Here is a 72,089-nt window from a genome sequence, read left to right as displayed (position 1 = left end):
CTGCTGGTGGCCTACGCCAGAGCCACAGCAACGTGGGATCTGAGCTGAGTCTGCAACCTACACCATAGCTCACGGCAATGCCAGATCCTTAACCCACTGAGCGAGGCCAGGGACTGAATCTGCATCTTCATTGATGCCAGTCAGATTCTTTTCTGCTGAGCCATGATGGAAACTTTACTTTAAAGCAGTTAATCAGATACTCAATAATGAGTGGTTTTAACATTTCACAATTAGGTAGTGGTTGAAATATATATAAATACCTTTGACCTTGTACAGATTATAAAATGAGGGCACTGGAGTTCAAAATATTTGTACTTTATCGAACTAGAAAATCACTATGAGCTCTAAGCAGATTCTGGAATTTGATCTGTGTGGGTAGCCTGTATTAATGTATATCTTAACTTGGATCATCAAATTGACTGGATAACTTCTAGGCATCTGCATTGCTTTGATGTCTCTCTGAATAGCTTTCACTTTCTTGGAGGCTAAAATAGTTCTGGGAGGCTGGAAGGAACCATTCTGGGCTGAACCCTCTGCTTCAACAGCTATATCTTCTCTATTAGGTGTTATGGGCAAAGCTCTGGGGTTATTTCTTACCTGAAAAAGTTGTTGGGAAGAAATGGAGAATCAGCTCTTGTCCTTCAGAATAGGGCCCTCCTCACAGGATGCTCACAAGTGGCCAGTACCAAATGCTTCATATTAGTCCTGTTGGATCCTTGAGTGTAAGCCCCGCTGGCCAGCAGAGCCACATGTTCTAGAGGTGGCCCCTGGCAGCAGCCACAAAAACCTGGTCATCAAAGGCTCCTTTCTGGAGATAGAGAGCTGGAGTGAGGCAGCAGGGAAGCAGAAAGATGGTGATGCCAGCCCTTGACCAGGGGATTATTTCAGCAAATAAGCCTCCTTTCACAGGGAGTCTGGAACGTTTCAACTGGGCACCTCTGCACCTGACCTTGGGGTGAGTGAGCCCAAGAGCTTTCAGAGCTGTTTCTCCTTTCATGAGAATCTTGTGGGTCTCATGGACACCAGTGCTCTTGACTTTCAAAGATGTTTTGAAGGCTTGTCTTTCAGGTGCAGGTCTTAAAAGTGCCCAGTGAAAAGTTCAAACCCTTTGCTCTTCAGGCATGAGCTGTGGTTTGGGTTCCCTTGATTCTGAGTCATCTGTTAGGGGTGGGGTTTATGGTGAGATTGTGTCTCAACCACTCCTGCCTGTTTGATTATGGGCTTTTCTTCATTTGGCTGATGTGTAGTAATCACATATCTAGTTTGGGTTATTTTTCAGAAGAAATTAGCTATAGCTAATATAATTACATATAGCAGTAAATTTGATATGTCTGTGGCAGGGAGGTAAGTTCAGGATCTTCCCACATCAATATCTTGAACGGGAACCTCTGTCGTTCTTTAGACGAGGTGAGAAACATGTCCTGAATACTCTGTGGTCTCAGATAACCAATGCAAAGCTGACATTAACACCACCCCCATAGTTCACAAGGATTAATATGCTGCTGAATTATTTAAAAGGATTGACAGTTCTTTATCTTATCCATATGTATTGCTTAGTGATCTAGCAAACTTGGTGCAGTTATGAGGAGAGATTTTAAAGATACGGTTAATCACAATGTCCCTCTTAGTAAAAAATCAGCTCAGGGCTGGATAAAAATGTGTACTCTGTGGGACAAGAATTAGCCTCATGAACATATTTCCACTCCTCTTTTATAATCTCTCAAAGTAATTTTGTTTGAACTGCACCCGCTTCAGGTGTGCTTTGTCAATGGATTAGTTACCAGGGATGGAAAGGTAGGAGTGGAAAAACCTAAGGTGATCAGAAATCCTCAGGATAAGGAGTTCCCCTCATGGAGCAGTGGAAATGAATCTGACTAGGAGCCATGAGGTTGTGGGTTCGATCCCTGGCCTCGCTCAGTGGGCAGTGTGTTAAGGATCTGGCGTTGCTGTGAGTTGTGGTGTAGGTTGCAGAAGTGGCTCGGAGATCTGGTGTTGCTGTGGCGTAGGCCGGCAGCTGTATCTCTGATTAGAACCCTAGCCTGGGAACCTCAAGGTGCCTTAAAAAAAAAAAAAAAATGGAAATCCTCAGGATAATATGAATGAGACTGGATTGGCTGGTAGCTCTGGGTTGAGTTGCAGCTCTGCATATTGTTTTCTCCTCTATAAGGGAAGTCCATGAAACCCAGGGGTGGTGAGATGCAAATTAAACTCTTTGTTCTCAGCCTCTCAGAGGTAACCTGTATAGGCAAAGTCTAGCAGATTTATTATTTCAATATCGAGTCTTAGTGCTACCTTTTGTCATTGCCACGCCCTAGTGTTGATCCTGAAACCTTGGTGGGTAGTAAACCCCTGAAATGGTGGGAGAGAAAATCAACAAGCTTCTCTTCTGGGGTAATTTAGGTTAGACTTTGCCTCTGGGTCATAGGAGGTTAGCTGCGAAGTACTGGTGAGTGGATTTAGTGCTTGGCAAAGGCAAAGGCTTAAGAATCCTGGCTGGGGAGAGGCTGGGAGGCGTCTTCACTGGGTCTGTTGATGGGTCCAGCATTGACTTGCCATTTGCTGTTCTTGAACTGCAAGGCCTCCTGGGGGCATAGCTGGGCTGATGGAGAATACGCTGTAAGCCTATAGAGAGAGGCAAGAGATCTCCCCAGACACGTCCACCCCCAGCTGCCTGCAGTACTGCTGAGTCCTTCTGGAACGACGACGAAGAATAATGTCATTCCAGAAAGAAGAAAGGGCATTGTCAGAAAAACAAACATGAAAGCCTTTCTTTCTGGGGGGAGGAGGAAGGGCCTATAATGGAAAAGTAAGCAGGATTCGGATTACAACGATCCTATTTGTCATACTCAATGAGTGATTTGACCTTTATCCTATGGTGTGATTTAAAAACAGAAGCAACCTGATTAGCTTTGGAGTTCAGAGACAACGGACACCAGCCCTGAGGGCCCTTGCCATTTCTCTGGGGAGGAGGGGGAGGTGGAACTTGGGATAGGAGAGTAGATTTCCCCAAGGCCTGAGGGGTGATGCCATAGACAACAGTGATCCAACAAGGTCCCCACTAAGATCAGGACATTTAAAAATTTTTAAATTATTTTTTGAAATAATTATAGATTTATAAGAAATTGTAAAATAAATGCAAAGATTGTTGTCCTCACTAATAACATCTTACCAACTCTATAGTACAGTTATCGAGTCCAGGAAATGGGCATTGGTGTAATCCACAGAGCTTATTCAGAGATCAACGATTAAGATGCACATTTGTGTGTGTATAACTCCACTGAAATTTTTTTTTTTTTTTGGCTTTTTGCCTTTTCTAGGGCCGCTCCCGTGGCATATGGAGGTTCCCAGGCTAGAGGTCGAATTGGAGCTGTAGCCTCTGGCTTACACCACACCACAGCTCACGGCAATGCCGGATCCTCAACCCACTGAGCAAGGCCAGGGATAGAACCCGCAACCTCATGGTTCCTAGTCAGATTCATTAACCACTGTGCCACAACGGGAACTCCTAACTTTACTCAGTTTTATCACATGTAGATTTGGTTACCATCATCACAGCCAAGATAGAAAACTGCTCTATCACCTCAAAAATTCCTCATGACCCCCACTTTATTGTCATACTCATTGCTACCCTGCCTCTCCATCACTCCTCACACTCTGTTCCTAAACCTTGGAAAACACTAATCTGTATTCCATTTCTGTAATTTTGTCATCTGGAAAATGTTATAGAAACAGAATCATATGGTATGCAGCTTTTTGAAAGTGTTTTTTTTCTCCCCCCCCCCCCCCAGCATAATGCTGTTCGTATTTATCCAACTGCCTTGTGTATCAATAATTAGGGGATTTTAAAAATCCACAAGTATTTCTTCTGTTCCTACATTGTCTGAGTTGGTAACAATTGAACTATTTAAATAGAGGCTGTGTAATATAGGCCACAGAAAGTGAAATGGTGGCTCAGTATTAAAGGAATTTTGTTTTTGATTCTGAAGGATAATTATTACACTTGCCATGTCTGAAGGAATTGAGTGACTTTTTCTGAGCCATAATAGTCATAGATAGAATTTGCATTTTTCTTCCCCCTGTGATTTGTGGTTTTTATCATTCTCTCTCCATTTGCAAACTGGGAGCTGAAGTAACATACCTCTAATTTCTTCTGTGCGGTATTTTGGGAATCATGAAAAATCATAAAAATCAGACAATCTGGCTTTGTGTCCAGGCTCTGTCTTTTTTTTTTTGTCTTTTCTTGTGCCGTTCCAGTGGCATATGGAGGTTCCCAAGTTAGGGGTCTAATCAGAGCTGTAGTCACCGGCCTATGCCAGAGCCATAGCAACGCAGGATCCAAGCCGTGTCTGCGACCCACACCACAGCTCAGGGCGACTCTGGATCCTTAACCCACTGAGCAAGGCCAGGGATCGAACCCGCAACCTCATTGTTCTTAGTTGGATTCATTAACCACTGCACCACAACAGGAACTCCCTGGGCTCTGTCTTATACAAGTCTCAAACTCACTAACTCTCATATTTTTCCCCTGTTATGTGAAGAATTTAAAACTGCCTTCTCTACTCACAGAGTCTTTAGTAGGATTAAATGAGATTACATATTTTAATGCAATATTTATGCTATCAGAGATTATTTGAATGGAAAAGATGGTTTTTAGTATTGATATGTTCTAATGAAGGGATTAAAAATTGCTTTTCTATTCCAAAGCCACAGGTTTAGAAAATGAGAGGAAACTTGGTGCAAGAAAGAGGAATCAGATTCCAGCCATTAAAAGCTATGTCACTTTGAACATTTACCTAACATTTCTTAGACTCAGTTTTATTTTTTATTTTATTTTATTTTATTCCATTTCATTTCATTTTTTTTTTGGTCTCTTTAGGGCCACACCCATGGCATATGGAGGTTCCTAGGCTAAGGGTCCAATCAGATCTGTAGCCGCCAGCCTATACTAGAGCCATAGCAACACGGGATCCCAGCTGCGTCTGAGACCTACACCACAGATCACGGCAATGCCAGATCCTTAACTCACTGTGCAAGGCCAGGGATGGAACCCTCATCCTCATGGATGCTAGTCGGGTTCGTTAACTGCTGAGCCACGATGGGAACTCCTCAGTTTTATTTTTAATTTAAAAATGAATATAGGAATTCCTGTTTGGCTCACTGGGTTAAGGACCTGACGTTGTCTCTGTGAGGATGTGGGTTTGATCCCTGGCCTTGCTCAGTGGGTTAAGGATCCTGAGTTGTTGCAAGTTGCAGTGTAGGTCACAGATGCAGATGCAGGTTCTGGTGTTGTTGTGGCTGTGGTGTAAGTCTCAGCTGCAGCTCCCATTCAGCCCCTAGCCTGGTAACTTCCACATGCCACAGGTGCAGCAGTAAAAAGAAAAAAAATGTATTTAATACCATTTTGAAGTGTTGTTGTAGAGACAGGAGATTGTATAAATAATGTAATGATGTTATAATGTTTTCACCTTAGTTTATAGTAAGTATTTAACAATGGTAATTCTGCCATTTTTTTTTTTTTTTTTTTAACAAGGGCTACTCTATTTATTTATTTATTTATTTTAGTACTTCCTTTTGGAAAATAACTGGTTATTTAACTCTTTCAGGTTCAATATAACAGCTGGGGGTTTTGTGTCTTGCCTTCGTGGTTACTCTTGTCACGTGAAGTGCTGTAGCCCTGTCCTCCAGCCAGAAAGGACCTTGCTCTGAGAAGAGCCCAGGCTTCAGAGCACAGAGATCTGAGAGCGAGTCAGTCCCAGCTCTGTTATTCCTGCCTGGGACAGATCAGATAATCTTCTATCAGTTTCTTTATCTGTAAAATAGGATCTATTAACACCTTGCTTTAAGATTATAAAAAGCACCTAACAAAATGACTGGTGTATAACAGGTACAGAGTAATGACATAAATGCTGAAATCACACCCAGCTTAAAATTTAAGAATATTGGAGTTTCTTTTGTGGCTCAGTGGGTTAAGAGACTGACATAGTGCCCTTGAGGATGTGGGTTTGATCCCTGGCCTTGCTCAGCAGGTTAAGGATCAGGCATTGCCACAAGCTGTGGTATAGATTTCAGATGTGGCTCAATTCAACCCCTGACCCAGGAACTTCCATATGATGCAGGTGCAGCCATAAAAAGAAAAAAATTGTTTTATTTTATTTTATTTTATTATTTTTTTGCTTTTTAGGGCCATACCTGTGGCATATGGCATATGGAGGTTCCCAAGCTAGGGGTCGAATCAGAGCTACAGTTGCTGGCCTACACCACAGCCACAGCAACACCAGTTCTGAGCTGCCTCTGTGACCTACAGCACAGCTCACAGCAATGCCAGACCCTTGATCCACTGAGCGAGACCAGGGATCTAACCAGCAACCTCATGGTTCATATTCGAATTCGTTTCTGCTGAGCCACGATAGGAACTCCAGAAAAAAAATTTAAAGTATCTACTGTTGTAGGGTGGAGTAGGCAGTTATGCCTTCTAACTGAGACTCTTGCTCCTATTTGTTAACTGAAGGGTGGTTGAGATCAGAAATTGAAATTTGGTGGCCCAAGGGCTGATTTTTTCCCAATGGGCTTTTTTTCCCAATGTGCTTTGTTTGATCAACACATATCTGTCTCTTTCTCTTCCCATAATCTATTATTTGTTTTTAGTACTTCAACCTTGACTACCTTTAGGAGATCAAGTATTTTGTTCCACAGTTCATATTAGTCCCTATTGTCTGATCCAGGCTGCTTCACACATTCACTTGACACACCTGGACATGAAAAGCTTTTGGACTTGACACAGCTTATACAGACCACCAGTCCCAAAGTGAGACTTATGGAATGTTAATAGTTAAATTTCATAGCTAAGTACATTTGGGAAATGGCAGCCAAAGAAATTAAACAGATGTCTTTACTATTGAACATCACAAGTACCAGTGAAGAGAGTAGCGTAGAAGTCAGCCTTTCCCAAACATATTTGACAACAGAATTCCTGTCTTAGATTTAGAGCAACTACCAGGATTAGTGAGCAATGCAATAATCTACTTTGGGAAATTCCAGATGGTCTAAGATTGTGCCAAGTGATAACGTCCTCCCAAATGACTGGGTCTAGGGATTTGAAATAAGTATCTGAAATATGTCCAGAAAATACAAAGGAAACACATAAACATGTGGGCATACCATTTAGAAATGATACTGACTAGAACTGTCATCAAAGTCATAGTTTCAAAACTTAACACATTTAGGCAGCATCAGCTGAGAAAAAACATCTGAGTCTTTTAAAGACTACTCTTTCCAACTAATTGATTTAGTTAGACTTTGAGCCCTTGAAGTTTAATATGACATTTCTTGAAATATAGCACATTCTGGGCTAAAAGGAGGCATCAAGAGATTCCATTGTTTTTATGTTTGCCCTTTTGAATATTGCATGGAACCGATTTTTTCCCCCGAATTTATGTATTTAAAGTGCTCCTGGTAATTTGTGTTCCAATTCAATACAATTTTAAGTGCATTAGATGAAGTTAAAGAAAACTCAGGAATTCTGTGGTAAATCAGAGAATCCTTTTATAGTTAGTATATCTTATTTAGGTTTATTTATTAGTTCATTTTTTTGCATTAATTTTTTTTTTCTTTTTTAAGGGCTGCACCTGTGGCACATGGAGGTTCCCAGGCTAGGGGCTGAATCAGAGCTGGAGCTGCTGGCCTACACCACAGCTACAGCAATGCAGGATCTGAGCTGTTTCTGCGATCTTCAAGACAGCTCACAGCAACACTGGATCCTTAACCCACTGAGCAAGGCCAGGGATCAAACCTGCGTCCTCATGAATGCTAGTCAGATTTGTTAACCGCTGAGCCATGACAGGAGCTCCTGCATTTTAATTTTTATGAGTGTATATTTATAATAGATTCATATACTGAAGACTGTTTAACTGGTTTTCCTTCAGATAAAACTCAGTAAATACTGGTTCTGGTGATTCAAATACTCTGGCTGTAAAAACTATTCTCATCTGGTCTGATGAGACTATGCGGCCTTCTGATTGATCACTCATTTCCAGTAAAATGAATTTTTTTTTTTGTCTTTTTGTCATTTCTTGGGCCGCTCTCGCGGCACAGGGGGTTCCCAGGCTAGGGGTCGAATCAGAGCTGTAGCCACAGGCCTAGGCCAGAGCCACAGAAATGTGGGATCCGAGCAGTGTCTGCAGCCTGCGCCACAACTCACAACAACGCTGGATCCTTAACCCACTGAGCAAGGCCAGGGATTGAACCCGCAACCTTATGGTTCCTAGTCGGATTCGTTAACCACTGCACCACGACGGGAACTCCCAGTAAAATGAATTTAATTCCCAAGTCATTCAACATGATTTAGTCCTTTTTTTTTTTTTTTTTTTTTAAAACTGGTTTCTTTAGGTCTTCAGGTATTTCAGTGCCTCAGGGTCATAACTGTGGATATCAAGTATCTTTGTTCAGGAAAGTGTGTGTGAGTCGAAGCCTAGATCTTCCTGGTCATAAGGACACCAGATACCTATATTAGGTTTGTTAGACTAATACTGGCCAGGTGAATTCATTGGATGATACATATTGGCAATTAAGATTGGAGCTTTCATTCTTTAGTCTACTATACTTTGTCTTCATCTTTCTACCTCTTTTTTTCCTTCTTCGTTACTTTTCTTTTTTCCACCTTTCTTTTTTCTTTATTTCTTCATTGTTATCCTTTCTTAAGAGTGTCTATACAAAGAGTTCCAGTATTTCTGAGATATTGCTGTTTTACCCCCAGAGACTAGGGAACATATGGTAGTGCTTATTAAGTAATTAATTTTTTTAATCTTAAGATTCAACAGAGCCCTAGAAGTCATTTGATATAACCTGGCAGTGATCCTAGCAGGCATCTTTCCTACAGGATTGCCAAGAAACTCAAACCTCTGCCTTTATACTTCTGTGGATTATCCTGTAACATTTTTCACCATCTCAAACTTCTGGACTTTGTGATGGTTTTATCCAGAGCCTCAGTGAAACAGACAATGCCTATTTTTCTGATCCTGAAGGCCAAAGCTTTCACAGTAAATTTGGTTAAGGTGGTCAGCAATGGCAAGAACCAGAGACATGGGTCAAAACGATGGTTCTGGAAATTCCTGTTGTGGTACAGCAGAAAAAAATCCCATTAGTATCCATGAAGATGCAGGTTTGATCCCTGGCCTTGCTCAGTGGGTCAGGGATCCAGCGTTGTTGTGAGCTGTGGTGTATGTCACAGATGCAGCTCGGATCCTGCCATTGCTGTGGCTGTGGTGTATGCCGGCAGCTGCCTGGGAACTTCCATATGCTATGGGTGCAGCCATAAAAAGCAAAAAACAAAACAAAACAAACAAAAAAGCTATGGTTCTGAACCATCCTAAGGTCTGGGTTATAGAAACCCCAGAAGTAAATAGTTTCAAGGGACAGAAGTAGAGCTGACAATGGGAAGTGGGTTGAGGATCTGAATCTGGGAAAAAATGGAGTGTAAGGGAAACATAACCAGAACAAGAGGGGTTCCTTGAAGATAGTTTTAAGTACTGTTGAAGTACCTGGAGCTTGTCACCTTTGGCAGTCAGGAGATGTGCATAGCTAAGGTGGGCATAAAGAGCAGCAGTTGAAGTGAATCACTTGTTATTTTTTCTCCCTTGGTTTTCCAGAAAGAGCAGGATGAGTCTATTACTTCTACCACATGGGACAATGGATTTCAGCAATAGATTGTTCTTTGAGACTAGGTCAGCTTTCCACATATTTATATATATTTACTTGCCTGTTAAAATTCCCTTACTAAATCTCACAGACTGGGAATCTGGTAATTTGGTGAATGTGGGAAGGGCGTGAGTCTAGCTCAAGGGTCACAGATCGTGGAGTTAAAATGGACCCAGAGAGAATCTCTAGGAATGAAGTTCAGAGACCAAATGAAACCTCAACCTGAAGGACTTGGTGGAGGCACAAAAATCAGGAAGATGTAGAAGAGGCAAATTTTGAGAAGTGAAATATAGAAGTCAGGGTTGTGGTGGGATATATAGGATAGATTCCAAAGGGAGGAGATAATTCCAAGAATTGTTTAGAGGTCTTGTGGTGGATAAAGAGGAGCAATTAGTGGGCTCACACTACAAGTTCTTTGCATACAACTTTCTCCTAACTCTGTCTACCCCTATGTCCTGCCAAAGGTAAGATTTCACTGGAATTGCCCTGAATACACCTGGTAGAAGACTCTATGGTCTCAGTAGAAAGGAGAAACATGGTTAGTGGATGCCTGAAATCAATCTTCTGGGCTTAAACTTTTATTATTTAATGTCAAAACTTATGAAAAGTTATATTGCTAAGAAACAAAAGCAAAAAAGCTTACTCTTGATGGACATGGGAGTTGGTACCCAATTTAGGTTTAAGAGAGTTTTATTTTATTTCAGTGATAAAATACATACATGACAAGGATTTGAATTAAAAAGTATTGTAGGGGAGTTCCCTTTGTGGCTCAGCAGAAATGAATCTGACTAGTATACGTGAGGATGCAGGTTCCATCCCTGGCCTCGCTCAGTAGGTTAAGGATCCAGCGTTGCTGTGAGCTGTAGGGTGCAGACGTGACTCCCATTCAACCCCTAACCTGGGAATGTCCATATGCCTCCGGTGTGGCCCTAGAAATAAATAAATAAATAAATAAATAAATAAATAAATAAAGACAAGCAAATAAATAAAAAGTATTCTATATTTTGCAAAATCTTGATGTTGACATTATATATGAAAGTTTTGGTTGACTGTGATGGAAAATTTAGATATTTCACTGGTTATTAGTGTAATTTGGCTTGGCAAAAGCAGATCTGAGTGCTTTTCTGAAAAAATGCAGATAGAATCTGATTTATCCTGCTAACCTGGGAAAGAAGTTAGATTATGCCTTCAAGATGCCCCCATGATTTGGAATATCTTGAGCTAAACTTTAATCTTCTGTTCCAAGGTAATGTGCTGTTCCTTCTGGAAATTTGATGTGGAATTGCCATCTACAAAGCGTTCCCTAAAGAGCAATCCTGCCAAAAGAGGACTAAGTTGTTAGGAAAAAAAATGTTGTCTATAAAATGAGAAAACCAGTAAGGTTTTTCAATGGCCTTTAAGAAGATTTTAACATCTCTTGGGGACTGGTTAAGTGCCTGCTTTATGCTCTACACCAGGTCAGGGTCAGCAAATGCTTTCTGTAAAGGACAGACAGCAAATACTTTAGGCTTTGTGGGCCATTTGGTCTAGTTGTAATTATTCCACTCTGTCTCTGTAGCACAAAAGTAGCTGTAGACAATCTGTAAACAAACGAGGGTGTCTGTGTTCAAATAAAACTTTATTTACAAAACAGGCAGCTGGCTGGATTTGGCTGCAGGCTGTAGTTTGTCAAACCCTGTTCTAGGCACTGGGTCCTAGATCAAAACTGGGTACTGGGAAGAGCAAATGTGGTTCTTATGTGTGGGCTTGCATTCTAGCACTGGGGTAGGAGTAGGGGGAAAGCAATAAAGAGAGAAATCAATTGGCAAGAAAAATATGACACTGTGATAAGTGCTCTGCAGAGAACTAAAGTGGGATGCTGTGCTGTGACTGATGACTGCTTAGTGTGACTGGGGTGAGAGACCGCTCTGAGGAAGTGGCACTTGGGTTAGACTAAGTAATACCGATCTAGGGAAGAACATTCTGGGTAAAAGAAGTTAAGATTTAGTAAGTTGGGATGAGTTTGATAATGTTCCGGGAACCCAGTGGGGGAGGAGAGAGGATCATTCTCTATGGAAAAATGCCAAAGAAATATAATACATGCACAATTGCTTTCACTTTTTTTTTTTCTGTAATATGGCAAAATTGGAAATACTTTCAGTACCTTCATGGGAAGGATGCATCTTGCTTATTCAACAACACAGAACTGACACATAGCAGACCATCTGTAAATGTGTTCTAAACAACCTAAATTTTTGGCAAAAGGAAAATGACTCAGTTACAATTGACTCTGGAACAACACAGAGGTTAGGGGTGCCGACCTTTTGCATAGTTGAAAATCTTCAAATAACTTAGAGTTGGCCCCTTCTAGACTGTATCCCTGGTTCTGAGTCTGAGAATTCAACCAACTTCAGATCGTGTAGTACAATAGAATTTACTATTGAATAAATCTGCATATAAGTGTACCCACACAGTTCAAACTGTGAGTAGTGAGTAGTTCAATGGACAGCTACATGTCAATTTGATTAACTTTTCCAAAGGCATTAAAACTATCATATTAGCTTGGAATGTTTTTAACTGCAATACTAGAAACCATGACTAACAATGGCTTCTAGAAACTTGAATTTATTCTTCTCATATCGCAAGAAGTCAGGAGGTGTGCCTGCAGAAGTTGCTACAGGGGCTTAACAGTTTCATGGCTGACACCTCTGAAATTCCTCTTTTTTTAATTTCTTATACTATTCTTTTTTTTTTAAATTGAAGTATAATTAATTTATAGTGTGTTAGATTCAGGCATACAGCACAGTGATTCAGTTACATATATATTTTTTCAGAATTTTTTCCTTATAGGTTATTAGAAACTATTGAGTATAGTTCCCTGTGCTATACAGTAGGTCTTTGCTGAATATCTATTTTATACACAGTAGTGTGTATTTGTTAATCCCAACCTTCTATTTTATCCCTCTCCCACCTCTCTTCCCCTTTTGGTAACCATGAGTTTGTTTTCTATGGCGGTGAGTCTCTTTCTGACAAATGAAAGAGTGTTGTATGTATGTGTTTGTTGTATATTTGATGGTATGTATGTGTGTGTATATATATATATAAAATTTTATTCTGCATATAAGCAATATCATATGATATTTTTCTTTATCTGCATTTTTTAAGTATAGCTGATTTTCAATGTGGTGTAAATTTCATGTATACAGCACAAAGATTATATATATATCTTTATTTCTATGTTATCTATCTATTTATCTATCTAATATATCTTCTTTTTTTTTGGCATTTTGCCTTTTCTTGAGCTGCTCCCGCGGCATATGGAGGTTTCCAGGCTAGGGGTCAAATCAGAGCTGTAGCCACTGGCCTACGCCAGAGCCACGGCAACGCCAGATCTGAGCTGCATCTGCGAGCCACACCACAGCTCACGGCCACGCCGGATCCTTAACTCACTGAGCAAGGCCAGGGATCGAACCCGCAACCTCATGGTTCCTAGTCGGATTCGTTACCCACTGCGCCACGATGGGAACTCCTAATATATCTTCTATCTTCTTTTTCAGATTCCTTTCCTTTCCCTTACAGGTGATTATAAAATATTAAGTATAGTTCCCTGTGCTGTACAGTAGATCCTTTTTGGTTATCTATTTTATGTATAGTATTGTGTATATGTTCACCCAAACTTCCTAATGTATCCCTCCCTCCCCCAACAACGCTGAAATGCTTAGACCTTTCTCTCCCATACATGAATGGCTTCCAAAGCTCTCAGTAGCACATCTGGCGTCAGAGCAGGAAGAAGAGGGGGAAGGGGAGGGCCAGCAGAGCCTGTCACTTTTGTCAAGAAAAAGAACACCTTTCTGGAAGGACCTCGCCGTTCCCCAGTGGGTTTTCCCTTAGGTTTCACTGCCAAAACTTGGTCACAGGAAACTACCCTCTGTTGTAGGGAAGGCTGGGGAAGTAGGGGACACATTTTTTCTGGACTGGTTTAGATAAATCATGATTGATCACTGGGCTGGATACATCAAATAACCCTGAGTTTCTGCTGGTGAAATGAAGGGGAATGGAGATTAGGTAGGCCACTATGAAGATTACTGGTCATTGTAGAAATGCTAATTATAGGGGAAATGAGACTAGCAGAGTGAAGAATTGTATCCACACTGTGATCACCTATATTAATGTAAATTACTGTACATTTGAGCAGTGCTTATAAATGCACATTCCTAATTTAATTCTCATAACAATTTATGAGGAAGATAATATTTTTGTTCCCCTTTTTAAAGTGAACAAAGATTTAAAAAGATTAGATCGTGTGGCAAATGTCACACAGCTAATAAAGTCCCCATCGAAAAATCAAATTAGATTTTCTGACTCTAAATACCAACTTCTTTCTATATTGGATTTGTGTGACTCCTGTTGTAAGCAATGAAAAAGGATATACAAGGAAATATGGATAAATGAAAACAGCTCAAGTTGTCAGGGTTGGGGTATAAATGGAGATGTGTGTGATATTTCTTTCTTTAAAATTTTTTAAAATTAAATTTTAATAATCCTATGACAAACATAAAATTGGGGGTGGGGAATTAATCCTTTATGGGAAAAGAAATAATTTACCCTCTTTCGGCAAATCTATAGTTCTTTACCTTTCTTATATATATATATTTGGCTGCATCTGTGGCATGTCGAAGTTTCCAGGCCCAGAGATCAAACCTGCCACAGCAATAACAATGCTGAATCCTTAACCCTCTGAGCCACCAGGGAATTCTTCTTCCTTGATATTTTAATCTTTGGTCCTTACTTTTTTTTTTTTTTTTCTCTTTTTAGAGCTGCATCTGTGGCATATGGAGTTTCCTAGGCTAGGGGTCAAATCGGAGCTACAACTGCTGGCCTATGTCACAGCCACAGCAATGCCAGATCCAAGCCATGTCTGTGACCCACACCACAGCTCAGGGCAATGCCGGATCCTTAACCCACTGAGCAAGGCCAGGGATCAAACCCATGTCCTCATGGACATTAGTTGGATTCTTTAACCTCTGAGCCATGACGGGAACTCCATCCTTACAGTTTTTTTTTTTTTTTTTTCTTGAGATACAACTGCAGCAAGGATATATATATTAATTTTACAAATTAATGAATTTTTTGATATATATAGATCCATGTAACTACCACCCAGATCAAATCATAGAACATGTCCAGGGTCCCAGAAGCATTGATTCTGCCCCCTTCTGGGTGGTTTCCTTCCACTAAGGCTAACCACTATTCTGACTTCTACCATCAGAGACAAGTTTTTACCTATTTTTTAGTGTCAAATAAACAGAATTATAAAATATGTAATTTTTAGTGTCTGACTTCTAACATTTAACACTTTATCTGTGTGATTCATCTAATGGTAATATATATCAGTAGCTTGTTCTTTTTCATTGCTCTGTAGTATTTCATTGTATGGCCAACAGTTTTACTCATTGTATGGTAGATAGGCATTTGGGTCATTTTCTGTTTTTGGCTATTATGAATAAAACACCTCTTAACAACCTTATACCAGTCTTTGGTGTATTAACACTTATTTCTGCTGAGTGTCTGTCCAGGAGGGGCATTGCAGGATCATACTATGGTCTATGTATGCTTAGCTTTGGTAGATACTACCAAACATTTTTTTTTAAGTTGTCCCAATTTAAATGTCGTCAGTCAGGTAAGCAAACTCCATTGTTCCATGTCCTTGCTGGTATTTTGGCATTGTTGATCTTTTTCTTTACGTTGATTCATTGGGTATGTGCTAATTTGTTTTTGGTTAATAATATTTTTTTTTTTGCTAATTAAGGCGAGTACTTTTTCATGTGTTTATTGGCTATTTTGATATCTGATTTTGTGAAAATCCATTCAAGTCTTTTGTGAATTATTTGTTTTTATTTATTTATTTATTCTTTTTACAGCCACTCCTGCAGCATATGGAAGTTCCTGGGCCAGTGTTCAAATAGGAGCTGCAGTTGGGGCCTACACCACAGCCACAGCAACACCAGATCTGAGCCACATCTGCAACCTACACCACAGCTTGCAACAACACTGGATCCTTCACCCACTGAGGTATTGAACCCATATCCTCGCAGAGATATCCTGTTGTTAACCTGCAGAGCCACAACAGGAACTCCAGTTTTTAAACTTTTTTTATGGCCGCATCTGTGGCATGTGGAAGTTCCTGGGCCAGAGATTGAATCTGATGAATCTGAGCCCAGCTGCAACCTGGGCAACATCAGATCCTTTAACTTAACCTATTGAGCTGGGCCAGGTATCAAATCAATGCCTCAGGAATGACCTGAGCCACTGAGTCACTGCAGTCAGATCCTTTTTTTTTTTTTTTTTTTTTTCCCAGAAGTTCCCAGGCTAGGGGTTGAATTGGAGCTGCACCTGTTGGCCACAGCCAGATCCAAGTCATGTTTGTGACCTACCCCACAGCTCATGGCAACACCAGAACCTTAACCCACTGAGTGAGGCCAGGGATCAAACTCGTGTCCTCATGGATACTAGTCGGGTTTGTTAATGCTAGGCCATGGTCGGAACTCCTTCAGTGAGATTCTTAACCTACTGCACCATGGTGGTAAAACCCTTTCGTGCATTTTAAAATTGAGGATATCTTTTTTTTTTCTTATTGAATTTTCAAGAGTGCTTCATATATTCTGAAAATATATACCTGCGCTATCACTTGATTCTCATTTATACTATGTATATTGCAAATATCACTTGATGATTTTTCATACTATAGTGACTCTTTTTGCAGCCAAGTAAGTCTTCTATATTCAATCTTCTTTGGCTAATACTTGCAAACTTCTGTTACAAATGTGTCACATACCTCTCCATAGTGAAATAGTCCCTTATCTTTTATTGTCAAGTGATGGACCTCACCTTCAAAATTCAGATTAAAAACTTACCTCTTGGGTGTCTTTGTGTATGAGCATCCATAATGTACAGTCACCTTAATACTGATTTTCTTCTTTCTGTAAAGAAGACTGATATGTTGTTTGTATTGGTCCTAAGTTTGTGTGTATATGGGAGTATTAGTGTCTTAGCACATAGTTGACACTTGATAAATGTGAATTCTGAGGTCCAATCTACAAATAGTTATAAATAAATACATATTTTATTATAGTAAAGTAATAATTATAAATTTTAATAAACATAACAAACTCTAAGTATTTATATTTATTTTATTCTTTGAATAATTCAGGAACTGCTTCACTTGACTGTCCTCATTTCTTTTTTATTCTATTCCTATTTGACGTTTCAACCTTCTCAGTCCCTGAGAGTTAAAATGGAAAATTACAACTCAACAGCAAAAAAGCCAACAACCCAATTGAAAAACAGGCAGAAGACCTGAATAGACATTTCTCCAAAGAAGATATACAGATGGCCAACGGGCACGTGAAAAAATGCCCAACATCACTGATTATTAGAGAAATGCAAATCAAAACTACTATGAGGTACCACCTCACACCAGTCAGAATGGCCATCATAAATAAGTCAATAAATAACAAATGCTGGAGAAGGTGTGGAGAAAAGGGTATCCTCCTTCCTTATTGGTAGGAATGTAAATTGGTACAACCACTTTGGAAAACATTATGGAGGTACCTCAGAAAACTAAATATAGAACTAACATATGACCCAGCAATCCCAAGCCTGGGCATGTATCCAGACAAAACTTTCATTGAAAAAGATATGTATCCTCTATGTTCATTGCAGCACTATTCACAACACCCAAGACATGGGAAAAACCTAAATGTCCATTGGCAGATGAATGGATTAAGAAGATGTAGTCCATAAACACAATGGAATACTACTCAGCCATAAAAAGAACAAAATATTGCTATTTGCATCAGCATGGATGAAACTAGAGACTCTGTTTCTAAGTGAAGTAAGTCAGAAAGAGAAAGACAAATCCATATGATATCATTGATATCTAGAATCTAATATATGGCATAAATGAACCTATCTGCAGAAAAAAACAAACTCATAGACATGGAGAACAGACTTGTGGTTGCCAAAGGGAGTGAATGGGATGGACTGGGAATCTTGGGTTAATGGCTGCAAACTATTGCATTTGGAATGGATAAGTAATGAGATCCTGCTCTGTAGGACTGGGAACTCTATCTAGTCACTTGTGATGGAGCACGATGAAGGATAATGTGAGGAAAAGAATATATATATGTATGTATTAGTGGGTCATTTTGCTGTACAGTAGAAAATTGACAGAACACTGTAAACCAACTATAATGGAAAAAATAAAAATGATTTTAAAATAAATAAATAAAATGGGAAATTAAGTTGAGGAATTTAGTAGAAGTCAGTTAATTGTTGAATAGAATGAAATAACCTCCCAAGTGTTTTATTTTTTATTGCTTAATTTTATAAACATTTTACATTTTTTGAAATAAAATTGCGTAGTAATTATATAGTGAGTACATTGCAATCATAACCCAAGTCAAGTATTAAGCCATTTCCAACACTCAAAGGCCCTCTGTGAGGCCCTGCTCCATCAGACTACATTTTCTCCCTTCAGAGTATTTTCTATCATTAATTTTATGGTATTTAATCCCTTGCGTTCCTTTAAAAAAAGTCTTACCATGTATGCAAACATTCCTGAATAATGTAATTTAGTTTTGCATGTTTTTGAACTTTAAATAGTATGACTCCTACTGTAAGAATTATTTTTTCTTGCTTCTTTGGTCCAACATTGTTTGGAAGATAAATTCATGCTGTGTGTCAAATCAGTTTATTTTTATTTTTGCACATATGCTGCTGTGTGATTGGAAGTACATGAATTCATATTATTTATTTATCTGTCCTACTGTTGATACCTTTGGATTATCTTCAGTTCGTGACTATGGCAAAGAGTTCTGTTAGCAACATTCTTAAACAGGGAGCTTGGTGAAATGAACACGGGTAGGCATTTCTAGAGTAAATACCCCAAAATTGTACTACTAGGTCATATGGTCTGTATACCTTTAATGTTCTTAGATAATGACAAACTGATTCTCAAGAACTTGAGGAAGATAGTCATAGTAAACAGCTTTCAATGATTGCTAGTCAAAGCTTGAATTTAAAGCTGGTTCTGAAGGCAGAGTAGAGGAGGCAAAGAAGTTATTTCACCCACCTAGTGATAGCAAATGTGATCTTGGTGGAAGAGTCAAGAAGAAAGCATGATGAAAGAGGTGCAAAGGCTCTGCCATAAGAAAAAACTGGACCTTTTTGGTGGCTGCCTCCACCACTTAACTGCTGTGATGATTTTTCAGCCCCGGTTCAATTATTTCATTATCTGGAAAAATGTATTAACAGAGTCCCATGAGACATAATACAGAATAAACAAAGTATCAAATATAAAGTGCCCAGCACAGTGCTTTGCACAGATAAGTTCTTTTTTTTTTTTTTTTTTTTTCTTTCGTTTTAGGGCCTCATCCGTGGCATATGGAGGTTCCCAGGCTAGGGGTCCAATCGGAGCTGCAGCTGATGGCCTATGTCACAGTGTCAGCAACACCAGATCTGAGCCGTGTCTGCGACCTACACCACAGCTCACAGCAATGTCTGATCCTTAACCCACTAAGCCAGGTCAGGGATGGAACCCAGAACTTCATGGTTCCTAGTCATATTCGTTTCTGCTCTGACACAACAGGAACTCCCACATGATAGGTTCTTCAAAGTTATTTCTCATTTGGTTTAAGAAGGAAAGTATTAACCTATCTTATTGCTCACTCTCTTTTTTGCAAAATATATGGGTGAGACTTTAAGACATGTCTATGTTCAGGGTCATTTTTAACCTGCCTGTGTGGCAGCCATTTCTTCTGAGAAAAGTGATTTATAATTTTGTGGAATTAATGTTGATTTCATAATTCCTGTAGGGTATTTTTCCCTAAGGGAGAAAAGATTAAACACTGCAGAACAAAGCACAGTGTTTGTGTTATACTTTCCATATGAACCAGTAGGTTAGTATGGACCTAATCTGCTTTCACAGCCCAGGAAGTTTCAGTTTCGCCAGAATATTGTGTGTGTGTATGTATGTTTATAACACACTTTTCTGTGTTTATATCTTGGAGAATGTATGCCTGGGAGAAATGACACAAAGAACTAAAGGATAAACATTGCTCATATCTGGCAAGTTTTGGGGAATTTCCTGAAATAGGTAATTTTTGGTTTTGTGAAATTTTATTTGTAAATTAAAATATTCTCCCAAGGCAACAGAAATACAAACAAAAAGAAACCAATGGACCTAATCAAACTCACAAGCTTTAGCACAGCAAAGGAAACCATAGAGACAAACAAACAAACAAACCCAAAAAGACAACCTATGGAACGGGAGAAAATAGTTTCAAATGATGCAACGAACAAGTGTTTAATTTCTAAAGCATACAAACAACTTATACAACTCAACAGCAAAAAACCAACAACCCAATTGAAAAATGGGCAGAAAATCTGGATAGACATTTCTCCAAAGAAGATGGCCAATAGGCACATGAAAAAAATGCTCAACATCACTAGTTTTTAGAGAAATGCAAATCAAAACTACTATGAGGTACCACTTCTCACTGGTCAGAATGGCCATCATTAGTAAGCCTACATGTAACAAATGCCGGAGAGGGTGTGAAGAAAAGGGTGTTCTCCTTCCCTGTTGGTGGGAATGTAAATTGGTACAACCTCTACGGAAAACAGTAAGGAGATACCTAAGAAAACCAAATATGGAACTATCATATGATCCAGAAATCCTATTCCTGGATATATATCCAGACAAAATCTTCATTGAAAAAGACACATGCACCCCATGTTCATTGCAGCATTATTCACAATAGCCAAGACATGGAAACAACCTAAATATCCATGGACAGATGAATGAATTTAGAAGATGTAGTACATATACACAGTGGAATACTACTCAGCCATATAAAAGAACAAAATATTGCCATTTGTATCAACATAGATGGAACTAGAGACTCTGTTTGTAAGTGAAATAAGTCAGAAAGAGAAAGACAAATGCCAGATGATATCACATATCCGGAATCTAATATATGGCATAAATGAACCTATCTACAGAAAAAAACAATCTCATGGATATGGAGAACAGACTTGTGGTTGCCTGGGGGAGGTGGTGGGGAGAGTGGGATGGACTGGGAGTTTGGGGTTAGTAGATGCAAACTATAGCATTTGTGATGGAATATGATGGGGGATAGTGTGAGAAAAAGAATATATATGTATATATATATAGGGTCAAAATATATATGTATTTTGCTGGGTCACTATGCTCTGTAGAATTTGACAGAACACTGTAAATCAAGTATAATAAAAAATTTTAAAAATATTCAGTGATAAATCATGCATATTTTGCATGGATTTTTTAACTGGCTGTACTCATATCATGTGGAAGTTCCACACCAGGGATCAAGCCATTACCACAGCAGTGACAATGCTGGATCCTTAACCCACCAAGCCACGAGGAGACTCCACATGGATTTTATAATAATAATGTTTTAGTGAAGTTCTGTTCCTGTAGGGGCTACTTTGGGCTGTGCCCTAACTCCTCTGGGGACACATGTGAACTTTTGCAGTGGAAAGATAAGAAAATATTGAAAATTGAAATTATCTATGGAGTCTCCTCACATGCTCTTAGATCATCTGCCATTCTCCTTTTGTGGCTTTATTTCCTAGAATCCTGAGAAAACAGTATGTCCTTGGTATGGACAAGGCTGGGACTGGTGTATGGGGTGAGGAGTAGGGCTGTGGTCTTATTATCTGCCTTGCATATTTGCAGAAAATTCTACCCTAGGGAGTTCCCATCATGACACAGTGGAAATGAATCTGACTAGGAACCATGAGGTTTCGGGTTTGATCCCTGGCCTTGCTCATTGGGTTAAGGATTCGGTGTTGCCATGAGCTGTGGTGTAGGTCACAGACATGGCTCGGATCTGGCGTTGCTATGGCTCTGGTATAGGATGGCGGCTACAGCTCCAATTAGACCCCTAGCCTGGGAACCTCCCTAAAAAGACAAAAGACGAAAAAAAAAAAAAAAAGAAAAGAAAAGAAAATTCTACCCTAATTTCTGTGTCAATCTACAAAACCAGAAGTAGGAGTTTCCATTGTGGTGCAGCGGAAACGGATTCCACTAGTATTCACGAGGAGGTGGGTTCAATCCCTGGCCTTGCTCAGTGGGTTAAAGATCCAGCATTGCCATGAGCTGCGGTGTAGGCCAGCAGCAGAAGCTCTGATTCGACCCCTAGCCTGGGAACTTCAATATGCCGCATGTGCAGCCCTAAGAACAAAAACAAAAACCCCCGAAAAACCAGAAGTAATTATAAACCCTCTAACAAAATCCATACATTCTTCAAAGCAAAGTCACAGGAGATCAGGGGAGCTAGATTCATATATTTTAAGATTTTTAAGGTAATTTCTTCTCACTGCCTAGTTCATAAACAGATATTTTGCACTTAATATTCTAGTCTGAAACCATCTATAATCATTTAAGAGTTTAATTTCCATATCCCATGTTCTACAAGTTGATTCTATATTTTATACTTGTAAAATGAATGGTTTGTTCTGATTCTGTGATCCCTGTAGTTTCTTTCATTTCTCAAATTCCAGGGTTCCACGTTGATCTGCTCTCTGATTTAGTGTTTAGTGTGACAGGGAAATTAAGTTTAACATAAAGTTGGCTTGCTACAAAGGCTCAGGTAATTAAGAAATCTTCATTAACTTGGCAAGACCTTTTTAGCTAGCTATATTTTGCCTTAATTACGGTAATAATAACAAAGTCAATGAACTTGCCACCTTTCCATTAAGTTCTCCAAATGTTTTATTCAGAAGCATAATGACTCAGAGTTATATGTAGTATGTTCTCTGCATGATGAGTCTTATCAGTTGATTAGATCACATGAGTTTTGAGTTAAAGCTGAAGACTAGGCATGGGAACATTAACACGTCTTTAATGCATACGTGCCATGATGAAAGCTTTTACAAAATATAGTTGTTAACTTTCTCATAAAGACCTAGATACTTAGTGTTTTGGCATGTTTCCTTTTGACTCCTTAGAAGTCATGACAATAATTGTTTATCTTTCCCTTTTAAGGTATTCAGGTGTAAATAAAGGGTGTGTGTGTGTGTGTGTTTATGTTTTAATACACACAGCAAAATTCACTCTTCATTGTATATAGTTCTGTGCCTTTTTGATAAGTGAATAAATTGTGTATCCAATACCACAGTCATGGTACCGAAATTTTCATTACACAAAAAATTCTCCTTATATCTTTGTAGTCAGTGCCCCCAGATCTACCCTTTGGCAATCATGAATCTGTTTTCTGTGCCTATAGTTTTGCCTGTTCAGAAAATCATATAATAAAACCACACAATATGTATTCTTTTGAGTCTGTCTTCTTTGGCCCAGCAAAATGCATGTGAGTTTCATCTATGTCATTGTGTGAATCAATAGGTCACGTTTTCATTGCTGAGAGTATTCTGCTGCATGGCTGTATTGTGGTTTGTTTATCCACTTGCAAGTTGAGGGACACCTCATTTATTTCTGTTTTTTAGCAACTGTGAATACAGCTTCTACAAACATTTGCATACATATTTTTCGTGTGAACATGTTTTCATATTTCTTGGACAAATACCTAGGAGTGAGATCGTCGGTACTATGGTAAGTGTATGTTTAATTACAGTAAATTACTGAACTGTTTTCCAAAGTGGCCACAGCAGTTTTTGTTTCTACCCGTAATGTATGAGAATTCTTGTCACTCTACATCCTCGTCAACACTTTGTCAGCTTTTTACGTTTTAGCCCCTCTACCAGACTTAGTGGCATTTCGTTGTATGTTTAATGATGCTAGTCCTCTTTTTACATGCTTATTTTCCTTCCATATATCTTCTTCGGTGAAGTGTGTGTTCGGATCTTATACACAGTTTTAAAGTACATTGTTTACTTATTATTGAATTTTGGGAGTTCTTTGTGGGTTCTGTTCTTTGTCATATCTGTGACTTGTAAATATATTCTCTTAATCTGTGACTTGTGTTTTTATCTCTTAACAGTGTCTTTCCTAGGGCAAATTTTTTACATTTTAATAAATCCAATTTCTTAAGATTAAAAATCGATGACACTTTTGATGTCTTATCTAAGAACTCTTTATGCAATCTAAGGCCATGACTCTCTCCTATGTTTTCCTCTAAACTTTTTACAGTTTTACATTTAGATCTATTTTCGGGGTTTTTTAAAAATAAAAATTAAGGTATATATTATGACTCATTTTTATTTTTGCATATGGCTATCCAATTATTCCAGCATCATTACTGAAAAAAACTATCCTTTCTCCATTAAGTTGCCCTTATAATTTCATTAAAAGTCAGTTGTCCACACAGAAGTAGGCTTTTTGTGAACTCCTTGTTCTCTCCTATTGATCTGTGTGTCTATCCATTCACTATACTGTCTTAATTAATGTAGCTTTATACTGTCTTGAAATTAGGTAATATAATCTTTCTGACTTTGTTCTTTTTAATAATTCATTTGGTTATTTTAATGCTTTTGCTTTACTGTCATTCATGAAGTTCTGAATTTCTTTCTGGCATCATTTCCCTTCCACATGAAAAACTTATTTTAGAATAGATTTACTGGTGATAAATTTCTTTTCTTTCTTTCTTTTTTGTCTTTTTAGGGCCACATCTGCAGCATATGGAGGTCCCCAGTCTAGGGGTTGAATCGGAGCTGTAGCCACTGGTCTACACCACAGCCATAGCAACACCAGATCCGAACCACATCTGCGACCTATACCACAGCTCATGGCAACACCAGATCCTTAATTCACTGAGCGAAGCCTGGAATTTAACCTGCATTCTCATGTTTACTAGTCAGATTCATTTCTGCTAAGTCATGATGGAATCTCCATAAATTCCTTTTCCGAAACTGTGTAAGTTTTCCCACATTTGAAAGTGTTTTTATTTATTTATTTACTTATTTATTTTTAATTTTATGGCTGGACCTATGGGATATGGTAGTTCCTGGGGCAGGGATTGAATCTGAACCACAGCTGCATCTATGCCACAGCTGGGGCCACTCCTGATCCTTTAAGTCACTGCACTGGGCCAGGGATCGAACTTGTGCCTCTGCAGCTACCAGAGCTGCTGTAGTTGGATTCTTAACTCACTGCACCACAGCAGGAAATCCCACTTCATCTTCATTTTTGAAGGGTGCTTTTTACTGAATACAGAATTCTCCGTTCATCTTTCTTTTGAAACACTCTAAAGATGTTCCTCTATTTTCTTGCGGCTTTAAAATTTTCTGATGAGAAATCCATAATTCATTTGAGTCACTTTTCTGCATTCATAGAAGATGTCAATTTTCTCTTATTTCATTCAAAATATTTTCTAGAGTGTGAGACACCCAGGGTGCAGAATTTTAGGAGACTCTCACTGCGAGGTGGTGAATGTACAGGGTTGGCACTTGCACAACCCCGAGAGCCAGTGCCCTCTTCAGTTTTGCTCCCTAGGTGCCTGCATTGCCTCATCCTCATCCCAGCCCTGCTTTATTCCCCACCTCCTCAGGGTCTCCTCTCTTAAGTTCCTTCTGCCAGAATGATGGCACTGACTTATGCCTTATGCACTGACTTATATTTCCACAGAACTAGGGCTGCTTGTGGTGTAATGATGCGAGAAGATAAGAGAGGAAACTTAACAAGGATATCATTTTACACTCTTTGGACCAAAAACATCCTTGTCTCCATTTCCTCTGTCAGAGACATGGGTTTTCTTTGAGTGGTTTAGATGCTCACATGACCATTTCCTCTGTGATGACAGGACAGTGCAGCCCCGTGACGTGGGCTGGCTTTGAGCTATGTCTGGGAGAGAAAAAAATTAGAGAGAGCGAGAGAGAGGGAGAGAGAGGGAGAGAGAGGGAAAGCACTCTGGAGATTTCCTCACACACTCTCTGCTTTTTGCAGGAGTGCCTTTTCGCAGCCCTATAGCCAGAAAAAGGATTTTTCTTTCAGAGGTTTTGCAGTGCATTTCTACACCTCACTGCCCTGGGGTCAAAGAAGGGGAAAATAGAGTAACAAAACAAGGAACTCAACACTGCTCTGGCTGTTCTTTATGTTTTGTTTCAATGTTTATTTTTCAAAATTCTCAGGTACTTGCAGTTTTGTATTCTGTGCAAAGTATTTAGTTGTAAGCAGTAGGAGAGAGGCAGTATTATTCCATCTTTGCACAGACTGGTGCTCCTAAGTTGATTTTAAAGGTGGAAAAACATATCATAAAGATGAATAAATTCCTGGCAGACCGAGGAATCTGTGGCCATATTTTTCTGAATCTTTTATCAGGGTACATGATATGAATCTTTAAAATACATCTATGGGGGCAAAATTTTCAAAACCAAGTTTGTTCTGGAAAATCTAGGAGGTATGTTTAACAAGTCTTTTTGATCTTAAGAATGGGTTGGCTGTCTCTTCTCCATATTGTCAAAACACTGTGTCTTGTTACTCCCTTAGTTTTTTCTACACTGAATTGAAATTATCCAAGTTCTTACATTTCTCTAACAAATAAACCATTCAGCTCTTGAGAAAAGTAGCTATGTCTTTTTCTCCTGGATATTCTTATCATCTAGCAATAATGCCTGGCAATGAATAGACATTGAATAAATATTTGCCAAACAAATGGATAAACCAAACCAAAGAAGGCTCATTCATATCTTTTCCATATAAAGGATTCTGTCATCCAGACATGTATTATTTACCTAGCTGTTGTGAAGTCAACCTGTCCTTTCAGATTTAAACTCTGAGCTAAGTCTAATACTTTTGCACACCTTTTTTTTTTTTTTTTGTGGATTCTCAGGGACTTATATTCTCACTTTTTAAACTAATATTTCAATCCAGTTACAATTACCTCCTTTGACACTGCTCTGTTTGCACAGTGAATCAAACATGAAACTTAGCTTTTTTCTTTGTTTATTCCCCAAATCCTTTACACAAGCCATATGTGTGTGTGCACGCACATGTGTGCATGTGTTTGCTTGTGTGCAGTCTTCAAGAAGGTGCACAATGATGAAGGTTATCACCTTGTAGACAAAAAAACCCCCTGAATATTGGTAATGCTTTTGAAAGTCTGCCTACCACATTGGTACACAACCTCCCTTCCCCTCTCTAGATTCAATTTCCCTCACCATATTATGCATGAGAATTTATGTTTCCATCCTTCTGTAGGGTTTGGGCCTACTTTTGTATATCCAAAGACCCATTAAGAGGATCTGCTAAAATAAAGAGCAATATATACTTTTTAGTCCAGCAGAAGGACTGGCAGAGGCTTAAAAGCTTCAGTTCCTTTGGCCCTTCTCTTAATGAGCATATAGACATTTTTTTTTCAAGTGGTGTGATTTAAGCCATAGCCTCCACCTTACATGCCTACTTCCTCCACAAAACATAGACATTAAAGTCTGCGTCGCGTTTCAAATGACAATTTAACTATCCTGCTACACATCCTGATACACTTGCATGTTCATTTTCCAAAGACCAGGAAAAGGCATACCTCCCTAAGAAGTGTATCATTGCCTGTCTGCAAAAGAGCATGAGATTTGGAATTGGAAGACCTGCGCTTGAATCCTGGCAATACAGCTTCCTACCTGCATTATTAGAGATAAGGCTTCATCTTCAACTATGGAGGCCCTTCTATGTATTTTCCACATAAGGATACTTATACATAAATCTGCACATTTTGGGTCATATATTTATTCTCTTCGAGCCTCAGTTTTATTACCTTTAAAATGAGAATTATCAGAGTTCCCATTGTGGCTCAGTGGTTAACGAACCCAACTAATATTTGACAGTGGTTAATGAACCTGACTGGTATCCATGAGGACATCGGTTCAATCCCTGGCCTTGGTCAGTGGGTTAAGGATTTGGTGTTACTGTGAGCTGTGGCATAGTTTGAAGACACAGAGTGGATCCCATGTTGCTGTTTCTGTGGTATAGGCCACCAGCTGCCGCTCCAATTTGACCCCTAGTCTGGGAACCTCCGAATGCCTCAGGTGTAGCCCTGAAAAGACAGAAGACAAAAAAATAAAAATTAAAAATAAAAGGAGAATTATCATGGTTCTGGATGCAAAAATGTGTAGGAATTAAATGAAATAGTATATATTCCAAGGTGTTTTGTAAAATATTATTTGTGCTACAAATCTTAGCTACTATCATCATTATTATATATCTGAATTTTAGCAGAGATTATCTCAAGGGGAGTTGTTCACTTTCCGACATTGAAGCCAAAGGCTGCCACCATCAATCAATTTTGAAGCAACTGCTTTACATTGGAAGTACCTGGAAGTCAAGTAGTAGCTGAGGGGACTTCTCCATATACAGATAATGCCCTGTACTGTAAGGGCATTTCTTTCCACCATACCTCACTTTCTCTCCTTACTGTACCCCAGCATAGGGGAAGACTTCCATGTGGTCGTGGAGACGATTAAAAATGGGGGGCGGGGAGAAGACCAAAAATAAGTGTACAGGAACCTGTAAGTTACTGGCCTCAAGTTATTTCCAGGAAATTTGATCTGGGCTGGCAAAGATTCTGTCAGCTTTGTTGAACTAATAAATCCAATGTAAATGTGTTTAGTACCTTCTCTCATGTCTGTGTGCTCAATGACCAAATCACTTTTAATGGCGATTCTTGGTTTCTACTGCAGCTAATTTTTTTTCTGTGATTCTATTTTTTTTATAGGGCCATACCCATGGCGTATGAAAGTTCCCAGTTTAGGAGCTGAAGTGGAACTGCAGCTGCTGGGCTGTGCCACAGCCACAGCAATGCGGGATCCAAGCCCCATCTGCGATCTACACTAACACTTGTGGCAATGTAGGATCCTTAACCCACTGAGTGGGGCCAGGGATCGAACCCACATTCTCATGGACACTAGTCGGTACTAGTTGGAATCTTAACTAACTGAGCCACAACAGGAACTCCAAAATTGGATCAAGTGATCTAGATATTCAAACTCATAGTTTGAAGTTCCCATTGTTGTTCAGGTTAAGGACCTGATGTTGTCTCTGTGAAGATGCAGGTTCGATCCCTGGTCTTGCTCAGTGGGTTAAGGATGTGGCGTTATGGTAAGGTGCAGGGTAGGTTGCATATGTGGCTCTAATCTGGTGTTGTTGTAGCTGTGGTGTAGGCTGGCTGTTGCAACTCCGATTGTACCCCTAGCCTGGGAACTTCCATATGCTAGAGGTGTGGCTATAAAAAGAAAAAACAAAACAAAACAAAACACTTCAGAGTTTATCTCCTAGAATGTTTGGAGTACAGGAAAACTGACATAGACTCTTGTTGGGCAATTATAGCTATACCCTATGGACCATAGAACTTATATTAGCCACATCAGATCTCCTATGAGAATAGCACTGGGCCTTTTGGAATTTCTTTAGTTTATACATGAATTTGATTAAATGAGAAGAAAAAAATTCTGGAAAATTACTTATAATGATGAGCTACTAAGAGGCATATAAGTGTGGCCAAATGCCTTGACATTATCGTTAAATAAATCCATTGGAAGTTTAATGGTCATCTTTCAAATCCACTTACTGTGATAAATGCTCACAGTAAAGCTGCTGGATTTGACAGGCTAGCCTGCACCACTTCTCACTCGTTAAAATAATAGTTTTTTTAAAAAATTGGAGGGCGGTTTTACAATAAAATGAAAGGAAGCTTAAACAATGAAATATGTCACTCACTCTGCAATATCCTAATCCAATAACTCATTTCCTAGTTTTCAAATGCCCTTTCAATGCCCACATGCCTGCTATTTTGTTTTCTTGGTGATCAGGTTTAAAATCTGTTTTTCCTTAACATTATGATGTCATTAATACTTTCTGTGATGCTCTGCCCTGTTCCTCATCATCTCTTTTAATAACTGCTAAATAAGAGTATTGCATTATTTTATTAACTTAATGTGTCATCATTTACATGGACATTTAAATCGTTTTCAAGTATTTACTGTTATAGGTATTAGTGCAATATCTTCATGGCTTTAGCTTTTTGTTATTGTTTTGTTCTATTATTTCTTCAGGGTCCATTTCCTAGCATATTCAACAAATTATTGTACTCTCATTCAGTGCCATAGTGCATAGAAATATATCAAGGTCAACTGACAATATTGCCATTTTTTTAGAGTGAATATTTAAAACTTTTGAATAGTTCAAGTAAGTTAATAGGCCTAAATTGTTATCTCATGGTTGACTTTACATTTTTATTGAACATTTTCTGTATATTTGTTTGTTAGAGCATACTTTTTTTGTGACTGAATTGTTGCTATCCATTACTCATTGTATCTACTGATGGCTTGAGATATTTTATTGTATATAAACAACTCGTTGCAAATATTTTCATAATTTTGTTTTTCCTTTTTAAGTTTTATTTATTTATTTATTTACTTTTGGCTGCACCTGTGGCCAAAAGTTCTGGGGCCAGGGATTGAACTTGGGCCACAGCAGTGACCTGAGCCACTACAGTGACAACCCCAGGTCCTTAACCCACTGTGCCACCTCATAACCTCTATTTTCTGGGAAGACTGTAATTTTGGTAGAAATATTCTGTAGTATTCTTTGAGCAAGGAATTTTGTGTGAAAATTTCAGAATAGGGATCCCATTGTGGCTCAGAAGGTTAAGGAACTGCTCTGTGAGGAACCCTCTCTGTGAGGATGTGGGTTCAATCCCTGGCTTCACTCAGTGAGTTAAGGATCCTGTCTTGCCATGGCTGTGGCATAGGTCTCAGCTGCAGCTCTGCTTTGACCCCTAGCCTGGGAATTTCCATATACCACAAGTGCGCTGTAAAAAAAGAAAGAAAAAGAAACGAAAATTTTAGAATAGTTATAAACTTCCTACTTCTTCCTTTCTGTGATGTTTTGGTAAGTTGCCATTATTATTTTTTGTGTATTTTCATTTCATCTAAGTTTTCAAAGCATTTGGCATTCAGTTATTCCTAGTGCTTTCTTAGCGTTTAAAAAAATCTCGAATGCAATTGCAGTTATTCCTTTTTTGGATCATATTTTATTTCTTCTCTCTCTGTCTTTTTTTTTTGAATTAAGTTTCCAGAGAATTATCAAGCTTATCTCTTTAAAGAATTGAATTTGTCTTTGGTGATGCTCTCTAATGACTTTGTTTTCTATTTCATTTAACTTGGTTACTTTTTTCTAATTTTATTATGCTTTATTCATTAATTTCAGCTTTTTAATTTGCTAATATAAGCTATTTTAAAGCCAAAATTCCCCTCTAAAAACCGCTTTTTGCATAGTCCACAGATTTTGATATATAATATTTTCTTCTAAGTATTTTAACATTACCATTATGATTTTCTTTTCAAGTTCTCAATTATTTTAAAGAGATATTTTAAAATTTCCAAATGTATGGAAATTCTTAATTTTTAGTTCTTATTGTAGATTTTGAATTAATTGCATTGTGGTAGGAAAGCATAAGCTATATTAGTTTTCTGAAATCATTTGAGACAACTTATGGTGCATATTTTTAAATGCTGATTGTCCCTAGTGTGTATGGAAAGAATATTTATTTTAAAATTGACAAGTGCTGGAGTTCCTGTGGTGGCTCAGTGGTTGATGAACCCGACTAATATCCATGAGCACCTGGGTTTGATCCCTGGCCTCGCTCAGTGGGTTAAGGATCGGGCTTTGCCATGAGCTGTGGTGTAGGTCCCAGACATGGCTCGGATCTCATGTTGCTGTGGCTGTGGCGTAGGCCGGCAGCTATAGCTCTGATTGGACCTCTAGCCTGGGAACCTCCATATGCCACTGGTGGGTTCCTAAAAAGACAAAAAATAAATAAAGTAAAATAAAATAGACTGGTGCTAATTTATATATGTTCATTAATCTATTGTGTTATATTGTTCAAATATTCAGCCTCTTTGTTTCAAGTGCTTGGTGTATTGTGGGGGTGGGTTGAAACATTCCACTGTGAGGATGGTTTTTCAATTTTTATGTATTCTTTATTTTGATGGTATATTTTGTGGAAATTTTTTGTTACGATGGTACATCTTTAGAAATGTTTTTCTAGGTTTGTGGACATTTTATCAATAGTGATCATTAATAGAGGTCTTCTCTTAAAGTATACTTTATTTCATATTAATATCTCTATGCAAATTAATTTTAAGGTGTTTTCCTTTTTCTGCCTTATTTTATTTTATGCACTTCTTTGAATTAAAAAATTCAATTTGACAATCTATCTTTTAACTGACAAATTTAGTTCATTTAATCCATTGTAATTATTGATATATTAGGACCTTTTCGTATTTAACTTTGTGCTTATTATTTTTTTCCCATTAAAAAAAATTTTTTTTTCTGCCAGCAGCTGCAGCTCTGATTGGATCCCTAGCCTTGGAGCATCCATTTGCAAAAAAAAATGTTTTTTTTTTTTTTTTTTAAGGGCCACACCTGTACATATGGAAATTCCCAGGCTAGGAGTCGAATCTGAGCTGCAGCTGCCAGCCTGCACCACAGCTGTAGCAATGCATTAGCGAACTTCTTTGGAGCTTGTGGCAGCACCAGTCCTTAACCTACTGAGCGAGGCCAGGGATGGAACCCACATCCTCATGGATACTAGTCAGCTTCTTAACCCACTGAACCACAATGGGAACTCCCTTTTTTTTTTTCTTTTCTGAGTAGAACAGGTGATTTCAAGAACCCTTCCAGCTCTAACATTCTATGATATTGTAAAATAGTTAAAATTAAATGAAAACTGGTGTGGTTCAAGCTATGTATTTGTATATATTTAGGAAGCGCTAGTGTGAGTGAGAGAAGTAAGGCATCACTTGAGCTCATTCTTTTTTCTTTTTTCATTTTAAAAAGTTTTATTGAAGCATAGTTGATTTACAATGCTGTGGTAGTTTCTGCTCTACAACAAAGTGATTCCGTTGTACATTAAACACATCCATCCTCTTTAAGATTCTTGAAGAATAGATTCTATCCAAATAAGCAGAAAGACAAACATTAACAGCAGGAAAGAAGACGAAGGCTGTATGGTGTGGTGTACAGTACTGCGGGAGCAGAAAATACCCTGGAGGTTGGGAAAGAGAGTAAGTCATGTCTACAAGAATAAAAAGCCTTCAAGTGGGGAAGAAAGGTGAAAAGGGAGAGGAAGTCAGGACAGAAAGCTGATTATAACAAGGAACATAAGAAATACTACATGAGTTCCCGTCGTGGCGCAGTGGTTAACAAATCCGACTAGGAACCATGAGGTTGCGGGTTCGGTCCCTGGCCTTGCTCAGTGGGTTAAGGATCCGGCATTGCCATGAGCTGTGGTGTAGGTTGCAGACGCGGCTCGGATCCCAAGTTGCTGTGGCTGTGGTTTAGGCTGGCAGCTACAGCTCCGATTCGACCCCTAGCCTGGGAATCTCCATATGCCGCAGGAGCAGCTCTAGAAAAGGCAAAAAAAGACAAAAAGACAAAAAAAAAATAAGAAATACTACGAACATATTTTGGAGATGTTTGCTCCAGAGTGTGGAGAAGCAGCTTCAGCTCTTGCAGTGAGTGGGCTGCCTCAGAGTGGTCATCCAAAAGAATCTTTCCTGTTCTTCTGATACAGGAGAAGTAGGTTGGAAGTGAATTGTCCCTGGTTGCCTTGGATGCAGGGAAACCACATGTGTGATTTTTGACCACTGAAAGCCTGTTCCATAAGGATGGTGACACATAGCAATGGAAGTGACATCCAAGTTGCCACAACATGCCAGTGTCCCCACATGGTGTCAATCTGTGCGGACTTCTTTGAGAAAGATGACCTTTTCTGAAATGTTTATTAGAAAGGTCAGAAAGTAAACTTCCTAGCATCATTTGTAGTTTTTGTAAATATAAGGGCGAAAAAGGCCATCTTACACATGTTGTAGAAAATGTTCATAATTTTGGAAGAAAGGAATAAAAATACTAGTCAGTAAATCCTATTTAAAAAAAAGCAAGATTTGTGTGTCCTCATTTACATTCCAGCTTAGAAAATGGTCTTTCATTGGATGATAAGAGAAAGGCAGAAGCTTGTTAGTGACCTTTCTATTAAAATAAAATTTATGAGTGAAAAAGAAATAATGACTGAAAAATTTCAAGAATTATGAGGCAGGAATTGAGCGGTGTGTTCTGCAGCTTTTGCTCTTGCTATCTCTAATAAATCGGTGCTGCCCAATTGCTACTGTTATCCCGGGGAGCTGAATGATGATGATAAGATATCTCTCCCACATTAGCAATCTGAACGGCCTGTAACAAAATGTCACTTTGCAGAAGATTAGAAGTCAGCAGGGGGTCAGAAACGCGAAGGCACCATTTAGTTCCACAAAAACTCCCCTACTTCTTGTACCAGCTGAAGGAAACTTGCTATTAGGGCTGAAATTTGTGTAACATTCCATAGGCATTTCAAAAGGTCACCTAAGGAAATCTAAACAATTTCTGTGATGCTCAGGTGTCAAAACTCTTCTCCATAAAACTGCCATCATTAAGAGTATGCTAGTGGCTCAGAGATAGATAGAATGAACAATGAACACGCTAGACGACCCAGATGCTCAAACATGTAAACACTTAATACACAGTTAAATCCTTATATCAAATGTCAAAAAAGTGTTAGATTTTTTTTCCCATGCTCAAAATAGTGTATTTAAGTTTGATTGAGATTCACAGAAATATTTTATAATCAGAAATGACTCATTTGATTGCTTACTTTACAGTTTTAAGGTCCTTCTGTCTCATTTAAATAATTTACATTTATCCTAATAAAAAGCTATAATTCACAACAAAGAAAGGCACTCATTTTAACAATAAGCTTTATTCAGTATGAACACAGCAGTTTTAATTGGATGCCAAAGGAAGCATGCTTTGGCACTAATTGCTCAGTGAGCAGAGGCCCACGATTTAATTTTCAGAGGAAGTAGGGAAGGGTTGAGGGGAGGCAACTTAAACAGAAGTTTATTTTTTTTTAATTTTTTATTTTTTTGACTTAATGAAGTATATTTTTTGTGTTAAAGCTGCATTATAAACCCATCTTAGACAACTAGACAACCAGCTTAGATGTTTAGCGGTCCGAGAGAATTAGTTGAATTCTATATGCTGGGATTTCTTTATTCTATGCTTTTTCTGAAATAATTTGGCCATTTTTTTTTAATCAGAAAAGGAAATTTGTATTTATTTCAAGTTATTTTCCTACTTGTGAAGTCATTGGCCCAGATTTAACATAGATTTAATATAATGAAATACACAAAATTATAAGAAACTCTTATAATTAATTCCCTGACCTCTGCACTGGAATAAAGTTTGTAGGATGAACGCAGGCAATAGAGAATGCTTTGATTAAAAGCATGGTTCTGGAGTCAGCAACCTGTGATTTAATTCACCTGGGCAAATTGCCTGGTCTTTCCAAATTCACAGTTCTACAGTCTATAAAATGGGAGTGAGAGTAGAACCTATCTTGGGCAAATTATGTTTCCTCTTCTCAAATAATATTAAAATAATAAAGATTGTCACAGTATATAGTAATTGGAATAATAATAAAACCTATGTTTTTTTTATTGCCAGGACACAATGTAATAGTGGGTAAAATTTCAGCATAATAGTAGTCTCATGACCACACCCTTTGTCATCTATTAGCATTGTTAATCCATACATTGGAACAAAGAAGGGAAAGATATGGCTATCTTAAATATCAACAATTAAAGGAGTTCTGTGGTAGGCTAGCAGGTTAAGGAGCTGGGCCCTCACTATGCCTTGGGCCACTGCTGTGGCTCTGGTTCACTCCTTGGCGGAGGAACTTCTGAATGCTGAGGGTTTGTCCAAAAAATAATAATAGTAAAATAAAGTATTAACAGTTAAATAAAACAAACTTAAAAGGAAACATCAAGCTGAAAATATTTTGAAAAATATGTCTAATATATAAACTTCCTTTAGATCCATTTTTTGGGGGTATAATTTCTATTGGAAATATTGGCAATAAATTCTCTTGGCTTCTTTTTTTCTTAAGTATCTTTATTTTATCTTCATTTTCGAGGTTTATTTTCACTGGATATAAAACTCCAGGATGAAAATTCTACTCTCTCAGACCTTGAATATGTCATTCTATTATTTTCTGGACTTATTAAAATATAGTTGACTTACAATATTATACCAATTTCTGCTGCATAGACAAGTGACCTAGTCATACATACATTCTTTTTCTCTCATTATCTTCTATTGTGTTCTATCCCAAAAGATCAGATATAGTTCTCTGTGCTATACAGTATGATGGACTTAATTATTTTTGATGTGAGGTCAATTGTAATTTTTTATCATTCCCCTGCATGTAATAATTTTTTTCTCCTGGGTTATTTTTAAGATATTTATTTTTGTTTTCCAGAAGTTAAACACTGATGAACATATACATGATTTTCTTTGTATTTATCTTTTTTTTTTTTCTTTTGTAGTTTTAGGGCCACATCTGTGGCATATGGAAGGTCCCAGGCTAGGGGTTGAACAGGAGCTGTAGCTGCATTCCACAGCCACAGAAACGCAAGATCTGAGCTGAGTCTGCGACCTACACCATAGCTCATGGCAACACGTGATCCTTAACCCACTGAGCGAGGCCAGGGATCAAACCTGCATTCTCATGGATACTAGTTGGGTTCATTAACACCTGAGCCATGATGGGAACTCCTCTTTGTATTTATCTTGATTGGAGTTCACTGATACTTCTAGATTTGCTGATTTGTTTTTGATCAAGTTTAGAAAAAACTGAGCCAAATATTTTTTTCCCACCCCATTCCCTCTCTTTTCTTCTAAGACCTCAATTACATGAATATTAGAGTGCTTGATATTGTTTCAGATGTAACTGAAACTTTGTTAGCTTTCTTCCCTCCCAATCTTTTTTCTCTCTATACCTCAATTTGGATGAATTACATTGACTTGCCTTCAAGTTCACTGATCTTTTGTTTTGTGTAATCTGCTGTTAATTTCATCCACTGATTTAAAAAAAAACAACAAAGTTTGATTTCAGATAGTGTATTATTTAGTTCTTAGATTTACAGTTGCCTCTTGAACAACATGGGTTTGAGCTGTGTATGTTCACTTATACACCTATTTTTTTTCAGCAAATATGTATTACAGTACTACATGATCCACAGTTGGTTGAATCCATGGATGCAAAACTGCAGATATGGAAGGCCAACTGTAAAGCTGTTTGTGGATTTTCAGCAGTGCAGGGATAGTACCCCTAACCCCTGGGTTGTTCAAGGGTCAACTGTATTTGGTTTTTGATTGTTGTTATAATGTTGAAATCTTATATTAAATTCTGAATATATTCACCTATATATTTATATCTTTTCCTATGAACTGCTAATTATTTTTATCTTAGTTATTTAAAAATCCTATCTGAAAACAGAAAATCTGGTTTGTTCTGAGTATGTTTTTCTATTTTTTTTTAAAATTGCTTTGTATTCATTTATTTTTTTGTGGCTGCACCTATGGCATATGGAAGGTCCCAGGTCAGGGATTGAATCTGAGCTGCAGCTGTGAACTATGCCACAACTGCAGCAATGCTAGATCCTGACCCTATTGTGGCAGGCCAGGGATTGAACCCACACCTGCATAGTGACCTGAGCCACTGCAATTGGATTCTTATCCCACTGTGCGGCAGTGGGAACTCCTGTGGATGTTTTCCTTTATCTTTTCTTTCTTTCTTTCTTCCTTCCTTCCTTTCTTCCTTTCTTCCTTCCTTCCTTTTCTTTCTTTCTTTCCTTCCTTCCTTCCTTCCTTCCTTCCTTCCTTCCTTCCTTCCTTCCTTCCTTCCTTCCTTCCTTCCTTCCTTCCTTCCTTCCTTCCTTCCTTCTTTCTTTCTTTCTTTCTTTCTTTCTTTCTTTCTTTCTTTCTTTCTTTCTTTCTTTTTCTTATCTTTTTAGGGAGGTTCCCAGGCTAGGGGTCCAATCAGAGCTACAGCTCCTGGCCTACACCACAGCCACAACAACACAGGATCTGAGCTATGTCTTTGAACTACAGCACAACTCACGACAATGCCAGATCCTCGACCCACTGATCGAGGCCAGGGATTGAACCTTTGTTCTCATGGTCACTAGTCAGATTTGCTCCTATTTAGCCACGACCGGAACTCTGGATGTTTTCCTTAAATGACATTTCTCTTGAATGTTAGTTACGTGTTCCCATCATTCCCCCACAGTTTACTCTCATATCTGGTAAATTTTCATTGAATAGTGGATATTTTGAATGACACTTTGTAGAGGCTGGATTCTGTTATCTTCCCCTAGAGAACGTTAAATTTGATTTTAGTAGGCAGTTAAATTACTGATTGCTCATCCTGAACCCTAATAAAGGCTTAGTTTTATGATCTGCAAGACCAGGTCTCTTTCTTTCTCACTTTTTTCTCTTTCTTTTTAGGGCTACATGTGCAGCATGTGGAAGTTCCCAGGCTAGGGGTTAAATTGTAGCTACAGCTGCTGGCCTACACCACAGCCGTAGCAACTCCGGATCCAAGCCTCGACTGCTACCTACACCACAGCTCAAGGCAACACCGGATCCCTAACCCACTGAGCAAGGCCAGGGATCAAACCCACGTCCTCATGGATGCTAGTCGGGTTCACTAACCACTGAGCCATGACGGGAACTCCCGAACAGTCATTTAAAAAAAATTTATCCAGGAGTTTCCATTGTGGTTCATTGTGGGTTGAGGATCTGACATTGTCTCTGTGAGGATGTGGGATCAATTCCTGGCCTTGCTTAGTGGGTTAAGGATTTGGTGTTGCTGTGGCTGTGATGTAGGTCCCAGCTGCAGCTCCAATTTGACCTCTGGCCCAGGAACTTCCATATACTGCAGGTTCAGTTATAAAAAAGAAAAATAAAAAACTTTGTCTAGAATTTGTAATGTTTATTTTTTAATTTTTTTGGTCTTTTTTTGCCATTTCTTGGGCTGCTCCCATGGCATATGGAGGTTCCTATGCTAGGGGTAGAATCAGAGCTGTAGCTGCCAGCCTACGCCAGAGCCACAGCAACACAGGATCCGAGCTGCGTCTTTGACCTACACCACAGCTCACGGCAACGCCAGATCCTTAACCCACTGAGCAAGGTCAGGGATAGAACCCGCAACCTCATGGATGCTAGTCGGCTTCGTTAACCCCTGCGCCACAATGTGAACTCCTGTAATGTTTATTTTTAAGAGAAAGTTCTTTGATATAAAAATTCTTCCATTATTACTGGACAACTGCTAATAAATTATTATTTATGTCCAAAAGAGTCAGAGATGAAAGCATTAAATAAAACAAAAACTTCACTTGTAAAGCATGCAGGAGAGGCAGGATTCAGGAGGACTGTCTCAAGAAATATACAAGTACTTTAGGGCAACAAAGTGCAAAACTGCATGGTTAACAAGTTTACATTGGTTTTCTTTGTTTACATATTGTTTTACAAAGTGTTTCACTATTGTTTACATAGTGAAATACAACAATCCTCTCACATTCAGAAAGGTTATATTTTCACAGAGCAGCATAGTAAAAACGCAAGAAAATAATTTTGTCAGAGAGCCCAGATGTGCAAGAAATACTAAGATTTTATTATTTTAGAGACCAGAATCAAAGTAAACCTGACTTGGCTTTTTTTACTTGTTTATCTTAAAGTGAAACGTGTTGGAGTTCCCGTCGTGGCGCAGTGGTTAACGGACCCGACTAGGAACCATGAGGTTGTGGGTTCAGTCCCTGCCCTTGCTCAGTGGGTTAACAATCCGGCGTTGCCGTGAGCTGTGGTTTAGGTTGCAGACGTGGCTCGGATCCCACGTTGCTGTGGCTCTGGCGTAGGCCAGTGGCTACAGCTCCAATTCAACCCCTAGCCTGGGAACCTCCATATGCCGTGGGAGCGGCCCAAAGAAATAGCAAAAAGATTTAAAAAAAAAAAAGTGAAACGTGTTGATTATTCTTATTTATTTTTTATTTTTTTGTCTTTTTGCTATTTCTTGGGCCACTCCCACGGCATATGGAGTTTCCCAGGCTAGGGGTCCAATCGGAGCTGTAGCCGCCGGCCTACGCCAGAGCCACAGCAACGCGGGATCCGAGCCGCGTCTGCGACCTACACCACAGCTCAGGGCAACGCCGGATCTTCAACCCACTGAGCAAGGGCAGGGACCGAACCCACAACCTCATGGCTCCTAGTCGGGTTCGTTAACCACTGCGCCACGACGGGAACGCCCTTATTTTCTTTTTGAATGATATTTGGTTGAGACAAAGTTTTGATCGTTGGGAGAAAGATATTTTATGAACTGTCCCATTTCCCATCATTATGTTACATTTTTTTAGGAAGTTGGAAACATAGTCAAGCTCCTTGAAGCTGTGCATACTCTATTGTCAATAGTTCTGATATGCAAAAAGCTCCCACAAATTGATGAGAAAAGCATTAAAATTTGAATGGAAGAATTGTCATAGCTGAATCAGACAATTAGCAGAGGAAATATAAATGATAAACATAGGAAAAAGTTCCAATCCACCAAAAATCAAACAAATTCAAAGTCAAAAAAAAATACCATCCAATTGCCCTGGTATCACATTAGTGAAGAACATAGTACTTAATATTCACAAGGATAGAGTTAAATGGATACTTTCATGTACTACTGATGGAAATGTAAATTGACAAAACTCTTTTGACAAGCATTTGTTTATATGTTCGAAACACTTGAAATATTCGTAAATTTTGATCCAACTATTCTCTTCCCCAAATGCTAATTTAAGGAACAAATCAATAATTCAGAAAATATATGTATTTAATGTTAATTTATTTTATCTTATTTATTTTATGTTAATTGGGAAATTTTTGTTCATTGCTAGTTAATGCTGAAATGTTTAGAGATGAGGACAGTTGCTATCTGCAGTTTACCTCAAAATGCATCAAAATTTATTGGTAGTGGATAGCAGAGGAATAAATGGATGGATATATTATCAATCAAATATAGCCAAACATTAATTAGTTAATATTTAATCAACAGTAAACTAGGTTGGTATAGTGTTTTCCAACTTTTCTATGTACTGGAAGTTTTTAAATTAAAATGTTGGGATAAAGGAAAGAGAAAATAATAACAGCAAACATTTGAAAATTGTCTAACGTATAACACGTTAATTATAGTGCATACAAATGATAGATTAATGATGAAATAGTTATTCAAATAATGTTTTAAATTAATTTTTAACAAAATTTGTTTAATGGGTTTAATATTAAAAGAGAAGTGGAAGATTCAATGTACCCCCCCAAATTAAAAAGACTTAGCATGTATATTATCATTAAAAAAACCTAGGTAAAGAGAAATGTTTTGACATTTTAATTTTATTTATTTTTTTTTAATTCTAGGGAGTTTCTGTCATAGCTCAGTGGTAACAAACTCGACTGGGATCTATGAAGATGTGGGTTTGATCCCTGGCCTCGATCCGTGGGTTAAGGATCTGGAGTTGCCAGGAGCTGTGGTGTAGGCTGCAGACACAGCTTGGATCCTGTGCTGCTGTGGCTGTGGTGTAGGACGGCAGCTACAGTCCCCATTGGACCCCTAGCCTGGGAACTTCCATATGCTGTGGGTACAGGCCTAAAAAGATTAAAAAAAAAAAAGAATAAAAAATTCTAGTAGATAATGTTCTCTATGGTTATGTCTTTATGCCTGTTTCTGTACTCCAGATGCTTTGTAGATCATGTGTATTGGCGTTTTCTTTTTTTTTTTTTAATTATTGTTTCTGTAACAGATTACTACAAAAGTAGTGGTTTAAAACAATATGCATCTGTTATGTTTCAGTTATCTTACAGTTGTAGACTGTATTCTACGAGCCTAACATGGGGCATACTGGGCTAAAATTAGTGGATTGTGTCCCTTTCTAGAGAATCAAAGGGAAGAATTTATTTTCTTGTCTTTTCCAGATTCTAGAGGCCACCCCTTAAACCTCAAAAGTGCCCCTTCCTCTGTCTTCAAAGTCAGCAAAGCTGCATCTCTCTGACTCTTTGCCCCAGTCCTATTTTTAGGTGTCATTAGTCTGCCTACCACAGCATGTATATCCCTGTAAGCAAAAATATGTACATTTAAAGTTAAAAACCACTTTAAATTATTTCTAGAGTTATTTACTTGCAGGACTCTCTCTCAAGAAATAATAACAAATATGCACCATGGTTTATGCAGAAACCATGTATTGCATTTTTAATAATAGTTGTGGAAAACTGCAAAATACTACAATTCCCCAAAATAGAGAACAGCAAAATAGTTTGAGTATTAAGGACTCTACTTGTTATCCTTGGCTGTCATTAAAAATGTTTATAACTATTTTATCTTCTTGGGTAATTCCCTGTTAATATGCTATATAAAAAGCAGAATAAAAAGTCTATGCACAATAAGGAACAAGGATCTACTGTATAGCACAGGGAAATCTACTCAATACTCTGTAATAACCTATGCAGAAAAGGATTTGAAAAAGAATGGATACATGTATATGTGTAACTGTACTGTTCCCTTTGCTGTACACTTTAAACTAACACAACATTGTAAGTCAATTTACTCCAGGAAATTTTTTTTTCCCTGCTTTTTAGGGCCTCACCCACACTTGTGGAAGTTCTCAGGCTACGGGTCCAATTGGAGCCACAGCTGCTAGCTTATGGCACAGCCACAGCAATATGGGATCTGAGCTGTGACTGCGACCTACACCACAGCTCATGGCAATGCCAGATCCTTAACCCACTGATGAGGCCAGGGATCGAATCTGCATCCTCATGGATCCTAGTCAGGTTCATTAACCACTAAGCCACAAAAAGAACTCCCTACTCCAATAATTTTTTTTTTTTTAATTCTAGGTACAGTTTGATTTCTATAGTAGAAACATATGTTATATGGATGTATGCATAATCTGGCTCTCTCTCATACATATATGTACGACAGATGGAAAGCAGCACCATACAGCAAAATGTTAACGATGAGGTATTTCATCAGGTTTGAACAACACAGGTTTGAACTCTGTGAGTCCATTTATATGGGGATTTTTTTCAATAGTAAATTATTACAGTACGATATGATCAGCTATTGGTTGAATCTGAGGATATAAGGGGCCGACTTTAATTTTCAACTGTATAGAGAATTAGTGCCCCTAACCCTTATCCTGTTTAAGTGTAAACTGTGTGTGTGTGTGTGTATAGTATGTATATGTGTATTATATATGAATATACATGTGTGTGTATGTATATATAATTTACCAACTAATTAAGGTGGGCCACTCACTCATTACTTTCTTTTGTTTTCTTTTTTTTTTAGGGCTGCACTGCAGTATTCGGTAGTTCCCAGGCTAGGAATTGAATTGCAGCTGTAGCTGCCAGCCTGCACCACAGCCATAGCAACATGGATCTCAGCTACATCTGCAACCTCCACCACAGCTCACTGTAACATCAGATCCTTAACCCACTAATCAAGGCCAGGGATCCAACCCACATCCTCCTGGATACTAGTCAGGGTCTTTAATGTTGAGCTACAATGAGAACTCCTAGTACTTCCTATTTTCTACTTAAGAAAGCTATGCTTTTTTATCTATTTATTTTATAATTGTTAAGCTCTCATTATGTAAGCAGCATTGTGAGGGAGCTGTGAGATTTGTCTTTATCAATTTATGTCTTTGATGAGTAAAGGGAAAATTCTATGTCTGTTTCTTCTTTCTGTTTTCTTTTTCCTCCTAAAGAGAGCTTTTTAAAACATTGATATGTTTCTAAATAACTTCACACTTTTCAAAAGAGCTTTATACTATTATTTGAAATTCAGGTGTTTATTGGAAGTTTCATTCTTAGCAACTTCAGCACTAACTTTATATTTTTCAAATAGTTTCTTTTTTTTAAATTTTTTATCTTTTAAAAAATAAAAGATTTTTAAAAGTGGCCCATTTCTAGGACCACTCCAGTGGCATAGGGAGGTTCCCAGGCTAGGGGTCGAATCAGAGCTGTAGCCGCCGGCCTACGCCAGAGCCACAGCCCACGCGGGATCCGAGTGGTGTCTGCAACCTACACCACAGCTCACAGCCATGCTGGATTGTTAACCCACTGAGCATGGTCAGGGATCGAACCCACAACCTCATGTTCCTAGTCAGACTCGTTAACCACTGAGCCACAAACGAAGGGAACTCCTCAAATAGTTTCTAATGCAAACCATAATAGCAAGAGAGTATTTCTAAAAGATCTCTATTCCTATCAGAATGAAACATTGTATAAGAGTTAAAGATGATATTTAACGAAGGTCGAATTTATTTTTTTGGAGACAGTATAAAAAGAGAGAAGACAAACACAATCTCAAGTGCTTATAATCAAGATAATTAAAAAATCTGATACACATAAGATATTTAGATACTATGATAATATTTCATTAACATATATACATTTTGAACTGTATCTGGCTCTCCTTTGGCTGATATAGCATCATCTTATTAGGGTTGAAAGAGAAGGAGATGAGGCTGGGGGTGGCGAAGAGAAATCCTTTAGATTTATCGAAACAGTGAATTATTTTAATCCCTTAATGAAGCTGTGGGAGTTCTTGAGTTCACATTGACTTCTTTCCCATATGGCTCCTCTGCTTGTTTTCCTATATACATCTTAAAATGTTCTGCTTTTCATCTTTTTTTTTTTTTTTTTTGTCCACACCTGCGGCATATGAAGGTTTCCTGGCTAGGGGTCCAATTGGATCTGTAGCCACCAGCCTATGCCACAGCCGCAGCAACGTGGGATCTGAGCTGAGTCTGTGGCCTACACCACAGCTCTCGGCAAAGGTGGATCCTTAAGTCACTGAGTAAGGCCAGGGACTGAACCCGCATCCTCATGGATACTATTTGGGTTTGTTAATCACTGAGCCACGACAGGAACTCCCTGTTCTACTTTCCTACTGAAAGTGTAAAACTCCAAGTGGCCAGTTAACAAGATTTCAACAATTTTTAGAGAAGCAGTTGAGCCGTAGGTTTAGGCATCTGAGAGATCTGTCTGCAGATTCAGGCTCTGCTGTTCTGTGTACACATTCCAAACAAATTTCTTTTTCTTTCTTTCTTTTTTTTTTTTGTCTTTGTCTTTTTAGGGCTGCACCCACAGCATATGGAGGTTCCCAGGCTAGGGGTTGAATTGGAGCTGGAGCTGCCGGCCTATACCACAGCCACAGCAACGCAGGAGCTGAGCTGTGTCTGTGACCCACACCACAGCTCATGGCAATGCTGGATCCTTAACCAACTGAGCAAGGCCAGGGATTAAACCTGCATCCTCATGGATTCTAGTCTGGTTCTTTAACTGCTGAGCCACGACGAGAACTCCCCAAACTTAAATTTCTTCAACAGTAACAATAGGAATAAAATAACTAATTTATTTATTTATTTATTTTTTGTCTTTTGTCTTTTTAGGGCCGTACCCTTGGCATATGGAGATTCCCAGGCTGGGGGTCTAATAGGAGCTGTTGCTGCCGGCCTACACCACAGCAACAGTAACGCCAGATCTGAGCCATGTCTGCAACCTATACTACAGCTCGTGGCAACTCCAGGTCCTTAACCCACTGAGCAAGGCTAGGGATTGAACCTGCAACCTCATGGTTCCTAGTTGGATTCATTTCTGCTATACCATGACGGGAACTCCAATATTTTATTGTGCAGTGAGATAACGTGGGAAAGTAAGCCAAATGTTAAAGTAGCTTTAGAGTCCATTTGCCTATGAGGTTCTGGGCTTTTTCTGAGAAACTCACCTCATATAATATATAAATATATACTCATGTAGAATATAAGTATACTCTTATAGTATATTTCTTGCAAAGGATAAATATGGAAGCAAAGCTGTCCATAAAAAAGGCTATTGATATGTATATGTGCTCATAGAAGTAAGGGTCCTATTGATTATCTGCCAGGATAGACAACGACTTCCAACTAAAGGTGCATGTACTCCGTGAGGATAGAACAAGGGTCACATCTTGCCTGCCTTCTGTATCCCTCTCCTCTTTATCAAGATAATTAAAAACTCCTAATTCCTTTTTGTAGGTTTAGGCCCACTTCAATACCAGAAAAATTTATTCTGAAGCACAAGAAACCAACCAGCTCTTATCCCACAGTCTCAGCATAATTTCTTCTAAGTTTCATGCACAGGCCTGAGATTGTGTTTTCAATCATCCTCCCCCCCCCCTTTTTTCCAAATAGTTTTCCTGTATGCCCTCTATGACACAAGGCTAATCTTTGACTTTTCTGCTCCTCCTGTAAACCAGAATCTTGCTTCTGCAACTTTATCCAATGACTATAATTTTCTTTTTTTAGATGGACCACACTAATTCTACCTACCTGTTGGGACTTGAGGGTATTGTTTGCCGTGGATCCCTTCTGGTTTTGTACTGTTCACTCCTGGGCTAGCTTATACATGATACTAACTTTTGACCTGAATCAATATAGAGGAGTCTACTAAAGAATGTTTGTCAGCCAGACCAAACCTCCTGTGCTAATCTATTCTGAGTTTTTTGAACAAATAGTTATTGAACTTTCTGTCTGCCAGGATCCCAGAACATAGAGTTGACCACTTCTGAGAATTTTTTTTTTCTTTTTGTGACCACACCTGCAGCACAGGGAAGTTCCCGGGCTAGGGGTTGAATCGGAGCTGCAGCTGCTAGCCTATGCCACAGCCACAGTAACACCAGATCCAAAAACATCTGCAACCTATGCTGCAGCTTGTGGTGATACCAGGTCCCTAACCCAATGAGTGAAGTCAGGGATCAAAACAGCATCCTCATGGATACTAGTCGGGTTCTTAACCCACTGAGCCAGAACAGAACTCAGAAGTTCTTACACTGACTACTTACAGGAAGCTAGAATAACTGCTCCTTAGAACTTGCATGGGGGGAAGGAGTCTCTAAGAGAAGGAATGTTTGTGTGTGTGTGCCCAGGTGCATTCCAGTTTGTGTGTGCGTGTGCACGTGTGTGCTCACATGAAGGTAGTATTTATCATGACTGACCAATGGGAGCCTTGGCAAAATAGTTGAACAATGCATTGCCCTAATGGCCAACACCTCATTTGCTTTTCCCATGAAACTGGAAGACCTTCCTTCCTAGGCTGCCACAGTGACACTGTTGAAAGTCATCAACTTATGAACCCAGTGCTGGGAAATGGCATTTAGCATAGCTGGCATGTTCCTGAGGCAACGTTACCTACTGAGAGCAATGGTGGAAGCAAATTGCTTCTCAATTTTATGCAGTGCTGACTCTTAACTCAGAGGATACATTTCATTATCTGGGACTTTGCTGGGGATTAGTCTGGACAGCGTCTTGAGGCAGATCTGCCTATCAGAGCAATACTTGAGGATATTATTTATTTCTTATGTATTTTTTCTTCTATCATAAAGAAAGAAAAGCTGGAGGAAAAGTAAAATTACAACTAAAAATCTTGGTAAAAATAAGCAAAACAGGAGTTCCCGTTGTGGTGCAGTGGTTAACAAATCCGACCAGGAACCATGAGGTTTCGGGTTCAATCCCTGGCCTTGCTCAGTGGGTTAAGGATCTGGCTTAAGTTGCCGTGAGCTGTGGTGTAGGTTGCAGATGCGGCTCGGATCCTGTGTTGCTGTGGCTCTGGTGCAGGCCGGCAGCTACAGCTCCGATTAGCCCCCTAGCCTGGGAACCTCCATATGTCATGAGAGCGGCCCTAGAAATGGCAAAAAGACAAAAAAAAAAAAAAAAAAAGCAAAACAAAACAAAACAAAAAAGCAGAAAATGATGTAAGCTGTTGGAGCAGACCATTTTCTAGGTATCTAGACAAATTTGCAGTGGTCACTCTCTGGATTCATGTGTTAGAAAGGGATGAGCTGCCCTATTCTTTCCTTCCATTTCTCTCTTGTTATGACTAAAAAGGAAGGATGTTTTGTTGTCCTGTTGTACTATTTTAAGGTATCAGAGTTTCTGAATTCTATACCAATTTGGCCCCATTCCTTTAGGATTAGGACACATAAGCTTCAGGATCTGAACTCTTACGGCATCCTCCTTAATCATTACTCCAAGAATCCAGGAAAAAATATCTACCTATCTACTCATGTGCTAGAAGAGGAAGTTTTGGAAATTACTTCAGGAAAGTTTTGAGAATACTCTAAATGATAGTGGTTTTCAACTTTTTCTTAGCTCTGGAGCCCTTTGTTAAAATTAAAGTTTACAAAAATTGATGGAAATGAATGGAAACTTAATTCCTCACTTACTGCACTGCAGTCTGGGCCCTACAAGTAGCTCCTTGAGGCAGTGCCTTGAAACTGAATATGTTAAACTCATGTTTATTATGGAAAATTTGGAACATGGAAAAGAAGAAGGAAATCACGTTACACAATAACCATCTTTAAACATATCCTGTATATATGCTTGCAAATATGTTTGCTTTTAAAGTTTTGAAAACATAATTTTATATCCCGCCTTTCATTTGAAATTTTTATATGAATAATATCTATTCTTTGAAAATACTTTAATGCTATATCATGTGGCTCTGCCCTTTCCCTATTATTGTATGTATAGTTTTTCCCTAAATTTTGTCTATTATTATGAATAATATTATGACACGTCTTTCTATATATCCCAAAGACAGATCCTGAAGTGAAAAAAATTTGTGGTTTCACTAAAAACATTTTATGAGAAAGAGTAAACCAAGCCCCATCTATGCCTGTATGACCAGTTGTATCATGGAGGAAACTCAGCCACCCACTTGTTGGATATATATAGGCTTGATTGTGAAACCCAAGGGGATAAGAGAAACAGAAGTGAGATGGTTGATAGGGAGAAAGTGCCCCTGTCTCTCTGCTGGTGCTTCTCAACTTCTTCCTTGCTTTTCCACAGGGAGTAAATTAATTAGTAAATCTGATTGCTCAGAGTAAGGATTAACATTTTTCTTTAAATAATAAATGCCAAAAGTGAAAAATCCAGGCTTTGCAGGCCAGAACACCTTTTTAGTGACTCTTCACCTCTGCTGTCACAGAGCAGACATGCCCAGGATATAAGCAAGTGTGCATCTGTTCATGTACAACTGGATTCACATAAAACTTTATTTACAAAAACAGACAACCGAAAGGTGGATTGGATTTGTCTTACAGGGTGTAGTTTGCTGACCCATGACTTTGAGCCTAAGGTACTATTGGAGGAGGTTTACTAGAGGGCAAGGTCACTGTAAATATGAGTACAGGTTCCTCAGTCTGGTTACTACTCCTTCAGGCCTTGAAACTAGTAAACTGAGAAGGGCTAGGGTTGGTCATCTTCCCTTTTTTTTCCCCCTCCTAAATATTAGTCATCATTCTAGGTCCAGGGTTGGTATAATTTTTTTTTTTGAGATTTTTCTTTTCAAAGATTTTTATTTTTTTCTAATGGGGTTGATATAACTGGGATTGCAGGCTTACATGTGAGAAGCAGATGACCTTGTCTATGACTTAAAACTAAGCTGTATGTTATAACCCAATATAACCAGTATTTAGCAGAGCTCCGCTAAAAACAAAGAGAGATTTTATGAATCATTTGCTATAATTTCTTCTGTGTTCAGCTCCTTTGTAAATCTTCCTTGGTAAGAGAAGAATAGGGCATGATTTGAGAATTCTTGGGTCCTTTATTTAGATACCATCAGAATTTCACCGCCTACTTTTCATGTTCTGCATGCACTGTTAACATGACATTTCAGCACAATGGACTATATTTTCTTCTGTTGCTAAAACTAAAAAATGTCACTCGAGTGTCCGCCTGCATGTGAGTGTTGTTCAGAGAACAGCATTTAGAGGTGGCAGGAGGCCAGATGGACTAATCTGATTGCAAGTGGAGCAGGGGCTTCTGGCCTGTCCCATGAGATCTTCAGTGAGGAAACTCTAATGAAAAATAGATTAGATTTTTACCAGGAGGAGCTTTGGGTGTCAAATGCCTAAATTGTGTGGTTTCCCATCCTCATTACAATTACTGTCATCAGAATTGATTCACATCATGCTATTTTCTTCTGTCCTTGTTGCAATTTTATTGGAAAAAATAAGACCCAGGAGTGCATTATCTGCACGGCCCTGGGAACCACTGATCCCTGTAGTTGTGTGGTTTATTTTCTTGCTCAGGCAATCTGTATGTGCAGGTGCTTTATGAAAGCTCATATTCTCAGCTGGCAAAAGCATGCCATGGGATGCGGAAGAGGGGGAACTTGTTTGAAGGAGCACAAAGTAGAGTCAGCCACAGAACCTGGAGGCAAAATTCGTGCATACAAAATGATAGTGGTGTTATGATGAAGTGCATTATTTATTTACGTATTTATGTATTTATTTATTTATTTATTTTTTGGCTGTGCCTGTGGCATGCAGAGATTCCCAGGCCAGGGATCAAACCCACACCACAGCAGTGACCAGAACCACAACAGTGACGATGCTGGATCCTTAAACTGCTGAGGTGTCAGAGAATTCCTCGAGAAGCATTTTAAAAGGAAATAAGGATAACAACTAATAATAATAACCAAGGGAGCAAAAAACAAAATGATGGACTTTGTAGTTAACTTTTTAAGGTCAAGGTGCTTGAATAATGCTGCTTCCAAAGGAATAGTTTCAAGAAAGATAAATATTTAGAGGGATGTGGAGACTTTGTAGGCCATTTTCTACATTGTGCAGAACGGGACAGGATCACAAAGCTCACTGATGATCAAAATGCGGACCTTGGGAGTTCCCCTCATGGCGTGGTGGAAACAAATCCGACTAGGAACCATGAGGTTTTGGGTTCGATCCCTGGCCTCGCCGTGAGCTGTGGTGTAGGTTGCAGATGCGGCTCAGATCTGGCATTGCTGTGGATCTGGCGTAGACCAACAGCAACAGCTCTGATTGGACCCCTAGCCTGGGAAGCTCCATATGCCATGGGTGCAGCCCTAAAAAGACAAAAGACCAGATCTTTGCCTCTTGGACCCTTTTCTTCCTTTCACCCATAATTTTCTACCTTGAGGAGCAAATTGTTGTAGTCTCACTTCTCATTCAGACCTGAGCTTGGCATTACTTTTCCTTTAGTGGAGTTGGGTCACCATTTTATTAGGTGTACTCTGGAATACTGGTCTTAAAAGATAATCTATGGGGGAAAGAGTTTCTTGGCTAAAACATTTGGGAGATAGTGGGGAGAAACTGCTCACTGCATCCCTCTCTTAGAAAGACTCACATTCAAGAGCCTGTTTTAACTTTATTTAGCCCAGTGTGCCTGGAAAGTGTTTTGTCCTGGGGTCCTTTTTGAGTACGTGTTAATAAGATAGCACAGAATCCGGTTGGGGAAACTGATTGGGATGGGGATGTCCACATATTTTGCTTCATAAAGCAGGAGCTTGGCGTCATTACAGTTGCTAGTTGTGGCAATGATTTATTTATCTTTTTATTTTATTTTTTTATTAGAATATAATTGGTTTACAGTGTTGAGCCAATTTGTGGCACTGATTTAAGGTGCTGTTCCAGAAAGAAGAGCGAACTAAGAATATGTATTAAAATTCCATGATGTGACTTGCCATGCTCTTTATTTCACAACCATTGTTTCCTTTTATCCTCTCATAACCCATGCTATAGATGTTATTTTTCTCATTTTACACAAGCAACTTGAGATTCTGAGAGACAAAGTGGAGTTCCCAAGGTCTATAATAAATAAGTTGTACAAAAGGGGAAATAAACCCAGATTATTTTTCCCCAAAGACAGGGCTCTTTGAGGTAGACTGTAGAAGGCAGAAGCAGGTGATCATTTATTGAAAAGGGGAGAGACATCCTGGTTTGCCTGGGATTCTGCATTGTGGGATTTTTCAGTGCTAAAACCAGAGAGTCTCAGGGAAACTGAGATGAATTGGTCACCTTACATTACGTTTCTTCCTCTTACCCTCAGAATAAATATAGAGGATCCATCCTGGCACCCCTTTCTCCTGAGGCTGCACATAGCCTCAGAATCTTTCTTGACCCTGTGCTCCAGGCACCGCTACCAAGCAACAGAACAATGGTGCATGTGCGTGTGCATGTGCATGTGCGTGTGTGCATGTGTGTGTGTGTGTGTGTGTGTGTGAGGACAGGCGAGCGAGGGTTGGAGGAGGTTGGGAGGAGGCTTGAGGGGAGGTGTTTTTTCATCTCCATATTGGCTCATATGAAATCTTTTGCCCACCAGATAGCCTGACTGCTATGGGAGAGTGGCTCCCTTTAGATTGTCTGGCTCTGTATTTCAGACTCTGAGCTTTATCCTCTGTGGGATGAGCGGACATTTAGTGATTTTTACTTTCCTTTAGGCTGATAGCTTTCATTTGTGACACAAATCCAGCCTTCCCAATTCCCCAACCCATTAAATCTGGACTAGTCTTGTTCTTGTATTTTGTTTTAACCTTGGTTCTTGGAGCTCAGAATGTGCCTTAAGCAAGTGATTTACTTAATTTTGAAGAGGCCATTTCTACCAATTTGAAAACAGAATCAATGTATCAAAGCTGTTTTTTTTTTTTTTTTTTTTGGTGGAGCAGAGGTATGTTTCTTCTCCCCTAATCAACATAAAATCTTAGTTTTGTCATAGATCAAAATGTATTAAAATGTATATGACAAACTAAATAATGAAATCCTTTAAATCTCAGGTTATATGTTACTTGAGAGAACATTTTCTGCATTCAGAGTTAAATCCAGCCCTAATCCTCCAGTCCTACACATTTTTTTTTTTTTTGGCAATGCCCACCACATGCCACGGATCAAACCCATGCCAAGCAGTGACCTGAGTGACAATGCTGGATACTTAACCCCCTGAGTCACCAGGGGACTCCAAGTCCTATCAGTTTTTAAGTAAGCTTCTAAAATGGAGCATCCATAAAGAAAGGAAACAAATCAAAGATATATCGCTTAGTGCATTTCACAAAGTGAACATGCTCTTGTGATCACTACTCAGGCTAAAGAATATTATCAGCACCCCAGAAGTCTTCTTCATGCTCTCAGCCTCTGCCCTTCTCCCCAAACCAACCACTCTCCTGCTTTAATCGCCATAGAATAGGTTTACCTGTTTTTGAGCTTCATATAAAAGGAATCTTTTGTGTTTTGCTGCCGTCATTTATTTTTATGCTTGTCACAGGTTGTTGTGTGTAGCAATATTTCATTCTTCTTCATTACCGTATAGTACCTATTACTACGCCACAAGGCATTTATGCGTTCTACTGGTGAGAGACATTTGTTGACATTCTAGTTTTGACTGGTATCAGCAGTATTGCAGTGAACATTCTCCATATGCCTGTTTGGTAGACACATAGAACATTTCTAGTGGGTGTGTATCTAGGAGTAGAATTGCTGATTCTGTAGTGGATCAGTATGTTCAGCTTTAGCAGATAATATCAAATAATTTTCCAAAGCAGTTGTATTCATTTACACTCCTGGCAGCAATTGTGTGAGAGTTCCAAGCTCTCCACAGCTTCATCAAGAGAGAGAATTTATTATAACAAAGCCCATATTTTTCTTCGGTCTTAGGAAAATTTTGTGGCAGTTGATCCCCTCATTGGTGCCCCTTGCCTTCCTGTCTAACTCCTTTCTAGAAAATTCTCTACTTCTTTAAATCCTCCCTTTCTCATTCTGAATTTTCTCTCCTACATTTTTATTAGAAACATTCATTAGGAATGTGACGTGTGGAGTTCCCTTCATGGCTCAGTGGTTAATGAATCTGACTAGTATCCATGAGGATGGGGGTTTGATCCCTGGCCTTGCTCAGTGGGTTAAGGATCCAGCATTGCCATGAGCTGTGGTGTAGGTCTCAGACATGGCTCGGATCCTGAGTTGCTGTGGCTGTGGTGTAGGCCAACAACTGTAGTTTCGATTCGACCCCCAGCCTGGGTACTTCCATATGCTGAGGGTGTGGCCCTAAAAAACAAAAACAAACAAACAAAGGAATGTGATGTGTTACCACTCCCTACGAGGAGTAGGTACATTTGTGAAGAGGGCAAGGGTAGCTGTAACATAAGAAAAGTGAATTATTAGGATTTTAGGCATCAATATTGTGTGTATGTTCATGAGTGTGTTTTAAAGATTTAATTTTTTAGAGCAGTTTCAGGTTCACAGCAAAATTGAAAGTAAGAGAGATCTCATATATTCCCTGCCCCCCCCCCCACATAACCTTCCCTATTATCAATATCCCCCACCAGGGTTACCACTGATGAGCCTATATAGACACATTATCAACCGAAGTCCATAGTTTACTTTAGGATTCACGTTTGGTGTTGAACATTCTATGGGTCTGGACAAATGTATAATAACATGTATCCACCATTATAGTATCATACAGGGTAATTTCACTGCCCTAAAAAATCTTCTGTATGCTCTGTGCCTCATCTATTCATCCCTCCCTCTCCCAACCCTTGATCTTTGTATTCTCCTCACAGTGTTATATTTTCCAAAATATCATCTATAAATATAAATAAATAAACAGTCATACAGTATGTAGCCTTTTCAGATTGGCTTCTTTCACTTAGTAATATACATTTGAGATTCCTCCAAGTCTTTTGATGGCTTGCTACCTCATTTCCTTTCCCTGCTGAATAATAGCCCATGGTCTGAATGTATCACAACTTATTTATCCATTCGCCTGCTGAAGGTCATCTTGGTTGCTTCCAAGCATTAGCAATTATGAATAAAGCTTCTACCAACATTTGTGTGCAGGTTTTTGTGTGGACTTGTTTTCAACCCTTTAAACACCAAGATGCACACTGCTAGGTCCTGTGATGAGAGCAATGAGAGGACTTTTAATTGTCTTATCTATGGCCTGCTCTGCTCATTCATGTTACCTTCCTAACCTCCCCATCTCTATACCGGATATTCCCACTCAGGTATTCCTCAAATTCTTTAAACTCAACAGATCTAACATTGAAATTATTGTCTACCCATCCCTCCTGCTGTCAAACTAGCTCAATTTATGAATTCTTTCGTTTTGCATAACCTCCATTCTCCCATGGCTTCCTTTCCCCCCATATACCATTAGCAACCAAGTTCTGCAATTTCTTTCATCCTAATATCTCCTTTGTTAGAAACCCCATTTCTACTGCCACTATCCTACTTCAGTATCTCATTTTTGCTTAAGCTATTACAACCCCTTCATCGTTTCTAAGCTTCCATTTTTTTAAAATAATCCAATAATTTTGTAAACTTCTGTTTGCTAAATAACTCTCATAAGTTATATATGCATACATATATACCCACACATATATGTATGTATTTTTGGCCACACCTGCATGCATGCAGAGGTTCCCAGGCCAGGGATCAAACCCATGCCACGTCAGTGACCCACAGCAGTAACTGGAGCCATAGCAATGACAACACTGGATCCTTAATCCACAGATCCACCATGGAATTCCCATAAGTAATATTTTGATTGTGTCATTCTTCTGCTGAAAAGTTATCAGTTATTTCCTAGTCCAGGCGATTAATGTCTAAACTCTCTCATTATCTTGTCAATCAAGACCCTCTATATTCTGGTTTCTCCCTTCCTTTCTTGACTGATTATTCTCTCTCCCCTTATATACTTTGTGACTTCCTGCCTTTGTGCTTTGCTCAAGTTGTTCTCTTATTTTAAAATGTTCCCCACGCCTACATTTATCCTTATTTGTTCCTCAAAGCCAGATGAATAGATATGACTTACCTCATTGGGTACTGATCATTCTATGTATAAATTGTCTCACTCTCCAACTAAACTGCAATTTCTAGTTGAAGCTCTCTCAACTTTGACTAGTTATAAGAGTCGCCTTAGCTTTGTAAAGAGAAACAGATTCTTAGGTATACGGCAAAGCCAGCTGAATCATAAGCTCTGTGGAGCATCCGGTAGGTATGTGAAACATCATCTAATCATAAAAAGACACTGGTGTTCCTTTTCACATATTGCCTATGGTACCTTAATTTTTTTTGTGTATGTATAATATGAGATTTTCTATGAGGTTACAAGACTGCTAGGGCTCAGGATGTGTCTTTGTATGCCCTGCATTCTTAGCACAGTTACTTGCACATATTAGGTGCTTAATTCATGTAGATTGAATAAGTAAATAACATAGTTCCCCAGGGAACTATAATCATTATTTTAAAAAATTATCAAAAGCATTGCAACCAAACCCTATCTATTCTTGGCTTTGCCCTCTTTTTCTGAAATGTCTTTTATCACACTCTCATCGCTCCTTTTGGCTGACAGGACCTATATTTTTCAGGATTAGTCTCAGGTCCAAACATCTTCCAGGAAATTGGGAAAACAATTAATCCTGTTGCAATATCTCTTATTTCTGGTGAACCCTATGCCCGAATCAATTCAGGTATATCATTTTTGATGGGGCAAGTAGAATATCATTCAATCCAATAGAACTATAGAGCTCAGCGTATAAGCATGACTATAAAATTATCTTTCCCAGATGTGTGAAGATGAAAAATATCAAAATGCCCTGGGTAGTTTGTTCTTAAAATTGCTCATGGTGATTTATTCAACTTCAAGCCCCTTCTAAATTTTTCTGAAGAAAGATAAGGCCAAATTACCTGCTGGTGCGTAATCTTTCAGTACGATTACTTAAAGAGAACGCTTTGGGGCAGTTTTGTGCTTTGATGATATTATGGTGTATTCACCATGGAACAATGGTGAGATGATTGTCATTTATGGGGCCCATCCTAGCTGCACAATGGTTTCTGATTAGGATAAGACCGAAATTGTTTCTGATTAGAGTTACACACTGTGGTTGGCTGTTAGTACCCCATATCTCCTTAGAAAAGGTGGCACCTGTAAAAATCAATAATGCATGAGTTGAGAAAGCTCTGAAATGGCATTTCTGTTAAGTCCAGAAGGAATGACAAAATCAAACTTTCTCAGCCTCCAAGTTTCTCATTTTATTCATATCAAAGGTTTTATATGAAACACCTGTGTTGAGTTTTTCACTCTGCCAGCTGTTGTGGGTTCGACAAGAGGAATATAAGTCATTATTCCTAGCCTCAAGAAGTATATGATTTCATTGGGTGAGACAAGACATTTAAACATATGCAATTAAAAGACAGTGCAGGGAATATATGGACATATTGCAAAGCAAGTCATATAAGTAGAGAATGGGAAAAAAGGGAAAAAAATAGGCCATCCTTAAGGAGGGTTGGACTTAACAATAGTACTGGTTTATGTGAGAGTAAAATTACATAAATAAATATGGAACAAGGCCACTGATAGCGTTGTTTATATCTCTTGTCTTTTCGGCAGGGGGTTGAGCACTGAATAGGAAATCTAAGAATTTTTAAGTGGACAACTTGGGTAATTCTTAATGCATATTGTATTCATTACCCCTGAAGGTGCCAGAACATAAACAATCTTTTGCTAATGGTGGTCTCTTATTTTGCATTTTTAAAGTGATTTTATTTACAACTGGTTTATTCATTATCTTCATCAGTGGCAGCCTTCGAACCATTCATTTGCAGTCTTTGCATTCTGGTATTTTCCTGCTGTTTCTCTTTGTGAGTGCACTTCCCTCTCTGCAGTGATCTATGGTGCTCAAGAAAGGATTTTTAAATTGACAGGCTGAAAGATACCAGCACCCGGGAGAGTTTATTAAACCCACAGCCAATGAACTTGGTTCAGCCAATGCCTTTAAAAGAATGAGTGTCTGAAAAGCTGCAGGGCACTGTATCGTTTTAGCACTGAAAAATGAGACAGAGATTTTGAACAGTGTGAAATGGACATTCTGTTCTGTAGCCAAAAGTGTGTGTGAAAGAGGAAGAGATTTTTGCCAGTGGAAGAATGGAGAAGAAAATATGAACAGGGACAAATTTATGTAAGTGGCAGTTTTCCAAGGACTCTTGGGAGTCTGTTTTCAGGGCAAGGGAGTGGGATTCTTCTAACCAGAAATTACTACAAAGGAGAGATTTTTGCCCCCCTCTTTCTTTTCTTTCGTTTCCTGTTTTATCTTTTTTATGGCAGTACCCAAGGTATATGGAAGATCCCAGGCTAGGGGTCGAATAAGAGCTGAAATTGCCAGCCTACACCAGAGCAATGCCAGATCCTTAACCCACTAAGCAAGACCAGGGATCAAACCTGCATCTTTAGGAATATCAGGAGTGTTCGTAACCCACTGAGCCACAATAGGAACTCTCTTTTTTCCTGTTTTAAGAAAAAAAAATGAAGATTTAAATGAAAAAGAAAATCCCCTGGATTATTTAGACACTCACCTATCTGTAGGCATGGGTTGGACCAGATGGTCCTGGAGACCTTGTCTAGGTCCTGATTTTGAGAATCTCTGTCTCCTGAGTAAGCAGTTTGTGTTTTATTTAGACATAACATGTAGACGGTTGAACATTCTGCAACATTGGCCAAACAGCTCAAATAATAATGAGGTGAATTTTGTTAGATGTACATTCCCCAGTATGTGACCTGGACTACAGCTCCCAATTCCTACTTCCATCTGTGTGTTCGGTCTCAGTTATTGAGCACCTGTAAGCAACAGGAGGCCAGGAGACAATGACGGATAGGCCCCTGACCTCAGGGAGTCTTGAATCTAATGGGAAAATTACCCAGTACAATTTGTGTTGAAAACACAGACTTGGAGGTCAGAATATGATTGCACAACTGAGCTGGGTTTTGATGTCTTTTAAGAGTTAGCTGGGTAGGAGTTCCCGTCATGGCGCAGTGGAAATGAATCTGAGTAAGAACCAAGTGGAAAGGCCAACAGATTATGTATCACAAGACTTCTATTAGAGAGTTAAGTTCTTATGATACTGGAATAATTTTCCCCTGTAAACTGTACTCAATTGTAATTACCGTACAAATGTTACTAACACATATATAATAATAGTTATTATAAAAAAACCGAAAGAAGCAAATTCCCAAGGGAAAAATGGTTTAGCTACTGTAGTTGGATATGTCATAAATATTCAAAATAGCACTTTTTATCTGTAATAAGCTAAACTCTGACCAAAAGGATGCTGTATTACATTGTCCTGGCCTCTTGCAAGAGACTCAGAAAAACAATATTGTCCCTGCTGATATGTATGTTCTCAAATGTTCAGCTGTTTTCTCTGGCTGCCTTTTGGGGCAAGGAGTGGGCTGCTTGACTTGAGTAAGTTTCCACGGTCTTCTGAAACTGCCACACGAAGAGAAATGTACATTTTGTGGGCTTTTAACATATTTTGGTGGCTTCAAATGCATAATAGACTTCCTGATGTGTGACCTTGGGCACAACTCTTAATGTACCCCCTCCACCTATGAAATGGGGGAAAATAACACCCTTTTGTCTTACTTCCTAGGGCTGCAGTGAGAATCAAACAAAGCCATGTGTGTAAAGGTCCTTCATAGACTAAAGCCTTGCCATATTCTGTTTTGGGGTCAGGAATACCAAGAGAAGCCCTCTCTGGAAAATTCAGAAGTTTCAAACTATTCCACAGTGATCTTTTTTTTTTTCCCCCTTCCCCCCCCTCTTTTGGCTGCACCCATGGTGTGAGGAAGTTCCTGGGCCAGGGATCAAACCTGCACCACAGCAGTGACCTGAACTGCTGCAGGGACAATGCCAGATCTTTAACCCACTGAGCCATGAGGGAACTCCTATTTCACAGTGCTCTTGATTTTCAGTTTTCTATCTTCTTACTTTATATATAAAATTAATATTTCTAGAATTCACTATAAATATAGTGTAAGAGGACTAGATTTTATTTATCATTTCTCAGAGTGTTTTTTCCCCATCTTATTAAGCCACCTTTCATATCAAATTATATGACCACTTAAGATGAACCGCTCCAGCAGTTCTGAGAATCCTCCCATATAAACTGCTGCTCTGAGATCTCTCTTGCTGTCATGTCATTAATTGCACAGCTAATTTGCTTGCTTCCTTGCTTACATTTATAATCATTAAGGACTCGCTGTGATTTGCTGGAGAGTCTGGGGGCTGAATTACTATAGGGAAAATATTTGTAAGTGTGCGACCTGCATGAGTGTAGTCATTCAAACTCAGATCTGACAATGCTTCAGGAAAATATAAGGTGCAATTCCAGCTCACTGTCCTTCCCAGGAATCATGAGGTTATTAAGCCTAGAAGAGCTCTTAGGGAGAAACTACTTCAGACATACCTCTACCAACTATTGTGGAAATGATGCTGAAATGAAAAAAGTACTTTGGCCAAGGTGCCACAAGGACCAGAACTCAGGCCCTTTAGCTTAGAGCTCTTTCCTTGACATTCTTTTCCTTCCCCTTTTTGGTACTTCATAGTCCGATGTAGAATTTGTCAAAGCTATAGTGAGAGTGTTGCTTTTGGTTCATATTGTTCCATTTAGGGTTTCATCCTAATGGGCAGGAAAATGGATTTTAATTTAATCTTCTAGTACAATCTTGAAAAAATGGTTTGGATGAAAACATTTAGCTCTTTATGTGGGGATGGTTGGCTCCATTGAATGTAGAATTGCATGTATTAAATTATCGTGTTAAATATGTTGAATGTATTAAATGAATGTAGCCTATAAATTAAATACATATATGTGGAGTAGGATTTAGAAAACCTGGGTTCTATTTCTCTTCTCTGTACCATTTGTCTGGGAGATCATCAGCATTCAGTATTTCAAAATCTTAATTTACTTTTCTGTACAATGAGAATACAACTACTACATAAGATTGACATTTGGTTTAAAGTAATTTTGGAATATGAAAGTTGAGGTTGTCTGTAACATATAAAGCAAATACATTAATATTATTACTGAACTGTGTGCTCCAGAGCCTTCCAGTTTTGCTGCCTTCTACAGGTGGTTGAATCAAGTCGTATGTAATTCTAGCACTCTCTGGTAGTGCCACATGAAGTATCAAGGGTCTTCCTTAAAGCTTCTTAATTCTGATCATAGATCACACTTCCTTGTTGAAATTTGAGTCAGATCTGAATTCTAATCTTTAAAAGCTTTGACTCTGGAAATGAGCAATGTCAGGGGAAAGTCATTTCTATTAGAAAAATCACAAAGTAGGAGAGGTAACAAGGAAACTGAGGCAATTAAACAATAGAAGGCTTAGTATTCCGAGCTTTAAAAGAAACTATAGTTTATTTTGAATGTTCATTTTGAAGCAGAATTTTTGTGACTTTTCCCCATGCTCCATGTCCATGCTAATGTTAACAGATGTCCCACCTTCCAAAACAGAGAGGCAAACTTGGCAGCTCTTCTCAGTTGCAAATTTAATTATGGCTTCAAATGCGATAACACAGCAACATTTCCAAGTTTTAATTGGATCTGCATTTGGCACATGCAACCTTCGTTTTCCACCATATGGGCAATGGTGGTGCAAGGTGCCGTCTTGTGCCCTTGCTGTGAATTAGTCAACTCTTGATTATCTGCAGAGAAACCAGTCTTGTAGTGGATCAATCATGGCTCTTTTATAACCCCAGCCAGTTATCCCTGCATTTAATAGTAGCTGGACTGCCTCCCCACATTATCACTGGGTTTAGTCTTGGGAACTATAATCATATTCTAATATTTATTTGGCAGAGCTCCAACTATTAATCTGATGCCAATTTATTCATCACTCTTTGCCATCAGATTCCGTTCCAAATGTAATATTCACATCATCTTAGATGTATATTATGTTTGATGATTTGCAGAACACAGTACAAATTGTATCATCCAGACACCAGTCCTATGGCTAGGAAAGGTAAGCACTGCAGATTTAGAAACTGAGTTTTAGAAAGGTTGAGTGACTCCTGTGTGGTTATCTTATAAGTAAGATGTATGAATTCAGGCTTGTGTCTCTAAAGTTGCTTCATTTTTATTTTTTGGGATGTTGCATTTCCCAGGGCAGTGATCGAACCTGAGCCACTGCAGTGACAATGCCAGATACTTAACCTGCTGAACCACATGGGAAGCCCTAAAGTTGCTTCTGTATAATATTTTCCCCCAAAGGACAAGGGGATAATTTAGATGGTCTACTACTTGTAACTATATATACTATAGCTTCCCTTCCTTAGTGCAGGTAATGGAGAGTTTGGGCTTCTATAAACATGGGGAAAAGAGCATATATGGCACAGAAGCAGGGGAATCTTGATATGGATATGATATCAATTAACTTTCTAAACATTCCTCTCTGTCCCCCTTAGAACTATTATCCTCTCATGGATTTAGGCAGGCCTGTGGTTGTTCACAGAGTAATGAGCAGATGGACATGCGGTATAAACGAAGAAGAAATAAGGTTTTTAGTACAACCAGTGCCCAAGGGCATTTAAAATGGTTGTCAGGGACATGTAAAATTTCAATCCAACAACATATATATTGGATATCTGTTAGGTCCTTGCCAGGCACTTGGTTAGGCTTCAGGGATAAAAAGATAACTAATATATATTATCTTTAAGGCATTATTGGCTAGAGGGAATGGAAGACATAAATGATTTTGACACCCAGTAAATACAGAGTTAAAAGTAAGTTTGAAGTGCTGTGAAAACTCAGAGGAAGGAAAAATTAACTCAGTTTGGTGGCAAATTTCAACCCTCCATGGCTTAACTTGGCCCCTATGAGAGCTGAAGCCTTTAATAATCATGGAATTTGAAAAAATCCCTTGAGTCAAATGAATATGATATAATTCCAAATTAAGGCTGAGTGTATAGAAATACTTAACCTTGTAACATCAAGGCTAAGCCTTTTGTGATCAACTATTGGAGCCATATCTAGAAGGAGTCTTTTTGCTCATAGTGTATATAGTCAGCATAAAAACTTGATGCTGAATAAAGCAGAGAAATGGTTCTCAGCAGCAAGACAGCACAGATCACTGGGGAGATGCAAACCCAAATAACTAAAGGACATTGGTTTAAAAGTCTGCTTTGGGAAAATCCCTGGTGGCCTAGTAGTTAAGGATCCAGCACTGTCATGGCTTTGGCTTGGGTCACGGCTGTGGCTTGAGTTACTGCTGTGGCATGGGTTCGATTCCTGGCCCAGGAACTTCTGCATGTCACTGGGATGGCCAAAAACACAGAAATCAAAATAAAATGAACAAACAAAAACCATAAAAATCTACTTTGGTCACAGCAATCATCCTGAATAATTGCAAAGTGTGTTAAAATAGCCATGTTCCATGCATCGCATGGTTCCAGGGAGGGCTCTGAACAATGTGGTCTGGGCTGGACTGGAGGTGGAAGGGATGAAGCCACTTTACAAAATGCCACATGCTGTTAGGTACAGGGCAAAGAGATGGCCTCTCCAATTTGTCAAAAACTCATTTTCAGGCCGCTAGATTTCCTAGCAGCAGAATGGTTTCTGGAATCTGCCTTCTCTTTCTTGTGCCAAAATGAGAGTATTTACCCAGATGCAAAAGATGAAAAATAATGACATTAAAAAAGATTGGAGTGCTTAAAAAATATGGGTTTAATTAAGCATTTCTACCATTTGAGTTGGAAGGATTCCACTTGGAGAAGCACACAGAAGATGCAACTTCTGTCTTTTGACCACCTTAGGAGCCATGGTCCTAGTGGGCCTCTGTCCTTGATCTTTCTCTTGGTCCAGTGGGGAGAGAAGATGGAAATTATCCTTTGTTAAATATTGCCTGGATAAAACACACTTCCTCTGGTATAAAAAAGAAGGGTGTGGTGTGGGAGGGTATATGTGTGTGTGGTTGTTTGTTTGTGTGGGTGTTTGTGTGTGCTGCAGAATGCAGCAGAAATGGTGGACATGCAGTGATTCAGTTTAGAGTAATATGAAGATCTCTGACTTCAGTTTTTCTGTTTCTTTCCTTGGACGTTACCATGACAGTGGTGTGGCCACACTATGAAGTAATTTGGCAGCATGCTGTTCTGAAAAGGGATTGGATCCTGGGAGAGAGGAGTGAATTCGAATCCTACTCCTTACTAGGTAATGAAAATGGCCTGCCAACACTGTGATTATTTTTTTCCCTGTGAATGAAGACAGTTAATTCTTCAATAAATTCCATTTTATAGAGTCATCACTTTCAAAGCTTCCCCTTGTTACCTCTGGGAGGGCTCAGGGTTTGGGCACCTGCACACATGTGCTCAGGAACGAGTTTGACTGTGGTCTTTTTTAAATTAATTAATAATTTTATTGAAGTATAGTTAATTTACAATGTTGTGTTAGTTTCAGGTGTACAGCAAAGTGGTTCAGTTATACATGTTATACATGTGTGCGTGTATATTTTTTTTTCAGACTCTTTTTCTCCTTTTCCATTATAGGTTATTACAAGATACTGAGTTTAGTTCCCTGTGCTATAGAGTAAATCCTTATTTTTTACCTATTTTATATATAAATATATATATAAGTAGTGTGTCTATATTAACCCAAGCTTCTAATTTATCTCTCCCCACCACTGCTATCCCCTTTGGTAATTGTTTCTTTTCTATGTTTGCGAGTCTGTTTTTTGGTAAATAAGTTCATTTGCATCATTTTTGAAGATTCTAAATATAAGTGATATCATATGATAGTTGTCTTTCTTTGTATGACTTCACTTAATATGATAATCTCTAGGTCCATCTATGTTGCTGCAAACAGCATTATTTCCTTCTTCTTTATGGCTTAGAAGTATTCCATTGTATAAATATACCACATTTTTTTTTAATACCACATCTTCTTTATCCATTCATCTGTCAATGGACTTTCAGGTTGCTTGCGTGTCTTGGCTGTTGTTAAGCAGTGCTGCTATGAACATTGTGGTGACTGTCTCTTTTCAAATTAGAGTTTCCTCCAGCTCTATGTGCAGGGTGGGATTGCCGGATCATGTGGTAACTCTGTTTTTAGTTTTTTAAGGAACCTCCATACTATCCTCCATAGTGGCTGCACCGATTTATGTTTCCACCTACAGGATAGTGCTCTGCTTAGTGTAACAGTGCAGTCAAGCCCCTGAGGTGGTTCTGCACCCACCCTGACCCCATCACAATGTGGCCTCAGGGGGTTAGCTCTCACTCAAGATAGGACAGATTCTAGGTACACTGGGTTTCTGGCAGCGGAAAATGGGTTTGGGGATGGACTTGGTGTGATGAAAATGGTTCTCACTCCAATTCTGTCTCACTTTGTAATGTGTCCTCAGGAAGAACAGTTTGTTCCTGGAATCTCACATATCCTTTATCAGACCTTATCTTGTAGCTTCTGGACTTAATTTCTCTCTCTATAGGACTTCAAAACCAGTCCTTCTGGCCAGATGCCAAGCAATTGACTCTCAAATCTAATTCTCCCCTCTATCTTTGACTCAAGACTCTCTGTATTTAATTCTTCCCCCAGCTTCGACCACACACCATAAAATCATATGAATAGATACCCAACAGTGTCACCAGCCTGCCAGATCCACAGGCAGCTCAGCTCTGAATCTCACACGTTAATCTTTGCAACCCAAAGAAACAAGCAGTCAAGCTCTATTGGTAACTGGAAGGTTTCATGAGTTAGTATGCTGCAGTGCTAATTCAGAAAATAGTAATTCTGATACTCATCAGATCCATTTCAATGACATATGAATATAAGTATTATACTCAGTGCAAACTGAGTTTCGATAAATATATACTAGATTCATCTGAGTTAGAAGGGCAGAACAACAGAATTATAATTTGGTAAATAATAATGGTTGGAAATATACAGTACTTTTAAAAACACTTCCAGAATTATCTCTCTTTTAAAAACTGTTTTTTTAAATGATTATTTAAAATATGCCTTGGAGTTCCCATTGTGGCTCAGTAGGTTAAGAAGCTGAGGATGTGGGTTTGATCCCTGGCCTCGCTCACTGGGTTAAGGATCTGGTTTTGCTGTGGCCATGGCGTAGGCCAGGAGATATAGCTCCACTTCTGTCCTTATCCTGGGAACTTTCATATGCCGCAGGTGTGGTTCTAAATATAAATAAAATAAAATAAAATGTGCCTTGATTTAGGCATGTTACTTACCATATCTTTACTGTACTTCTCAAGGAACAAAGACAATAATAATAATAACAGATAACATTTGTTAGGAATTTATTGAGCTCTGGCACAGTTCTAAACATTTTGCATATGTTAACACATTTAATCCTCTTTACAACCCTATGAGATGCCTACTGCCATCATTAAAATTTTACATATGAGGAAACTGAGGGTCAGATAGGTTAAGTAGTTTGCCAAAGTCACACAGCCAATAAATGATGAAGATGAGATTCTTTTAAACCTCCGTTTTTGAGTTATTAATTTTTTGCTCTCTCCTCTATATTCCCTCATCCTTTTACACTCTTTTATAGCACTTATTGCATTGCTGAGTAGTATTTGTTTAATGTCTTTCCCCACTGGATGTTCCCTGATACCCAGGACTGTGACTTAATGTAGCTCAATGTTACACCTGGTACATGTCAGAAATAACATGTCTGCTGAATGTAGGATGGATTCGTCAGTGAGTCTATCTTTTTCTGTTCTGTGTATGGCAAAGGTGACTTTGAGAGAAATAACTAAGAACACGTGGGCTATAGCTGTTTCTAACCCAACCTGAGGAGAAAAAAGAGAAAAGCTCTCCACAGGTGAAGAGTTATGTGACAATCTAGAAGATGACACTAAAAAAGGACAACAAGCTAGTGTAGCTAGTGTGTGAAAAAGTCCCAAACATAAAGGAAAAATAAGGAGGAGAGAACAGCCCTGGGATCAACTGAGGTGCTCAAAAACATGGAGTGAGTCAGTGTTCAATCAAGGACTAAAACTGGACTCTTTCACCTACTAGGGTATCCTAGGTTACCATCATTAGATGAAACAGATCAACACGAGTCAGTTAGATCCATGTGGATCAGGGCCAAAAACATGCAAGAGAATAAAAGGATGACAAAGAACTGAAACTGCTGATTCCCAAATGCTTGAATCATCCAAATAGAAAAGTCACTTGATTTATAAACTGTGTGGGTCTAGGGTCTGTTAGTTCACTCAATTATTCACTCATTCACATACTTACTCATCACATTTATAATTAGTGCTTACTAAGCTCTCTTTTAGTCTTGGAAGTCTCCAGATTTGAAAGAGAAAAGGAAAAAGTCCTAAGTTTTAGAATAACTTTTCTGACTTGGCAACCATTTTTTGGCAGCAACGTGGCCTTGTGGGAGGTGTTTAAGAAACCACTGCTGATTTTGGTTGTGAATCAGGTGGAATCAGGTAACTGACTAGCTCTGACAATTCAACTAGCATACTTTGAAAACTTACTATGTATACTTAAGCTTTGTAAGAATGAAATGACAAAAATTTCTGTATGTAAGTAAGTTACAGTGTATGTAATTAGGTTTCATAGTGGGTCTATAAACCAGGAGCTTCTGGAGTACAGAGATGGAGAGGATATTTTCATAGAATATAAAGTGAAGAATTTCATAAGTTCATTAAGGCCCTTTCTGAGTGTCTATATTTAGTGCTCATAACTATCCATGTCCTGCTCTTCCTCCTGGGCACCAAAGCTGACCATTTCCAGATGCTTTTTGTAGTTAGTTATGGCAATGTGATTGGGTTCTGTACAACAGAATATGAGTGGAAATGTACATCTGCCCATAAAATTCTCTCATGTATTGTCCTTACTCTATTTCTTCATCTGCTGGTGGAAGGGAGAGGGTTCAATGAACCCAGCATTGGCTGAAGCCATGTGATGTAAGAAACTGGGATGAAAAAAATCACCTGCTGACCCATGACGAGGTGTGACAGGAGTGACAAATTCTGATAAGCCATTGTGATTTGGGGGCTGTTGCTTGCAGCAATTAGCCTACCCTAACTATTCAGCATCAGTGCTTGACTTCCATAGTGCCAAATCCTAAAAGCTAAGACACTAGGTCCAGGCATAAGGAAGAGCAAAAATAAAACTTGTAATCACGAACTGTGTTCAAATTTACAAAGCACTTTCATGTACAATAGTTAATTTTGTCACTGGGTCTTAGAATAACTATAAGGAAACAGGGCAAGTAGCATTATGTCTATTTTTCCAATAGGGAAACTAGGCTGTTGTATTAGTTAGTCTCCTTGGAAATTTAGGACTATCAAAATAAACTTTAGTTCAGTTAGGGGAGAACTGCTCCTTTGGACCATCTGTGGACTAGGATTTTTTCTTAATGCAGAGTTTTGTTCAAAAGTCTTCCTTGTCCCCACCTCCCTTCTTTGTCCATATACATGAATATGGGATGAAAGGAAAAGAACTTAAGAGAGGTGGGATCTTCCCTCTATAGGGGGCCCCATTGACTGTCCTGGGACTGCCTTAAACTCCAGGAGCACAATTCCCATGGTGGTCTTCACAGGATGGCAGAACTCTGCCTTCTCACTGCCTGGATTTCTGTAATTATTTGAGAGCATCCAGTCTTTAAATATACCTTCCGTGAGGATACCCTTTCTCTTTTCACTCCTTATCCAGTGCAGGCAATTCTACCTTCTCCAGCGTGTCAAACCTTCCTGCAACCTTTGGTATATCTTTTCTTATTTTAGGCTTTGTTGATGTAATTGTGCATTTTATTCATCCTTATAAAATGAGAATTTTCTCATGCAACATTTTTACAGGAGTTCCCGTCGTGGTTCAGTGGTTAAGGAAAGCAACTAGTATCCATGAGGATGAGGGTTCGATTCCTAGCCTCGCTCAGTGGGTTAAAGATCTGGCATTGTGCTGTGGTGTAGGTCGCAGAAGCGGCTTGGATCCTGAGTTGCTATGGCTGTGGCGTAGGCCAGGGGCTACAGCTCTGATTCAACCCCTAGCCAGGGACCCTCCATATGCCCCGGATGATTTAAAATGTAAAAAAAAACCAGGGAGTTCCTGTCGTAGTGCAGCGGAAACAAATATGACTAGGAACCATGAGGTTGCAGGTTCGATCCCTGGCCTTGTTCAGTAGGTTAAGGATCTGGCCTTGCTGTGGCTGTGGTGTAGGATAGTGGCTACAGCTCAGATTATACCCCCAGCCTGGGAACCTCCATGTTCTGCAAGTGTGGCCCTAAAAAGACAAATAAATAAATAAATCAATAAAATGTAAAAAAATAAAAACGAAAATATTTTTGCATAGTTGACAGAGACTCTGTACTGGCAATAATTCACTTTAATTCCTCCTACCCAGTGAATTCTTCTAATTCAATTTAACTTCATTATTTTATGCAACAATATGCCTAGCATATTTTACTAGGGATGAGGCATGTAAAGATGAATAGGGCCTGATTCCCACCCTTAAGTGGACTTTTTATAGGAATATTTAAGAACTATTTAAAAACAATCAATAGTAATATTCATATGGAATGACTTTGTACATACATGTTATAGACCTTTAGTGGATTGTATTGCTTTGTTTGTGTGAAGATTGAGATGAGTAAAGAATAGAACACACGAGACTCATCAGCAACAGATTCTACTCAGGCTTGTCTACAGCTGCAAACCTATGGTTGTGGGTCAGAGACTGTATTAGTCAAGACTCTTGGTAGCAAATTATAGAAAGTACAATTCAAATTGGTTTGTGCCAAAGGGAATTTATTGGCTCCTGTGTCTGAAACATCTAGGCCATAAATCTGTGTATTAGTGGGATTAGAAAAAAATTTTCTAGCTTCGGAGGTGGGAATTAGAACAGATTCTTTTTCTTCTAGATAAATGTGTCTTTAAACTCAGAAATAGAATCACTTAATGTAGATAAAACAAAAGAAAGCTTTAAGGCACCCACCTGTCTTTCTTAGATATAGAAGGAAATGAAATAAAGCATTCCAGCAAGAGGACAGTTAAGGGTCAACAGATTCTTACCAATATGGCCAAGTTGTAAGTATTGTTGTCCTGATAGACTATGGTCCTTAGTCCTCAAAAAGAGTGGAGTCATTTTTTTGTCCTTATAGGTTAAGAAAACACTTGTCTATTAGTGATTCACAGCCAGTGTAATAGAAGGACAGGCTGGTGTGAGTCCTCCCACCTGGGGCTGCCAAAAGAGATAGACCTTTTTTCATGGAATCACTTGTGTATGCATTTGGTAACTCAAGCGCATCAAGTTTTGGAAAGTATTTAGACCATAGGGCTGAGTGAGGAAAAAAAAAAAAAAAAAGAATTCTTTAAATATATGATTAAAAACCACCTACACCCTCTTATTTCAAACAGAGAAGCGTACCTAAATTCAAATGGCTACAGTATTCTCAACTTACTGTCAAGTTGCACTTAGCCAGCCTTGTATCACTGGCCAAAAGTTTTTAATGATGCTATTGAACTATTGAGATATCAAAGAAAGAAATTCTTTTTATAAAGAATTTGAAGGGCTCGAGGGCTGTGGATCAAGATGATACTCAGGCCTAGTTGGATCTAAGTTCTCCAACAAAGTGTCATTCTCCTCATTGCTTGGCTATGCTTTTCTCTGTGTTGTTTCCTTCTTGAATGGGACATATACATCCATTCTTTTCCTATATATGTTATTACAAACTATTGAGTAGATTTTCCTGGGCTGTACAGTAGGTTATCATTAATTATCTATTTTATACTGTAGTGTATATATGTTCTTCCCACCCTCCCAACCCCTCCCTACCCTCAACGGTTTCACCTATGGTAACTATAAGATTGCTTTTGAAATATGTGAGTTTGTTTCTCTTTTATAAATAAGTTCTTTTGTATCATTTTTATTAGATGCTACGTATAAATGATATCATATGACATTTGGCTTTCCCTATCTGATTTACTTCACTCAGTATGATAATCTCAAGAGCCATCCATGTTGCTGCAAATGGCATTATCTCTAAGTTTTGACGATTCAGTTGGCCAGCCTGGGTCGCATGCAACCCAAGCCATGTGACTAGGATAACCAGGAATTGTTGAATCAACTGCTGTGCATTACTTTATAAGCTTCCCAGCTCCGGACCATGGGAAGGCCACTGCTCCTAGTTTAGACAAATTCCTCACTTCAGAAAATTTTACTTATACTATTATCCTTCCTGATACCTATTTTGTTTTGATTCAAAATTCTTCTGATTATAAGAAACAGAGAGCAAGTTATGGCTACTAAGGCTATAGACAAAAAACAAACACACAAAACTCTCACAGACAATTACTGGAATGATCCTTGGATATCTCAAGCACGCCTGTGGAGGGGCAAGGGAAAAACAATCCCTAGTATTTTAGGAGCAGGAGTGTATGTTATTTTCTCTAGAACAGTGGTATCAATGTTACTCTACTCCAAAGACTTTCCGTCTTTGTCTCTCAATTAAAAATATTCAAATTATAGAGTTCCTGCTGTGGCACAGTAGGTTAAGGATCCAGTGTTGCCATAGCTGTGGTGTAGGTCACAGCTGTGGCTTGAATTCGATCCCTGGAGCAGGAAATTCAAAATGCTATGGGTGTGGCCAAAATGTGTTCAAATCCTCAGAAGAAAGCATTTGGTTAGCCCCTCTTGGGTCAAATGTAAACCTCTGGATCATTCAGTCATTGCTGGGAAACTGAGCCATGTAATACAACATGAAAAAAAAATACTGTTACCTCCTTTTAAAGATGAGAAAATTATATTCATGGAAATGAATTTTTCCCATATTGCATGGCTAATAATAGCAGAGCCAGTATTTTCATTCAGTTCTGATTAAATGCTTTTAAAAAATACTTTGGATATAGTACCATGTCTGTTAAACTAACTATAATAGGAGGCCTTTAGTTGTTAAATGTGATGATTCTATTTTTACATTTTTGTGCCTTCTTTGTGTTTTGTTAGTTATTTAATTTAAAACAAATCATATTTAAAAATTTCAATCTCACCCAAAGAGGGCAATGTCCTCTTGGAATGCATACGATTTGGCTTCAGGATTAAAAGTGGGATATATTCATCAAAGAGGCAAAACACCTTTGGACAATTGTCCTTCCTCTTTTATAGAGTCCTTCTGAGAGCACTTCTCTTCTCACTTGTAGGACTTCGAGTTTAGTTTTTTAAAGAAGTACTTCTCTTATCACACCACTTTACCTCCCACGAACATTCATGATTTGAAAATTCTGAACTCTAACAGTTTCTGCTCACAATATGTGGAAGGAAAAGTCAGAAGCACATTTTCACAGTAAGCATAATATGTGGCAAAACTAGATAGAAAAATACCTGGTGAAGGCACAGTTCTGTTGGGAGCAATAGTGCTGATTCCTTTGTCCATTTTGTACACCAGACTTTTGATTATCAGTTGCTTTCGACTTGATATTGATATTGATAGTTGATGTTACAGGTTACATTTTCTAAAATACTTTTTGAAGGTTATAAAATATATATGTGGGCAGCAAAACTCATTTTAGAAGCATACCTATATATCTATAAAAGAAATTCTATACAATGTGGTTTTGTGCTTTTATGTTTTAAGATGTGATTCTTTTTTTTGGTCTTTTTGCCTTTTCTAGGGCTGCTCCCACAGCATATGGAGGTTTCCAGGCTAGGGGTCTAATCAGAGCTGTAGCCAACAGCCTATGCCACAGCCACAGCCACACCAGATCTGTGCCATGTCTGTGACCTACACCACAGCTCGCGGCAACGCCAGATCCTTAACCCACTGAGCGAGGCCAGGGATCGAACCCACAACCTCATCGTCCCAGTCAGATTCATTAACCACTGAGCCACAACAGGAACTTCAAGATGTGGTTCTAAGGTTAACT

General features: G+C 38.8%; 1 long non-coding RNA gene across 1 annotated transcript; it reads right to left on the bottom strand.

The window, feature by feature from the left end:
* Positions 1–39,595: 39,595 nt before the first annotated feature.
* LOC125114865 (uncharacterized) lies at positions 39,596–65,591 on the bottom strand. The gene is made up of 2 exons (XR_007131927.1): positions 64,111–65,591; positions 39,596–39,841 (listed from the first exon to the last, which is right to left on the bottom strand). It is a non-coding gene; the product is annotated as an uncharacterized LOC125114865 (long non-coding RNA).
* Between the last annotated feature and the right edge of the window lie 6,498 nt (positions 65,592–72,089).

The sequence above is a fragment of the Phacochoerus africanus genome, chromosome 14, assembly GCF_016906955.1.
Source record: "Phacochoerus africanus isolate WHEZ1 chromosome 14, ROS_Pafr_v1, whole genome shotgun sequence".
NCBI classification, from domain to species: domain Eukaryota; kingdom Metazoa; phylum Chordata; class Mammalia; order Artiodactyla; family Suidae; genus Phacochoerus; species Phacochoerus africanus.
Note: the sequence above shows the minus strand (reverse complement) of the source record. Positions and strands in the feature narration are given on the sequence as shown.